Genomic DNA, 72,089 nt, shown 5'->3' with positions numbered 1-72,089 from the left:
ACTAACAATCTTTCATATCTTTGGTATGAATTGGGGGTGTAATTTAATTTTGGCCCCTGTGCATAACCAATTGTCCTGCACCACTGATCAGAGTTCATCTTTTCTCCACTAATTTTTCATGTCTCTGTCATCTGTGGAGTCTAAATATGAGGAGATCTGTTTCTGAACTTTCTACTTTCTTCCACTGGTCTTTTTTTTTTTAATCCTTGTGTAAATACTGCATTATCTTAATAACTATAGCCTTGAACAAATATTGATATTTGGTAAGGTAAGCCGCCGTTTTATTCTCCAATTTTTTCTTGGTTATTCTAGGCCTTTTACTTTCATATTGAAATCTTAAAAACAACTTAAAGTGCTTGAAGAAATCTATTAGGCTTTTGATGAGAATGTTATTCCATCCACGAGTTAATTTGGGGAGAACTGACACCTTTAAGAATATTGAATCTACTCATTCAAGGACAAAGTATATTTCACCATTTCTTTTTTAAAAATAACTTTCCCCATAAAAGTCTCACACACCTATTATTTATTCCAAGATACCTTAGAGACTTTGCTCTTTATTGCAAATAAAATCCTTTCTAAAAATTATACTTTATGACTGTTTGTTGTAGGTGTCTAGAACCTAATTGATTTTTCTATATTCATCTTGTACCCGGAAACATTGCTGAACTCTTTTATTAGTTTGTAGGTCCTATTAGATTGTCCAATGACTTTTTTTTCCACTAATAATTATTGCATTGATATAGGCACTCAAAATTATGCATATACGTGTATAAAATTTTAAAACTCCAGAATTTGAAGTATATCACCTCGCTTATTTTCTATAAATCAATGTAATTTTGATTTGAGCTGGCAGGGAATCTATCCTTAATCAGCCATTCTTGGGACTAACTTCACATGAGGGTCATGTCATAGTTCCAGGGTCTTCAACATGGCCAGACCTGGGGGCTTGGGAGACCTCTCTCGAGTCACGTGTCATCAGTACAGTCGGTTCACTGCTGAGACATCTGCTCTCTCTGTGCAGTCTCCTTCAATCTCGTGGCTCTCTGCAACGTTCATGCCCTTTTGGTGATAGTCTGGAAGGTGTAATGGGAGATGAATCCCTAAGCGTGCTTCATCAAGCAACAGCAGCTATTCCGTGGACAGATCGGAAACAAGACATTGTGATGGAGAGAAAAGGAGAGCAGACTAGTAAAAGGGAGAGGGAGGAAGGGAGGGAGAAGTCCTTCACCTTATCGTCTGACGGTCACACGTCATAAGTAGTGCTCCTTCTTGGGCATGAAAGGAAGGGAGAGAAGACTGAAGAGAAGGTACCCTTTTAACAATCTCTCCTAGAAACCCTGCTCAGTGACTTTCCTGGGCTAAAACTGTGTCACACATAAACCCTTATGTGCAAAGGAGTCTGGGAGGGTGAGTATATTTAGTTGGGTACATTAGAGCTCTGAGCAAAATTGGAGTTCTTTAGTGAGGAAGAGAGGATGGACATTGGGCAGGAAACTCTCAATGTCAGCCACAAATAATAGCCTCCATTTTTAAAAGGAGTATACTAAGTCTTAAAGCTTTATCCACATACAGGAGCCAGGAAATCTTTGGGGCTGCTTGGGAGAACCTTAAGAGAACTTTTCTCCTAAGGGAGTCAGGGATGGACTCTGAAATGAAACTGTGTACCTCAGTTTACCACCTGTATATAATGAAACACTGCTAGAGCTTGGAGCTACAAGAGATGTTTTGATGTGGTTGCTGTGTTACCAGGGAGGAGGCTTGTACAAGGAGACCTGAGGTTGTGCACAGGAAGTAATCTGCCCACCCCACCCCACCAAGTCCTCGGGTGGTGGCAGCTGATGAGTTAGTGGGGAAAGTCACACCTGTCATTTTGTTTCTGCAACAGAGTGTCCTAAACAGCTATGGTGCTATGGTGTCTCCCCAGCTGGTGATAGGGACCCTGCTCTGGGACCACCAGGAGGTTTTTTATTGGATTAAAGAGGTCTTTGGACTACTTGCCTAGGCAGAGTTGGCTGTCCCCACCAGGGCCACAGCAGGAGCAGTCTCCCTCAGAATCTCAGGATATAGGTCCAAGCAGTGGCCAGCTTCCAAGATCCTCAGACCCCACCACTTCCTCACTTTCTCCTTCATTCCTTGACCTAATGTTTCTCCTTCCTGGACTAGCCAGGCTGCCGGTGAGGGCCTGAGTGAGGTATAAAATTTCTTTCTGAGACTTTTCCAATTTAACTCAGAAAGCTGCTCAAGGATACTCCTGACACAAGAAAATCACTTAAGACGACCTGCTCTCACCACCACCCCTAGGATGTGCAGAAGACCGGACCTTGTCCTGGAGATCGGGGCAGCTCTAAGAAGACCAGGCAACAGTCATCATGTGGGTGGTAGAGAGAATGCTCAGGGAACTTGGAATTCACAAGGATACACACAATGTATTAAGTTTTCCCAAAAGGAATTTTGACTTGGATAAAAATTTTCTGTGTAGTGGTTAAGTGTGCATACTCTACAGCCAGACCACTGAAGTGTGAATCCTGGCTCCACCCCTACCTAAATCCACAACCATGGAAGAGCTGCTTCACCTGGCTGTGCCTCAGTTTTCCCAACAGTAAAATAGTGATAATAACAGTACAACCTCATGGGATTGTTGTAGGAGCAAAGAAATGCATATAAAGCACTTAAAATAGTACCTAATGTAGAATAGGTGCTCAATAAATGCTGTCTGTTCATCATTATCCCCTTCTTACTGCAAGGGGCTCAAAAGAGCTCACAGCTCACACCTCCCTGGGTTGCTGATCCCCCTAAGGCTTCACTAAGAAGTGAAAGCTGGATTGCACCATGAAGTGGGAGGGAGATTTTCTATCACCGTGTAACAAGTTACCACAAATTTAGCAGCTTAAAATAACACCCATTTATGAGTTCATAGTTCTGTAGGTTGGAAGTCTGGGTGGGCTCAACTAGGCTCTCTGCTCAGGGTCTCTGAAGACCAGATCACATTGTCAGCCAGGCTGGGGTCTCATCTGGAGGCTCTGGGAAGCCTTAGTGCCAAGCTCACTAAGGATGTCAGCATGAATCAGTTTCTGGCAGTTGTAGGACTGAGGTGACATCTCCTTGCTGGCTATCAGCAGGGGGCAGCTCTCAGTCTCTAGAGACTGCCCTCATTCCTTGCCACGTGGCCCCCTCCATCTTCAAGCCAGCAATGATACATCAAACCCTCTGCATGCTTGGGATTTCTATGACTTTTTCTTCTGCAACCAGCTGGAAAAAACTCTCTGCTTTTGAAGAGCTCATGTGATTAGGTTAGGCCCACCTGGATCATTTCCTTTTTGCCATATAACATAACATAACCACAATCACACTCAAAGGGGAGGAGATTATACAAGGGTGTCACCAGGGGTCATTTTAGGATTCTGCCTGCCTCAAGTGCCATGAACTCCAAGAGTGACAATGACAAAGATTTTAAATGGAATTAGGAAGAATAATGGGGCAGGGACAGTTCAGGGTCACCTGAAGAGTTGAGTTTGGTCATCTCCCTCCTAAGACATTAGACCTTCTCTGTCTCAGGTTCAAGACCACCTCCAGGGGTCAGACACTCAGGAAACACAAACAGCAACCAAGTAGAAGGCAGGTAGGCCATGAAGAAACAACAGCAGGTTCCTGAGCAGGTGGAACTGTGAGCAGGCCTCAGGGGACATGAGGCAATGCTCACCTGGTTCTGACCTGAGGGGTCCTGATAGAGTGGTCCCAGGACTTAGACATCACGAGATATCAGCAGAAGGTTGGGACATTCAGTAGACATTCAATGGATTAAGAAAAGGAGGATTTGCTTCTCCATGGGCTTCTTTAAGAAATTTGAAGACTAGCTCGGGCAGAGGAATACTCACTGGCTCCTCTTCCAGTGGGAGGACTCCAATCCTGCCTACCTCACACTGCAGCTCAGAAACGCAGCTCAGAAACAGATCTGGGGGCTTCTACTCCAACAACTAGGGAGCAGACCCTGCCCCTGACAGGACAGTGATAACCAGAGAGCAAAGAGGAGGTCCCGCTCAATATCCAGTGCAGACTCTGGTCACCACAACACCAGTCACCCCTCCTACCCAGGTGATAAAGGCCAGCATACACGGAGGAAAGAGGCAGCAGGCATCCAAACAGCCCTTGCACCAAAAATATTAAACCCACACAGGCTACACAGGGACACTCCCACATAAAAATAGCCCTCCAAGACCACAATAGATAGTTGTTCCTCCTAAATTCATGGAGCAAGAGAAATATAAGTAAAATGAAGAAGCAGAGGAACCACTCCCAATTAAAAGGTCAAGAGAATTCCCCTGAGAGAACAAACAATGAAACAGACCTCTTCAGCCATCATTAAAAAGTCTACAAATAACAAATGCTAAAGAGGGTGTGGAGAAAAAAGGAACCCTCCTAGGCTGTTGGTGGGAATGTAAATTGATACAGCCTCTACACAAAATGGTACAGAGGTTCCTCAGAAAACTAAAACTAGAACTACCACTATAATTCAAAAAGATGCAAGCACCCCTATGTTCATAGCAGTGCTATTCAGAATAGCCAAGATATGGAAACAACCTAAATGTCCACCGATGGATGGATAAAGAAGATGTGGTACATATATACAATGGAATATTACTCAGCCATAAAAAGAATGAAATAATACTATTGGCAGCAACATGGATGCAACTAGACATTATCATACTAAGTGAAGTAAGTCAGAAAGACAAATACCATATGATATCACTTATTTGTGGCACCTAAAATGTGGCACAAATGAACATATCTATGAAACAGAAGGAGACTCACAGATATAGAGAACAGACTGGTGACCTTATCCTCATGCTGGAGGGGACTAAGACACACCAACTACAGAGTTGAACTCAGACACACCAAGGTTTAGAGATCTGAGCAGGTCAGGTGTAGACATCAGCCAATTTATCCTTTTATTATGACAACATAAAACAGATTTCAGCAAAGTGCCTTGTTCCAACTCAGCCGGCATATTGTGATAATTTTCTGACAGAAGGAAGTAAACACGCTTGAGGAGGAAGGAGAACAGCTGACAAGATCAGCCAGGGGAGCTGGGCTTTCCAGAGAGCCTGCCCAGGGCAGGAGCTGCTCTGCACACCAGGTGTTTGCCCTCAGCAGTGAAAAGAGAGTGGGAACTCAGTGGGCCCAGCCTCTCCCAGCTTGTGTGGGTTGTAATATTTCACTGGTCTTCGCTATATTTTTCTTCCCCTGTTGTCTTTATTGTCAGAAGCAAATAATGGAAGAAAATCAAGAGCTTTGGTTTCCAGCCAATGCAGTGGCTCAGGTTTAGAAACCAAAGTGGTGAGTCTGGACTCTGAGTTAAACTGTGAGCAGCCTGGGTGGTCGAAACAATGTAGGGAGCAGAAGTGACCTGGTTGTTCCTCACTGTGTCTGTTTTTAAACTTTAAAAAAATAATACGTCCTGTATTTATCCTATAAAAGCCCTCTGCATCCTTTTTATTGTTTAATAATAAATTTATTGAATCATTGTATTAATTGTACTTTTTTCAAAAAGAACTATGTTTAGTTGGTACAAAAATTTAGGTTCCAAAAGCATAAAAAGTAAAAATACTCCTCTCACTTCTGACTCCTAGTCAGCCTGTTTCCCTCCCTGGAAGAAACAAATCAATGATATATTTACTGAGATTTAGCCATGTTGATACATGTAAGTATAATTCATTCATTTTAATGAATGCATAATATTTCAATATGTGCAAATAGCACAATTTTTTTTATCCATTCTTTGGAAACTTAGGTTGTTTCCAATTTCTGCTGATAAAAAAGATTTCAGTGAGCATTCTTTACCATGCCTCTAAGTTTACATGTGCAAGAATTTCTCTGGGGTATATCCTTAATGTGGGATGGCTGGGCTATAGAGTATATGTACCTTCACTTGTCTTTGACATTGCCCAATGGCTTCACAAAGTCACTGTTCCATGTGATACTCCCAACAATACTTGGTATTGCAAAGCTGAATCATTTTTGTCAGTCTACTAGGTGTGAAATGGTAAATCATAGTGATTTTTCTTACCACTTCCCTGACTACTGGTAAGGTTTATTATCTTTTCAACTACTTATTAGTCATTTGAGTTTGGTCTTCCGTGAACTGTCTGTCATATCCCTTGCACATTTACACTTGAGTCATTTGTCAAGGATTTAAAGACTTCTTTATATATTCTAGATATCAATTTTTAAACAAATACTGTAAACATCATCCCCCAATCCAAAGGGGGTTTGTTTGCACTATTATGATGCCTTTGGTTAAACAGAAGATTTAAATATTCAAAGATTCCAATTTATTCATTTCTGCCTCTTGTCTTTGAATTGCACATAGTTTCTGGAAAACAGAAGAATTTAACTTTTGGTAAAATCCCTCATTACTTCTAATAATGCTCAGGCCCTCCAGAACCTCTGGGTGTGTGACCACCTCAAGATAGTTACTTGAACATATCAGAGAACACTTTTCCATCCTCAGCTGTGTGTTTGCATGACTGGCAAATATTACCTCCTCGGGAAGGTCAGGTTAGCCTGTTTTAGTCTCCAATGATTTTTTTCCTTCAGAGTATTTGCCACCATTCATAATCATATACATGTGTGTTGATTTGGCTAATGTATGTCTCACTCCTCAAGATTAGAAATTATCTGTTATTTCTCACCATCTGATTGCCAGTGCTTTGTAGACTGCCATACACAGAGAAAGTACTTAACAGTACTTAATACATATTTTTGAATGAAAGAATTGCCCAGACATGGACATTGCATCTCCACCTGTATCATATTAAAACCCTTCCCTTAAGGACTTCTTCTCCAGTGTTCCTATGATTTGGCTTCCCATGTCAGTTTAAGCAGTGGAAAGGCTCAGAGTCTGCAGGAAATAGCATCTCTTCCTTTGATCTAAGGCCCACAACAATCTCTTTATGAGGTTCCCAGTGTGGCAACAATGGCTATGAAGAGTCAATGGCGCTTTTGACTCAGTGAACCCTAGAAGGGTGATTTGTGGTGACAGCAGGTAATTGCAAGATTGTGGTTATTGACTAATAAAAATGAGTTCTCAGCCTTAGCTCATCCCCCAAGCATTTTGTATTTTTCTTATGACACATTTTCAAGGGATTATCTTAATTTTTTTAGATTTAGGGCAATTAAAGGAATGTCAAGGTTATATGATGACTGATTCGGTCAAGTTGGAATGTCTGTCTTCCATCTGGATGCTATAGCACAGGGTTATCACATATGGACCCCACCCAAAACCCTCCCATTGTCTGCCCATTACTCAGGTTTCCCTGAGTATATCACATGTACTCTCCTTCCCTTAGTTTGGCTAGAGTTTGGATTAGAAGCAAGATGTCAGAATGTAACATTGATGTGGAACATCAGATACACGGTGTACAGTCACTTTATATAATGAAGGAAAAAGAAGGATGGAAATCACATAGGAAAGAGGGAGTCCAGTGGAATTCCTAAAGATGAAAATTTATTCTTCATGGAAAAAGGCAAAACTGAGGTTACACAATTGGTCTCTACTTTTAGAATGGCATCCTCCTAGAAAGGAAACTTAATGGTGGAAGGTAATGATACACAGGAAGCGGTATGCACATCACACCATTTAAAAGTAATCCAAAAAAGGCAAAGAGGATGAGAGTAAATGCCAGAAATGAAACAATCTACAAAGAGACAGAAAAAGTAAGAGATAAAGTTTTTGTTGCACGGATTGAGAAAAATGCAAAAAAGTGCTTGGAGACAATGAATTCTAAAAGATTCCTCCAAGTCTGATTTCCTGGAGATCCCAAGAAGCTCCTGCAAAGTCAGTCTCTTTTTCTATCACCAACTCTTCAACAGTCTTCTGAGTATCAACTAAGTAATTTATAAACTATCAGTTTATTTCTCACTATCCCTCCCCTTATTACTCCAGGTTCATCCCAAGCCTTAGAGTTCACATCTTTTCTATTTTGCCTCATTTTTGTCACCCCATTGTTCCCTGACAACATTAAGTAAAGCTCTACATGTGGGTTGTCCCCAAGGCTGTCATTGAGCATACAATAGTGCACAGTGAGTTATTCTGTGCCTGTTTTTGTCACTGTCTGATTGAATAATCACACAACTGTAAAACAGGAAGAATGAAGAATGTGGAATAGTGGAGGAAAATACAACCTCTTTTGAGGCCAGCAGTTTTTTTGGTGACTTTGTAGCACTGAACCCCAATTCTTCTTTTATTACTAAAGTATTTGCCAGTATAGACATCTTATTTTCCCCATGAGATGCTGTGCCCTTAAAAGGCACAGGACGTGCTTCCTTCCTTCAGTGGTGCTGAGAATCTCCGAATGTTCTTTATAAGGCTGCAGTACTGGCTTTACTCTACCAATAGAAAGTATTTAGGTGAAATACCTGGTTGGTCCCCTAGAAACAGATTGTAAAAAGGAATAAGAAAGGGGTTTCCATCATAAACCTTGGTTAAACAGAGGGGAGAAATATCCAAGAACTGCCAGGAGGGGATAACATTAGGAGGAAAGATTTTAATGGAAGTATATCCCTGGGGATTATCTTCTCTGTAATTTATGAGAAGACTCCCTCTGAGTTTTAACTTCCAGCCTGAGGTACAAGGAAACAAATGTCACAAATTGTACTTTCCCATGTTATCCTATCCTGACTCCTGTAGATAACAGAGCCTGAAGCAAGGATTACAGGGACAACAATTTATTTGGGAGGTGCAAGCCCAGGGCAATGACAGTTGAGAAAAAGAATGGAGTCAAGGAAAGATGCAATGCTTTCTCCCTTGGATCTCCTTTTTACATTCTCCCCCATTTTTTATCTTTAGACATTCCTGAAAGGATCCCACTTGCCATATTTTCCAAACTCAAGCCTCCCAAGGAAAAGAGCTGAGAGAAGAATACCAGTGTCACACACTTTATGTGCAAAGCAGCCTGGAGAGAAGGGCTTTCTTGCATTCTTGTGGAAAGATAGAAACCCCAATTTCCTTACTAGATAAGCAGTTGACTAAATGGTTTCTATAGGTTTTAAAGATATTATTAGATTAAGGAAACTTCTCTCCATTTTGGTCTGCTAAAATACTACCTTTGTTATCAAGAGAGGATGTTGAATTTTATCAAATGCTGTTCTGTTTATTAAGATAATAATATGGTTTTTCTCTTAGATCTGTGTGGCAAATTAATTGACCTAAGGTTAAATGAGGTCTGCATTCGTGTAAACCTAATTTGCTCATGATGTAGTGACCTGTTTATATATTGTTGGACTAATTTCAAGAGTTGATACTTCGTGTAGGATTTTTGTGTCTATGAATCATGAATGAGATTAACCTGTAAATTTCCTGTCTTACTCTGTTATTTGTATCAAGACTATGCCAGCCTTATGAAGTGAGATGGGTAGTGTTCTTTGTTTTACTCTTTTCTGGAAAAGTTTGTAGATGAAAAGTTTTCCTTCCTTGAATTCCAGTGGAAATAGACAGTAAAGCCATCTAGGTTACTTGGAAATTTTTTGATTGCTAATGCAATTTCTTTGGTAGAACCTGTATTACCTGGAAAGTATGCAATTTCTTCTTGAGTAGGTGTTAGGCAATGATATTTCCATTTTGTCTAAAATTTCAAATTTATTAGTAGAAAGTTTCTTATAATATTCTTGGCTTATCTTTTAATGTTCTGTGGCATTGGTTAAAAAATTTCCTTTTTAGTTCCTGATATTAAATATTTGCACCTTCTTTTTTCCTGTGATAGTTTTCTATGGTTACTATAAATATGGTATATATCCATTTCCTTGTTTTTACTTTCAACTTTTTAAACATGTCTATTGCACAGAGCACATATTTATGGTTTTATTTTTCATAGCTGATCTGATATTCTTTAACTTTTAATTGGAACATTCTGTATGTCTATATTTAATATATTTATTGATATACTTGCTTTAAAATCTACTCTTACTTTATCCTTTGTATTTGTCATAACTATTCTACGGGGATTTTTTTCCCTCTCCTTTCTTACTTTTCCTTGGATGGATTACTTTTTACCTTTCCTTTTTTCCCTTCTACTAATTTGGAAGTTATACATTGTTTATATTATTTTGGTGGTTACATAAAAGTACTGCATGTTTTCTTAACTTATCAAAGATTAAATTTAATCAATAGATTTACCCTCCTCCCTGAAAACACAAGAAACACAGGACTTTTAATCTCATTTAATTTCTCCCAACATTTTTGCATTTTATTTCTACCCTGTTTTTTTAAGTGCCATTAGAAAATGTGATTATCATTATATAAACAATGTTCATTTTCCTTTAATAGTTTCTAGTTACTAGACTAGTTTTATTTTTTCTGCATTGTACTCTAATAATTTCTTCTAATATTTCTTCCAGTTAATAACTCTTGGGCTTCCCTGGTGGCGCAGTGGTTGAGAGTCCGCCTGCCGATGCAGGGGACGCGGGTTCGTGTGCTGGTCCGGGAAGATCCCACATGCCGCGCGGAGCGGCTAGACCCGTGAGCCATGGCCGCTGAGCCTGCGCGACTGGAGCCTGTGCTCCGCAACGGGAGAGGCCACAACAGTGAGAGGCCCGCGTACCGCAAAAAAAAAAAAAAAATTCTTTTTTCTGCTGTCTGCAGAATTGTCCTAATTGACACCAGAGCTACACTCTTGGTGCTTGACCCCACTACTACAAAATAGCCCTTGCCTCGGAGTACCAAAACAATTCAAATAGTAGGAATCTCTAATAAACCTCAAAAGGTTCCTGTCTCTGAACCTATTCCCTTTTATCTAGGCTCTTTGAAAGATACACACCACTTTCTCTTTAGTTTATCCACCCCTATCCATTTATCAGGCTGAGACTTCTTGGAGAAGTATCATGCCAGAATTTATTTCTCCCAAAAAGGGAAAATAATTCTAGAATTTGACAGTAGAATTTGACAGTTCACCACCAGGTGAATTAAATGACAATTTGACATCTTTTATTTGCTCCATCTCTGATGATACTAGGGCTGAGTCTGGAAACACTGATCATCTGTCCCTGTTGAATCAGCCACTACCCTTCAAAATTTCCAACTGATATTGGCAAAATTCACAGCACACCTTCCATCATGATTCAAACAGATTCCTCAGAACCACTTCCCAGAATTAATCAATACCCAATGAGTAATGAAGCCCCTCAAGGCATAAAACCCATAATAGAAGATTACAAGTTTCAAGGCCTCATTATCCCTGTATTGTACTAGTTCCTGTAACACTCCCATTTTAAGGGTGAGAAAAAAAGGGCTGAGGGTGGAGGTTTGTCTGGGACCTCCAAGCAATAAACAACATTGTTATCTCTTCATACCCTGTTGTTCCCAACCCTCATAAGCTACTAACATCCATTCCCACTGGAAACAAATCCTTTCCTGTAAGTGATTTATGCAGTGCATTCTTTAGTATTCCTGTTGATAAAGCTTGCAAATACTTTTTTTGCCTTCACTTGGGAAGGAAATCAATTCAGTAATGCCTCAGGGTTTTAATGAGGAAATGCCTCAGGACAATAATGCCTCGGGGTTTTACTGAGAGTCCTTCTAATTTCTCACAGATCCTGAAGACTGGTCTGGATGATATAAAGTTCTCTAGAGGTTCTACTGTGTTGCAGTATGTGAATGATTTGCTTCTTTGCCCTCCTTCTCAAGCCTCCTCACAAGAAGACAGCATCCACTTGCTAAAGCTTTTAGTCTTAAAGGGACATAAGGTCATCAAGGAAAAATTACAGTTTGCCCAAAACCATGCTTCTTAGTTCCCTGTGAAAAGACCTAGAAATAAGATATATACACTTTCAACTTTAAAAAGTAATGCCAAACTGTTTTCCCTTGTAAATATAACATTTTACACACTCAACAACAATAGATGAGAGTTCCTGCCACTCTACTTCTTTGTCAATACTTGATACTGACAGATTTTGAAAGGTTTGATAATCTGTAAAATGTGAAATGTATCTAATTGTGGCTTAATTTTCACTTCTCTTACTATTAATGCAATTTAGTATCTTTTCATCTTCATGAGCTGTGTTTCCTATTTTGTTTGTTTCTGTTGTTTGTTTATTTTTGTTTTTTGGTCTCACTTCATGGCTTTGAATCCAGGCGAGGACACTGAAAGAGCCAAGTCTAACCACTGGATTGCCAGGGAATTCCCCTATTTTTTTTTTTATTTTGGCCTCACCACATGGCTTGCAGGATCTCAGTTCCCCACCAGATATTGAACCTGAGCCACAGCAGTGACAGTGCTGAATCCTAACCACTAGGCCACCAGAGAACTCCCTCTTATTTTCTTTGTCTTTTCCTAATCTTAATGTAGTTAAATTTATCAATATTTTATCAATAGTGAATTTTTAGTCTTGTTGAAGATTGCTACCAGTTTATCAAAAATTTGTTTTTTCTTCTTCCTGGGCACACAGCTAGACTACATATCACAGCTTGTATTGTTAAATGTGCCTGGGTGGCTGAGTTCTAACCAATAGAATGTGAGTAGACATGATGTGTGCCACTTCCTGGCTTGACCCAAAAAGCCCTACCAACACCTCAATGCTCTTTTCTCCCTTCCAATTGATTAGGTTAGAAAAACCCCAGGGGATAGTGGAAGCCACGTTTTTTGTTTTGTGTGTGTGTGTGTGTGTGGTACGCGGGCCTCTCACTGTTGTGGCCTCTCCCGCTGCGGAGCACAGGCTCCGGACGTGCAGGCTCAGCGGCCATGGCTCACGGGCCCAGCCGCTCCGCGGCATGTGGGATCTTCCTGGACTGGGGCACGAACCCATGTCTCCTGCATCAGCAGGCGGACTCTCAACCACTGTGCCACCAGGGAAGCCTGGAAGCCACGTTTTGAAGATGACAGGGCTGCCATTGGATTGACTGCTTGAAGGAGAGCCACTCTGCCAGTCATGTGTACCCTCTTTAAACTTACAGGAGTGAAAAATAAACTTCTATAGTGTTTGAGAAACTATACCTTAGTGGGTCTATTTGTTAGAGCTGTTATCGTTAGGCTGACAATACATGTTTAAGATATTCTTCATTAATCTGAGATCAGAACAATAACTCCTACATTTTTTGCTAAAAGACTGAAGCATTTCAGTAAAAAACCAGATTAATTATTGGACAAATAAGTAATCTTGATCTTTTGCCCATTCCCATCTGTTATGGGCTGCGTTGTGTAGTGGTGTCACCCAACCCCCACCCCTCCCAGCCCCAGGATTCATGTGTTGAAGTCTTTATCCCCAGTACCTCAGAATGTGACTTTGTATGGAGATGGAGCCTTTAGAGAGATAATTAAGTTAAAATGAGATCATTAGGGTGGGCCCTGATCCAGTCTGACTGGTATCCTTATAAAAAGAGGAAATTTGACTATAGGTCTATACAGAAGGAAGACACTGTGAAGGCACAGGGAGAAGACGGCCATCTTCAAGGCTAGGAGAGAGGACTCTGGAGGAACCAGTCCTGCTGGCACAGTCATGTTGGACTTATAGCCTACAGAACTGAGAAAAGAAATTTCTGTTCCAGCTGATTTAGTTTCTGGTGAGGTCTCTTCCTGGTTTGTGGACAGCTGCTGTCTTCACATGGCCTTTCCTTGGCGAATGTGTATGGAGAGAAAGAGAGAAAGCTTTCTGGTGTCACTTCTCCTAAGGACACTAATCCAATTGGATGGGGCCCCACCCTTATGACCTCATTTAGCTTTAGTTGCTGCTTTGGAGACCCTGTCTCCAAATACAGCCACACAGGGGTTAGGGCTTCAAGACATGAATTTTAGGGGTACACAAACATTCAGTCCATGACAAATGTCTACCGCTACATGCAACAATATGGATAAATGTCAAAAATGTAAGTGAAATAAACCAGACACAGAAGAATACATACTGGGCGATTCCATTCACATAAAGTACAAAAATAGGTAAAAGTAATCTATGTTTCTTGAAGACAAGTTAATGCTTTGGATTGGGAGACAGTGACTAGAGTAGAGCACAAAGTGGTGGGACTTTGGGGGGCTGGTAATGTGTGGTCTATTGATCTGGATCCTGGTTACATGGGTATGTTCAATTTGTGAAAATTTATCTAATATGTTTATATTGTAAATTGTACTTTATTAATAAATTTTAAAAATGTGCTAAGATCATGTTCAGAAAGAAAAAATGAAGGAAACAAACAAAAACATACTATACACACATGCACACACAAATATACATGTACACATATATACATGTGTGTATGTAATCATATAAAAAGTGTACATAAAACAATATGCATACTTGTGTCTATATACATAAGTATAAATATACATATAAGATATAGGTATAGATATAGATATTTGACTTCAAAAAGCTACCTTCGCACATATATAATCCATTTGAGGAACAGTTTCTATGGTTAACAATGTTTAAGAAGCCTCTACTATAGCCCAATCCTCTTTTATGAGATGAAGACAATGAGGCCCAGAGAATAGCAACTGTGCCACATCACTGAACAGGAGACCAGGGCTCCTAACCCCCAACTCAGGTCTCTTCCTACTGAGAGATAAAGTCTCAGAGCTGCAAAAGGTCTTAAAATTGATCTTATGCCCCCGGCCATGATAACCTCCCAGTCCTCCTGACAAAGGTGTTTTCCAGCCTCTGCTGCAACTGCTCCCTGCAGAGAAAGCACCTGAGCAGCCATCCCAAGAGAACTCAGTCAGAACACTCTTCTTTGCTGAACTGAAATCTGTCTGCTGTGACTTCCACCACTTCTGAGAATGATATAGAGGAAAGTTTGCAGCTTTCCAGGCATGTGTCCTCTGTGTGTGTGTGTGTGTACACAGTTTCTGTAACCATGTAACCTTGGGCACATCATTTAATATCTCTGAGTCATTTTCATTTTAAAATGTGATTAATAATAATGACCAGGCAGAAGGTGGAGAATTCAATGAGATAACATATATAAATTATATATGCTTTGGAACATAATGAGGTGTGGGTTATTATTAATGCTCTTTGCCTTCCCTCTTCCCAGATTTCTCCTACATTATATTTGTGTTAAAAACAAAACAAAACAAAACAAAACACACCAAGTGACAGCCTCAAAATTTTTGAAGCTAGCTATGATATGCACCCATATCCCAGTCCACTTTTTCTTACATGAGTCAGCTGGGAGTTACCTTATCAGTGAAGACTCTTTCCTCTGGACACTGAGTAGAACCCAGTGTGGACACCATCTCAGGACACAGCTTTTCTCCTCTTTTCTCTTTTAACCTCTATGGAGTCAAGAAAAAAGCCTGACCTCCCTGCCCCTCTAAGACTGTAGCAAAGATGATATTTCTGGGAGAAAGGGGCCAAGCCATAGGACACAAGTCAATGTTAATTCCACTGATTCTGGTCCCCATTATATTCTCAGAAGTTACCAAGTACCATTTATGTATATTTATCTGTAGGTATTTAACATGCTCATACCTGCACGGCCAAAATCTTAGCATATGATGACAAAGGGAGCTGGAAAACCACAAAGGTGGAATTCAATGCCTTGGTGAATTAAACATGGTCCAGTAACAGATCAATCCTCAGGCTTCCACGTTTAGAAAACTGAAATCAGGGAACATAAAAAATATCTAGTGTTTTGTAGTCATATCCTGGAAGTTCTGACAAATGAATGTTAATAGAGACTACAGAGAGACTAATATGGTCATTGGTATCACAGGAAATCATCCTGCCACAGTTCCTTTGGTAAAATGTTCTCAGCAGCCCAGGAGGTTTCTGCAGTACCTGATTTCTCTTGGGCAGACTTTGAAGGGCTGAGTGGAATGGTCCAGATCTTGCTTTGTTCATATATATGGTTCATATATATGGTTGCTTCTTGGTACTTGGTCATAAGCAGAGAAACATAATAGTAGGGGGTATCTACAACTAGGAGATGACATACCAAGACTGAAAGACAGATAGGAGATGTGACACAAAAATTCTTAGGTGTGAAATAGATTTTTGAAAAACAATACTTTGTTACATGTGCCCTGAACTGTGAGATAGAGAGAAAGAAAGAATGAACAGTTTTGCAGTCATATGCTGGAGGTTCTTGTAAATGATTCAGCAGCATCTCTCTTACCTACCCCAAACCAAACCATTTGCCACATCCCGTGCAGACATGGTGAGAAAGCACATAGCGCTAGACCTTGAGTGAGATGGGAAGAGAACAAACCCATTCACTCCAGAAGTTTAAGGTGAGACCTTTAGGTTTTGTGGGAACAAAATGCTTGGGAAAAGGAAATGGTCTTGGTGGGGAAAGGAAATGGTCTTGGTAGGCAAAGATCCTGGGGAGATAAAGATTCTCAGGTGGGGAGCAGAAGGTAGTGGGGTCTTAAATGAGATCCAAAGTCACATCAAAGGCAACATCACAACCTGGAACATCACTCCCTTCTAATTCACTCCCACCCAGAAGTGCAGTCAATACCAACTGATTTTTCAGCTTCTGTATATTTATATTTTCCCTTAGTTTGCTGGGGGTAGGCACACCATTCTCACTCAAGCCCACTTCTGCTCTCCTTTCCTGTGTAATCTTCTCCCTACTCATCACCCCAGATATCTAAACACTCAAGAGTTTTACTGAATTATCCCCAATCCAAAATCCAGACCTTCCTCTTTGTTGGCTGGGCAATGAGTAGAGTAGGCAACAAGGGAAAATTAAGGGTGTTCTAGTGTTTAACATTACTCTGGAAATCTCATAGATGTATATCTGTCAAAAAGACATTTTCTCTCCACATCCCTGCCATCTCGCTCCATCCTAACTACTACAGAAACAAAATGGAAGTACCACTTCCCCACTCCATCACATAACCTAGGTTCATCTTCACTGACAGTTCTTTCCCTTAAAGCTGTCTTTGATGTCATGTAAGCACCCCAGAAATTCTGACTCTCATCCTAGCCTCCTAGTAGGAATGCAGGGATAACTCCTGAGGCAGGAATCTCTTCTCAAGGATAGGGTTGAGTCTCATTGTTGATCAGCTGGGGCCAAGTTCTGACACCTTACACCTGTAGGTTCTGATTTTAGCCATAACAAGAGTGATCAGCCTCAGGGAAACTGGTTTATAGCAACAGACTCAAATGTCATGCATGAGTGTGGGAAGGTGAGAGTGTGGCAATGTCATGTCATTGGGCCATTGTCATTGCCTACCAGAAATGGCCCTACCCCCTTCTAATAGGCACTAATTATGAAAGGTTAAGGCCCAAGGGGATTATACATTATGAGCCAAACATGACATTATCTTGCGTGTTGGGGAAAACATCAGGGTATAAAGGATAAAACCAAAGAGGATATGTGATCCAAATGTACTTTTCCAACACAATATGGTAGCCACTGAGGCACCTTTCATTTCTAAGAGAACCAGAGGTGTACATTATAGATATAGACAGAAACTTTTATTATTCAGCACCCCCTTAATTTTTCCCCAGAATACAGGGGGAACAATATAGGAAATGGTCAAGTTACTGAAGCTATGGATAAGATGACAGACTTTAGAATCAGATCCCTCCACTCTTACAAGCTGAGTGAAGTAAAACAAGTTCTTTTCCCTCTCAGTGTCTTAGTTTTCTCATGTGTGAATTGGAAGAAATATCCATAGCTAACTCAGAAGGTGGAGTGATGACCTATGATCAGTGATCAAAAATATTAACCACCAGTCACTCCCATCAGGAAACTTGCATAAGCCTCTTAGATAGCCTCATCCACCAGAGGGCAGACAGCAGAAGCAAGGAGAACTACAATCCTGCAGCCTATGGAACAAAAACCAAATTCACAGAAAGATAGACAAGATGAAAAGGCAGAGGGATATGGATCAGAAGAAGGAACAAGATAAAACCCCAGAAAAACAACTAAATGAAGTGGACATAGGCAACGTCCCAGAAAAAGAATTCAGAGTAATGATAGTGAAGATGATCCAGGACCTCGGAAAAAGAATGGAGGCAAAGATCGAGAAGATGCAAGAAGTGTTTTAAAAAGACCTAGAAGAATTAAAGAACAAACAAACAGAGATGAACAATACAATAACTGAAATGAAAACTACACTAGAAGGAATCAATAGCAGAATAACTGAGGCAGAAGAACAGATAAGTGACCTGGAAGACAGAATGGTGGAATTCACTGCCACAGAACAGAATAAAGAAAAAAGAATGAAAAGAAATGAAGACAGCCTAAGAGACCTCTGGGACAACATTAAACACATCAACATTCGCATTATAGGGGTCCCAGAAGGAGAAGAGAGAGAGAAAGGACCAGAGAAAACATTTGAAGAGATTATAGTCGAAAACTTCCCTAACATGGGAAAGGAAATAGCCACCCAAATCCAGGAAGCACAGAGAGTCCCATACAGGAGAAACCCAAGGAGAAACACACCAAGACATATAATAGTCAAATTGGCAAAAATTAAAGACAAAGAAAAATTACTGAAAGAAGCAATGGAAAAATGACAAATAGTATACAATGAAACTCCCATAAGGTTAACAGCTGATTTCTCAGCAGAAGTTCTACAAGCCAGAAGGGAGTGGCATGATATACTTAAAGTGATGAAAGGGAAGAACGTACAAACAAGATTACTCTACCCAGCAAGGATCTCACTGAGATTTGATGGAGAAATCAAAAGTTTTACAGACAAGCAAAAGCTAAGAGAATTCAGCTCCACAAAACCAGCTCTACAACAAAAGCTAAAGGAACTTCTCTAAGTGGGAAACACAAGAGAAGATAAGGACTTACAAAAACAAACCCAAAACAATTAAGAAAATGGTAATAGGAACATACATATCGATAATTACCCTAAACGTGAATGGATTAAATGCTCCAAGCAAAAGACACAGGCTTGCTGAATGCGTAGAAAAACAAGACCCATATATATGCTGTCTATAAGAGACCCACTTCAGACCTAGGGACACATTCAGACTGAAAGTGAGGGAATGGAAAAAGATATTCCATGCAAATGGAAATCAAAAGAAAGCTGGTGTAGCAATAGACTTTAAAATAAAGAATGTTACAAGAGACGAGGAAGGACACTACATAATGATCAGGGGATCAATCCAAGAAGAAGATATAACAATTATAAATATATATGCACCCAACATAGGAGCACCTCAATACATAAGGCAACTGCTAACAGCTATAAAAGAGGAAATTGACAGTAATACAATAATAGTGGGAGACTTTAATACCTCACACCAATGTACAGATCATCCAAAATGAAAATAAATAAGGAAACAGAAGCTTTAAATTACACAATAGACCAGACGGATTTAATTGATATTTATAGGACATTCCATCCAAGAACAGCAGATTACACTTTCTTCTCAAGTGCACACAGAACATTCTCCAGGACAAATCACATCTTAGGTCACAAATCAAGCCTCAGTAAATTTAAGAAAATCGAAATCATATCAAGCATCTTTTCTGACCACAACACTATGACATTAGAAATCAATTACAGGGAAAAAATGTAAAAAACACAAACACATGGAGGCTAAACAATACGTTACTAAATAATGAAGAGATCACTGAAGAAATCAAACAGGAAACCAAAAAATACCTAGAGACAAATGACAATGAAAACATGACAATCCAAAACCTATGTGATGCAGCAAAAGCAGTTCTAAGAGGGAAGTTTATAGCTATATAAGCCTACCTCAAGAAACAAGAAAAATCTCAAATAAACAATCTAACCTTACACCTAAAGGAACTAGAGAAAGAAGAACAAACAAAACCCAAAGTTAGCAGAAGGAAAGAAATCACAAAGATCAGAGCAGAAATAAATGAAATAGAAACAAAGATACTACAAAAAAAGAAATTACAGACCAATATCACTGATGAATACAAATGCAAAAACCCTCAACAAAATAGTAGCAAACTGAATCCAACAACATATTAAAAGGATCATACACCATGATCAAGTGGGATTTATCCCAGGGATGCAAGGATTCTTCAATATATGCAACTCAATCAATGTGATACACCATATTAACAAATTGAAGAATAAAAACCATATGATCGGGCTTACCTGGTGGCGCAGTGGTTGAGAGTTCGCCTGCCGATGCAGGAAACACGGGTTCGTGCCCCGGTCCGGGAAGATCCCACATGCCGTGGAGCAGCTGGGCCTGTGAGCCATGGCCGCTGAGCCTGCACGTCCGGAGCCTGTGCTCCGCAATGGGAGAGGCCACAGCAGTGAGAGGCCTGCATACTGCAAAAACAAACAAACATATGATCATCTCAGTAGATGCTGAAAAAGCTTTTGACAGCATTCAACACCCATTTATGATAAAAACTCTCTAGAAAGTGGGCATAGAGGGAACCTACCTCAACATAATAAAGGCCATATATGACAAACTCACAGCAAACATCATTCTCAATGGTGAAAAACTGAAAGCATTTCCTCTAAGATCAGGAACAAGACAAGGATGTCCACTCTTGCCACAACTATTCAACATAGTTTTGGAAGTCCTAGCCATGGCAATCAGAGAAGACAAAGAAATAAAAGGAGCACAAATTGGAAAAGAAGAAGTAAAACAGTCACTGTTTGTAGCTGACATGATACTATACATAGAGAACCCTAAAGATGCTACCAGAAAACTACTAAAGCTAATCAATGAATTTGGTAAAGTTGCAGGATACAAAATTAAGGCACAGAAATCTCTTGCATTCCTATACACTAATGATGAAAAATCTGAAAAAGAAATTAAGGAAACTCCCATTTACCATTGTAACAAAAAGAATAAAATATCTAGGAATAAACCTACCTACTGAGACAAAAGACCTGTATGCATAAAACTATAAGACACTGATGAAAGAAATTAAAGATGATACCAACAGATTTAGAGATATACCATGTTCTTGGATTTTAAGAATCAATATTGTGAAAATGACTATACTACCCAAAGCAATCTACAGATTCAATGCAATCCTTATCAAATTACCAATGGCATTTTTTATGAAACTAGAACAAAAAATTTTAAAATTTGTATAGAGACACAAAAGATGCAAATAGCCAAAGCAGTCTTGAAGGAAAAAAATGGAGCTGGAGGAATCAGACTCCCTGACTTCAGAGTATACTGTAAAGCTACAGTGATCAAGACAACATGCTACTGGCACAAAAACAGAAACATAGATCAATGGAACAAGATAGAAAGTCCAGAGATAAACCCACGCACCTATGGTCAACTAATCTATGACAAAGGCGGCAAGGATATACAATGGAGAAAAAGTCTCTTCAATAAGTGACGCTGGGCAAACTGGACAGCTACATGTAAAAGAATGAAATTAGAACACTCCCTAACACCACACACAAAAATAAACTCAAAATGGATTAGAGACCTAAATGTAAGACCAGACACTGTAAAACTCTTAGAGGAAAACATAGGAAGAACACTGTTTGACATAAGTCACAGCAAGATCTTTTTTGATCCACCTCCTAGAGTAATGGAAATAAAAACAAAAATAAACAAATGGGACCTAATGAAACTTCAAAGCTTTTGCACAGCAAAGGAAACCATAAACAAGACAAAAAGACAACCCTCAGAATGGGAGAAAATATTTGCAAATGAATCAACAGACGAAGGATTAATCTCCAAAATATATAAACAGCTCCTGTAGCTCAATATTAAAAAAACAAAGAATCCAATCCAAAAATGGGCAGAAGACCTAAATAGACATTTCTCCAAAGAAGACATACAGATGGGCAAGAAATATATTAAAAGCTGCTCAACATCACTAATTATTAGAGAAATGCAAATCAAAACTACAATGAGGTATCACCTCACAACAGTTAGATTGGGCATCATCAGAAAATGTACAAACAAAAATGCTGGAGAGGGTGTGGAGAAAAGGGAACCCTCTTGCACTGTTGGTGGGAATGTAAATTGATACAGCCGCTAGGGAGAATTGTATGGTGGTTCATTAAAAAACTAAAAATAGAATTATATATGACCCAGCAATCCCACTACTGGGCATATACCCAGAGAAAACCATAATTCAAAAAGACACATGCACCCCAATATTCATTGCAGCACTATTTACAATAGCCAGGTCATGGAAGCAACCTAAATGTCCAGCGACAGATGCATGGATAAAGAAGATGTGGTACTTATATACAATGGAATATCACTCAGCCATAAAAAGGAATGCAATTGGGTCATTTGTTGAGACGTGGATGGATCTAGAGACTGTCATACAGAGTGAAGTGAGTCAGAAAGAGAAAAATAAATATCATATATTAACGCATATATGTGGAACCTAGAAAAATGGTACAGATGAACCAGTTTGCAGGCAGAAATAGAGACACAGATGTTGAGAACAAACGTATGGACACCAAAGGGGGAAGTGGTGAGGTGGTGGGGTGGTAGTAGTGGGATGAATTGGGAGATGGGGATTGACATGTATACACTGATGTGTATAAAACTGATGAGTAATAAGAACTTGCTGTATAAAAAAATAAATAAAAGAATAAATAAATAAATAAAATTTTTAAAAAGGAAAAAAATATATTAACCAGCATTATGATGTTGGATATTATTCTTTCATTGGTTCAGTGGGCTGATAAATCATACCTCCTTTTCCAAATATATGTTTTTATTATTACTTATTTTTACTTAGACACAGATTCTTAAATTTACAAGTCCCAAATGGTTTTCACTACCTCTTAGTGTGGCTCCCTTTGGTCACATCTAGGAAGAAATTTGGTCTCTCCACTAAGGCTTTTTCCAGGTGGGGGTTCTTTCTTAGGAAGTTTCCTGTATGATGCTCTTCTCCACATGTGTCCACCTCAGTAAGCTTTCCTCTGTCTTATATTTGTGTTACTGTTTCTGGATTTGGGAGGACTTTCTACACAGCCTTGGCCATTTGACTAGCCATTGAAGTTTAAATAAAAATTTTCCCAAACTCCCTACATCCTCCCTCTTCAGCCTAATCAGCATATCATGTCAACATGCTTATATTCAGGACCTCAACTCAACTCTTGAATAATCAATCCAAATAGGGAGGGGGACAGAAATGAGGGTGGCAGGAAAGGGCAGGACCTGAGACTCTGAAGTTCCATGTCCTCCTGTAACATCTCCTTCCTGTATGAGAAGCTGCTACTAAAGCAAGGGAGTAGTTAGTGAAATTGTGGGACCTCTAGCAATTCAGAGATGAGTCACCTGGGCAGGGATGGACACAAAGCCCTGAAATTCTCCAGCTTAAAGACAACAGAAATGACACACACACACCATAGACACAGAGCAAATAAATGTTCCATAGAGCTGTGCTCTGCTGACTCTGTCACTCCTCATCTTGTCTGATGGATCTGTCACTTTAGTCTTCAGACAACACCGAAAGCCACGAAAAATATTCTGAAACATTTCCCTGATCTCTGTACTTACAGAGATTAAGCCAGTCTTCCCAGGGACAATTAGACAGAGATAAGGTAACGGAGACTTCAGTGACCACACAAACAAGGAATATAGTCCTTGCAAAAATAGTTTGGAAAAGTCACTAGACAAATGGATGACTGTATCACTCAACAAACAATACAAGCAATCCCTGGGGGATGGGGACAGTGCAATTCCTAGAGTACAGTATTGTATTCAAAATATCCTGTTTTCAATGAAAATATGCAAATACAAAGGAACAAGAAATTATGGTCCATTCACAGATGGAAAAAAAGAACTTGACAGAAAACATTTTTGAGGAAACCTGGACATTGTTTACACCAGACACAGATTTTCAATTGACTGTCTTAAAAATACTCAAAGAGCTGAAAGAGACCATGAAGGGAAGTAAAGCAAATCAGGAACAATATATGAGAATATAGAGAATGTCATAAAGAGATAGAAATTATAATTCTGGAACTGAAAAGTACAACAACTGAAATGTAAAATTCAATAGATAATTTCAAAAGTAGATCTGGGGCTTCCCTGGTGGTGCAGTGGTTGAGAGTCCGCCTGCTGATGCAGGGGACACAGGTTCATGCCCCAGTCCGGGAAGATCCCACATGCCGCGGAGCGGCTGGGCCCGTGAGCCATGGCCACTGAGCCTGCGCGTCCGGAGCCTGTGCTCCGCAACGGGAGAGGCCACAACAGTGAGAGGCCCGCGTACAGCAAAAAAAAAAAAAAAGTAGATCTGACCAGGCAGAAGAAAAAAGCAATGAACTTGCAGGGAAAATAAAATAACCCAGTATGAAGAGCAGAAAGGAAAAAATAATGAAGAAAAATGAACAGAGCCTAAGGGATCTATGAGACGATATCAAAAGTATCAACATATGCATTATGGGAGTCATAGAAGGAGAAGAAAGAAGAGTCAGAAAAAATACCTGAAGAAGTAATGGCCAAAAATATCCCAAATTTGATGAAACACAGGAATATGTGTATCAAAGAAGCTCAACAACTCGAAGCAGGATAATCTTAGAGATCCACACTGAGACACACTACAACCAAACTGTCAAGAGCCAAAAACAAAGAGAAAATCTAGAAAGCAACGAGACAGAAGTGAATCATCATGGACAAGTGATTTTCAATGAGATTAATGGTCAATTTCTCATCAGCAACCATAGAGGCAGTGGGATGATATATTTAAAGTGCTGAAAGAAAAAACAAAAAACTGTCAACCAAGAATTCTATATTGGCAAAACTGCCCTTCAAAAATGGAGAAATAAAATGTTCTCAGATAAACAAAAACTTCGGGAATTAATCATTAATTCCTGCCCTGTAGACCTGCCCTACAAGAAATGATAAAGAAGGGTCCTTCAAGTTGAAACCTAAGGACAAGAGATGGCAACTTGAAGCCAAATGAAGAAAAAAGACCTCTGGTAAAAATAACCACATAGATAATTACAAAAGCTAGTAGTATTGTATTTTAGGTTTGTAACTTCTTTTTGTTTCTTGTAGGATTTAAAAGACAAATGCATAAAAAGAAATTATAACCTATGTAATGGACACACATGTAAAAAGATATAATTTGTGTCAATAACAAGATGGAGATGGAGCTGAATAGGAGCAGAGTTAATGTATGTTGCTGAGGCTAAATTGATATATATTCAAACTATATTGGTATAAATTTAGGGCATTAAATACAGTAACCATTAAAAAGTAACTTTAAAATATACAGAAATGGAAATGAAGAGGTATTTAAAATAGTACAGTAGAAAAAAAAAGCAATCAAACAAAAAAGAAGGTGATATTGGAGGAATTGAGCAACAGAAAATATATAAAAACCGAACAGCAAAATGGCAGAAGTAAGCCTATCACTATCAGTAATCATTTTAATTTTAAGTGGATTAACTAACCAATTAAAAGATAGAAATTGGAAGAATAAATTTAAAAATATGATTCAAGCCTATGCAGCTTTCAAGAGACTCCCTTTAAATACAAAGACAAAAATATTGGAAATGAAAAAATAGAAAAAGATATTCTATACAAATAGTAACCCAGAGGAAACTGGAGTGGTTATATCAATACCAGGTAAAATAGATTTTAAGTGAAAAATTGTTAAAAGAGACAAAGGACATTATATATTGACAAAAGGTCAATTCATCAAGAATACATAATACACCAAACACCAGAACTCCAAAATATATGAAGAAAACATTGAGATAATTGGGAGAAATAGACAGTTTTATAAAAATAGTTGGAGACTTCAATACCTTACTTTCAATAGTAGATAGAACATCTATAAACCAATTAGAACAAACAGACATACAAAACACTCTGACAGCAGTATGCTACACGTACTTCTCAAGTGCATACAAAGAATTCTCTAGGATACACCATAGGTTAGGCCATAAAACATTTCTCAATGCATTTTAAAAGATTAAAATAATACAAATTATCTTCTTCAACTACAATGAAATGAAGCTAGAAATCAATAACAGAAGGAAAACTGGAAAATTCACAAACATGGAAATACATGGAAATTAAAAAACACAATCTTAAGTAACCAGTGGGTCGAAGAAAAAATTGCAAGAGAAATTAGAAAGTACTTTGAGACAAGTGAATATGAAAACACAACATATAAAATGTATAAGATGCAGTAAAAACAATGCTCAGAGGAAAATATATAGCTATAAATGACTACATTAAAGAAGAAGAAAGATTTCTAATCAACAACACAAATTTAAGCCTAACAAAACTAAAAATAGATTAAAAAACCCCAAGCCAGCAAAAGGAAGGAAATAATAAAGATTAGAGCAAAATAATCAAAATAGAAAGGATCAACAAAAGTTTGTTCTTTGAAAAGATCAACAAATTTGACAAACTTTTAGCTAGACCAACAACAACAAAAAAAGAAGATTCATATTATGAAAATCAGAAATGAAAGAAGAGGACATTACTACCAACCTCAGAGAAATTAAAAGGATTATTAGAGAATGCTATCAATATTTCTACACCAACAAATTAGATAATCAAGATGAAATGAACAAATTCCTGGAAACACAGAAACTACCAAAACTGACTCAAGAAGAAATAAGAAATCTAAGCAGACTTATGACAAGTAAAGAGATTGAATCAATAAACAAAAACCTGCCAACACACACACACACACACACACACAAAAACCTGCCAACAAAGAAAATCCCAGGACCAGATTTCTACACCAGTGAATTCTACAAAACATTTAAAGAAGAATTAACACCAATCTTACCCAGACTTGTTCCAAAAAATTAGAGGAGGGAACTTTTCCTAACACATTGTATAAGGCCAGGATCGCCCAGATACCAAGACCAAAGATACCAAAAGAAAAGAAAATTACAGACCAATATCCCTTATGAAAAGAGATGCAAAAATCCTCAACAAGATACTATCAAATTGAATTCAACAGCACACTAAAAGGATTATACACCATGACCAAGTAGTCAACCCATGTGGATGGGATGTTCTTCTGGGGTTATGAAAAAGTTTTCAAACTAGAGAGAGCAGGTGGTTGCACAACACTTGGAATGCACTTAATGCCACTAAATTGTATTTAAAATAGTTAATTGTAGGTTATGTGAATTTCACCTCAATTCTAATAAAGGGTCACAGCCTTGTATTTAACATAATCCCCTTATGATTTTTAAAAATGCAGATATACATGAGAAAAAATGTTAGATCACACTTCAAGACATTAAAGATGATTATCAATAAGTGATGGGAAATCAGGTATTTTTAATTATTTTCTTTCTGCTTAAATTATTTTTTTAATTTTCCAACAATTTTAGAAATTAATTACATGTTAAAATTTTTAATAATTAGAGAAGAGAGACTATGGTGATATTGACTAATAGATATTTAGGAATGTGGGGGAAATGCTTACGTTGCAGGATTTAGTGAGGATAAAAGAAAATTACATTGAATATGTAATATGATCCCAAGTATTTTATTTTTTTAAATATCTTTATTGGAGTATAATTTTTTTACAATGTTGTGTCAGTTTCTGCTGTATAACAAAGTGAATCAGCTATATGTATACATATGTCCCCATATCCCCTCCCTCTTGCGTCTCCCTTCCACCTTCCCTATCCCACCCCTCTAAGTGGTCACAAAGCACCGAGCTGATCCCCCTGTGCTATGCAGCTGCTTCCCACTAGCTATCTATTTTATATTTGGTAGTGTATATATGTCCATGCCACTCTCTCACTTCATCCCAGCTTACCCGTCCCACTCCCTGTGTGCTCAAGTCCATTCTCTACTTCTGCATCTTTATTCCTGTCCTGCCCCTAGGTTCTTCAGAGCAATTTTTCTTTCCTTTTTTTTAGATTCCATATATATGTGTTAGCATACAGTATTCGTTTTTCTCTTTCTGACTTCCTTAATTCTGTATGACAGACTCTAGGTCCATCCACCTCACTACAAATAACTCAATTTCATTTCTTTTTATAGCTGAGTAGTATTCCATTGTATATATGTGCCACATCTTCTTTATCCATTCCTCTGTCGATGGACACTTAGGTTGCTTCCGTATCCTGGCTATTGTAAATAGAGCTGCAATGAACATTGTGGTACATGACTCTTTTTGAATTATGATTTTCTCAGGGTATATGGCCAGCAGTGGGATTGTTGGGTTGTATGGTAGCTCTATTTTTAGTTTTTTAATGAACCACCATACTGTTCCCCATAGTGGTTATATCAATTTACATTCCCACCAACAGTGCAAGAGGGTCCCCTTTTCTCTGCATCCTCTCCAGCATTTATTGTTTGTAGATTTTTTGATGATGGCCATTCTGACTGGTATGAGGTGATACCTCATTGTAGTTTTGATTTGCATTTCTCTAATGATTAGTGATGCTGAGCATCCTTTCATGTGTTTGTTGGCAGTCTGTACATCTTCTTTCGAGAAATGTCTTTTTAGGTCTTCTGCCCAATTTTGGATTGGGTTGTTTGTTTTTTTGATATTGAGCTGCATGAGCTGCTTGTAAATTTTGGAGATTAATCCTTTGTCTGTTGCTTCATTTGCAAATATTTTTTCCCATTCTGAGGGTTGTCCTTTCATCTTGTTTACATTTTCCTTTGCTGTGCAAATGCTTTTAAGTTTCATTAGGTCCCATTTACTTATTTTTGTTTTTATTTCCATGTCTCTAGAAGGTGGGTCAAAAAGGATCTTGCTGTGATTTATGTCATAGTGTGTTTTGCCTATGTTTTCCTCTAAGAGTTCTACGTGTCTGGCCTTACATTTAGGTCTTTAATCCATTTTGAGTTTATTTTTGTGTATGGTGTTAGGGAGTGTTCTAATTTCATTCTTTTACATGTAGCTGTCCAGTTTTCCCAGCACCACTTATTGAAGAGGCTGTCTTTCCTCCATTGTGTATTCTTGTTTCCTTTATCAAAAATAAGGTGGCCATATGTGCGTGGGTTTATCTCTGGGCTTTCTATCCTGTTCCATTGATCTATATTTCTGTTTTTGTGCCACTACCATACTGTCTTGATGACTGTAGCTTTGTAGTATAGTCTGAAGTCCAGGAGCCTGACTCCTCCAGGTCTGTTTTTCTTTCTTAAGATTGCTTAGGCTTTTGAGGTCTTTTGTGTTTCCATACAAATTGTGAAATTTTCTGTTCTTGTTCTGTGGGAAATGCCATTGGTAGTTTGATAGGGATTGCTTTGAATCTGTAGATTGCTTTGGGTAGTATAGTCATTTTCACAATGTTGATCCTTCCAATCCAAAAACATGGTATATCTCTCCATCTATTTGTATCATCTTTAATTTCTTTCATCAGTGTCTTATAGTTTTCTGCATGCAGGTCTTTTGTCTCCTTAGGTAAGTTTATTCCTAGGTATTTTATTCTTTTTGCTGCAATGGTAAATGAGAAGTTTCCTTAATTTCCCTTTCAGATTTTTCATCATTAGTGTATAGGAATGCAAGAGATTTCTGTGCATTAATTTTGTATCCTGCTACTTTACCAACTTCATTGATTAGCTCTAGTAGTTTTCTGGTAGCATCTTTAGGGTTTTCTACGTATAGTATCAGGTCATCTGAAAACAGTGACACCTTTACTTCTTTTCTGATTTGGATTCCCTTAATTTCTTTTTCTTCTCTGATTGCTGTGGTTAAAACTTCCAAAACTATGTTGAATAATAGTGGTGAGAGTGGACAACCTTGTCTTGTTCCTGATCTTAGAGGAAATGGTTTGTTTTTCACCATTGAGAACAATGTTGGCTGTGGGTTTGTCATATATGGCCTTTATTATGTTGAGGTAAGTTCACTCTGTGTCTACTTTCTGGAGGGTTTTAATCATAAATTGGTGTTGAATTTTGTCAAAGCTCTTTCTGTATCTATTGAGATGATCATATGGTTTTTCTCCTTCAATTTGTTAACATGGTTTATCACATTGATTGATTTGCATATATTGAAGAATCGTTGCATTCCTGAGATAAACCTCACTTGATCATGGTGTATGATCCTTTTCATATGCTGTTGGATTCTGTGTGCTAGTATTTTGTTGAGGATTTTGCATCTATGTTCATCAGTAATATTGGCTGTAGTTTTCTTTCTCTGTGACATCTTTGTCTGGTTTTGGTATCAGGGTGATGGTGGCCTCATAGAATGAGTTTGGGAGGGTTCCTTCCTCTGCAACTTTTTGGAAGAGTTTGAGAAGGATGGGTGTTAACTCTTCTCTAAATGTTTGAAAGAATTCGCCTGTGAAGCCATCTGGTCCTGGGCTTTTGTTTGTTGGAAGATTTTTAATGGCAGTTTCAATTTCAGTGCTTGTGATTGGTCTGTTTATATTTTCTATTTCTTCCTGGTTCTGTCTTGAAAGGTTCTGCTTTTCTAAGAATTTGTCCATTTCTTCCAGGTTGTCCATTTTATTAGCATATAGTTGCTTGTAGTAATTTCTCATGATCCTATGTATTTCTGCAGTGTCCATTGTTACTTCTCCTTTATCATTTCTAATTCTATTGATTTGAGTCTTCTCCCTTTTTTTCCTGATTGGTCTGGCTAATGTTTTATCAATTTTGTTTATCTTCTCAAAGAACCAGGTTTTAGTTTTATTGATCTTTGCTATTGTTTACTTCATTTCTTTTTCATTTATTTCTGATTTGATCTTTATGATTTCTTTCCTTCTGCTAACTGTGGGGTTTTTTTGTTCTTCTTTCTCTAATTGCTTTATGTGTAAGGTTAGGTTGTTTATTTGAGTTGTTTCTTGTTTCTTGAGGTAGGATTGTATTGCTATAAACTTCCCTCTTAGAATCGCTTTTGCTGCATCCTACAGGTTTTGAGGTGTCGTGTTTTCATTGTCATTTGTTTCTAGGTTCTTTTTTATTTCCTTTTTGATTTCTTCAGTGACCTCTTGGTTATTTAGTAGTGTATTGTTTAGCCTCCATGGGTCTGTATTTTTTTCCAGATTTTTTCCTGTAACTGATATCTAATCTCATAGCATTGTGGTTGGAAAAGATACTTGATATGATTTCAATTTTCTTAAATTTACCAAGGCTTGATTTGTGACCCAAGATATGATCTGTCCTAGAGAATGTTCCATGAGCACTTCAGAAGAAAGTGTATTCTGTTGTTTTTGGATTGAATGTCCTGTAAATATCAATTAAGTCCATCTTGTTTAATGTATCATTTAAAGCTTGCATTTCCTTATTTATTTTCATTTTGGATGATCTGTCCATTGATGAGAGTGGGGTGTTAAAGTCCCCTACTATGATTGTATTACTGTCAATTTCTCCTTATATGGCTGCTAGCACTTGCCGTATGTTTTGAGGTGCTCCTATGTTGGGTGCATAAAAATTTACAATTGTTATATCTTCTTCTTGGATTGATCCCTTGATCATTATGTAGTGTCCTTCTTTGTCTCTTGTAATAGTCTTTATTTTAAAGTCTATTTTGTCTGATATGAGAATTGCTACTCCAGCTTTCTTTTGGTTTCCATTTGCATGGAATATCTTTTTCCATCCCCTCACTTTCAGTCTGTATGTGTCTCTAGGTCTGAAGTGGGTCTCTTGTAGACAGCATATATATGGGTCTTGTTTTTGTATCCATTCAGCCAGTCTGTGTGCGTGGGCTTTCTGTAGTTGTGACGAGCTGGGGCTACTCTTTGTTGTAGTGCATGGGCTTCTCATTGTGGTGGGTTCTCTGTTGCGGAGCATAGGCTCTAGGCACACGGGTTTCAATAGTTGCATCATATGGGCTCAGGATTTGTGGCTCGCAGGCTGTATAGTGCAGTCTCAGTAGTTGTGGCGCACGTGCTTGTTTGCTCCGCAGCATGTGGGATCTTCCCAGACCAGGGCTCGAACCCGTGTCCCCTGCATTGGCAGGCGGATTCTTAACCACTGTGCCACCATGGAAGTCCCTCAAATTTTCTTAATAACATATACTACCACTAAGATAAAAAAACTAATTTTATTTTTAAAATTTCTACTACTGAGCAAGCTAAGTTCAAAAAAGAGAGGCTTGATAAATGTACTTGTTTTGATAAGGAGGATATTTACCCTGGAATTATGTCTTTTGATGCATAATATTCCACATAGAAAAACTGTAAAGTACAGAAATGTAAAGATGGAACCTTAAATCACCAGAGTCTAATCACTGAGAGATTCTTTGTTGTTCTTGAACAGAACTGGGCTTGGGCTATTTAGAAAGAATGGTCCTTCATTTCCGTTTTAGCAAGATCATTAGCAGAGTTTGTTCAGCCAATGTCATCCTATAATGTGCCAGGCCTGCTGTATCAGAAGTGTGGTTTTCTGCACACAGCACAGAGAATACTAAAAGGACAATTATTGGTCTTTGGTCAGCCAGCATGCTTTCCTACTTCACATGGTATAGGCAATTTTGTAATTTGAACTTCCTTTGGCGAACCAGCCTTTTCTCTGTCTCAGTTCATGTGGTTTGGGTGAAACTGACCCCAGCCTATCCAAAGTAGGAATGACTTAGGCTTAAATCATCCCTGGATTCAATTTCTAGGGTCAGAGTGATTCATGAATTTAGGCCAATAAATGCCAAGTGCAGAACGTTTGTTTCCAAATATTAACAAGAGAGATGGACTCTATCACTCTGAGCACTTACAATTAAAAAAAAAAGATGTTAATAGTCCCCTAGAAAGGAAGCTAAGATGATGAATGGGTGCCTATATAGATTTAGTACATGGTGGCCATGCTCTGTTATTGTCCTGTGCATCCCTCAACCACAGCCCTTCCCGAGTTGCACTCTGGTCACAGATGTTTCTTTCTCTTCCACTAGACAGTCAGCTCTCTAAGGGAAAGAGACACATGTGCACTATGTTTGGTCATAGCATAGAGAAGAACCTAAACTCACATCTGCTAAAGAAATCATCCTGTGGACTTAGCAACATGGAAATGAGGCCTTGGTGGTTCAACCACTGAAGATTCAGGTTTCTGGGCTCCAGGACCTTTACTGGTCGATACCACATCCTACAGTCCCCGTCCTATATTCTTGGGTTCCTGCTCTAGGCGGGAACAAGTGGTCTGCTCTGAGTCATCATCTGTGGGTACCCATGTGGTCACTACATGTTTCTCACACAATCACCCAGAGAACGTTGTCAGTTAGACGGAGTGGGGGCGAGGCAGCTTTCATAGAAAGCCTTCTAGGATGAAGCATCACAAAACCAGAGGGGAACAAGAGGTCACTGAGCCCACTTGCACCTCCTTCCTCTCCTGGGGGGCTAAAAAGAGAGCAAGGAGGAAGCACCAGCAGCTCCGACTTGGGCAGCCTTCCTGGGAAGATGCAGCCACTCCTGTTCCTGCTCCTGTTGGCCTTTTTACTGCCCCCCAGGGCAAAGGCAGGTGAGTGACCATTCCCACCCTCGGAGGACCAACCTCTTACCCCAGTTGGCACCGATCACCTGCCCCTTCTGCACATCCCTGATCCATCTATCCACTGGGAACATTCTGAACACCAGCTCCCGTCCCACCTCATACCCCCAAGTATGACACTGGATACTCCACCAGCAGGAGTGACAGAGAAAAGGTTGTTCTCAAGAAAAGCCAGTGGGTACTATCCCCTCCTCCAGCCCTACCTTTGCTGTGTGGAAAGTCGAACTTTCCTAGAAGTGATGGCAGAGGGTCGGAAACTGGAAAAGAGAAAATAATCAATTCCCCTGAAGAGGGCAGAGTGGGTCTGGCTTCTGCATCTAGGATGAGACAGGTGCTCCCTCAGCAACTGCTCAGCAGACCTCGGAGTTGGTGCTGTTGCCTTTGCTCAGTCCCCAGGCTCCTCAGTCCTTCCTCACCTCTGCTTTTCTTTTCTTTTCTTTTTTTAAAAAATATCTTTATTGGAGTATAATTGCTTTACAATGGTGTGTTAGTTTCTGCTTTATAACAAAGTGGATCAGTTATACATATACATATGTTCTCATATCTCTTCCCTCTTGTGTCTCCCTCCCTCCCACCCTCCCTATCCCAACCCTCTAGGTGGTCACAAAGCACCGAGCTGATCTCCCTGTGCTATGCGGCTGCTTCCCACTAGCTATCTATTTTATGTTTGGTAGTATATATATGTCCATGCCACTCTCTCGCTTTGTCACAGCTTACCCTTACCCCTCCCCATATCCTCAAGTCCATCCTCTAGTAGGTCTGTGTCTTTATTCCCGTCTTACCCCTAGTTTCTTCATGACCTTTTTTTTTTTCTTAGATTCCATATATATGTGTTAGCATACGGTATTTGTTTTTCTCTTTCTGACTAACTTCACTCTGTATGACACACTCTAGGTCCATCCACCTCACTACAAATAACTCAATTTCATTTCTTTTTATGGCTGAGTAATATTCCATTGTATATATGTGCCACATCTTCTTTATCCATTCATCTGTTGATGGACACTTAGGTTGCTTCCGTATCCTGGCTATTGTAAATAGAGCTGCAATGAACATTGTGGTACATGACTCATTTGAATTATGGTTTTTCTCAGGGTATATGCCCAGGAGTGGGATTGCTGAGTCGTATGGTAGTTCTATTTGTAGTTTTATAAGGAACCTCCATACTGTTCTCCATAGTGGCTGTATCAATTTACATTCCCACCAACAGTGCAAGAGGGTTCCCTTTTCTCCACATCCTCTCCAGCATTTATTGTTTCTAGATTTTTTGATGATGGCCATTCTGACCGGTGTGAGATGACATCTCATTGTAGTTTGGATTTGCATTTCTCTAATGATTAATGATGTTGAGCATTCTTTCATATGTTTGTTGGCAATCTGTATATCTTCTTTGGAGAAATGTCTATTTAGGTCTTCTGCCCATTTTTTGATTGGGTTGTTTGTTTTTTTGTTATTGAGCTGCATGAGCTGCTTGTAAATTTTGGGAATTAATCCTTTGTCAGTTGCTTTATTTGTGAATACTTTTTCCCATTCTGAGGGCTGTCTTTTGGTCTTGTTTATGGTTTCCTTTGCTGTGTAGAAGATTTTAAGTTTCATTAGGTCCCATTTGTTTACTTTTGTTTTTATTTCCATTTCTCTAGGAGGTGGGTCAAAAAGGATCTTGCTGTGATTTATGTCATAGAGTGTTCTGCCTATGTTTTCCTCTAAGAGTTTGATTGTTTCTGGCCTTACATTTAGGTCTTTAATCTGTTTTTCTTCCTAAGCCATTAGTGGCTCCCCTCTTTCAAGGATGAAGCCACTGTTGGGCAGACCAGAACTTCTCTCCTTTCCAGAACCCCACCAGCATTGGCCCTACCAACAACCCCTTTCCAGAGGCCCATTTTGTGCGTGTGTCAGTGGGGGGTGGACAGGGGTGTGGTCATTCCTTCATGTAGCCAACAAATACTTATTGGGCACTTACTACATGTCAGACCCTGGGAAACAGGCTATGATGACATCTAGATCCCTACTCTAAAGTCCTGAGCACTGGGAAGCAAGGCTATCCTAGACATCACGGGATGACAGGGCCCTTAGAAACTCATTGAAACAAAGCATAGTCAGGAGAGGAATGTTCAGAAGCCTCTAGGACCTTGTTGTACCTAAGACAGGTATGCTCACCTCCAACTATGTGTGGAAGACAGTCTCACAGACCCAGACTGCTGCTCTTCCCTTTTCTAGAAGAGGATGTTGAGGCCCCTCACACCCCCAACCTCAGGCCAGGCTGGACCTGCAGTGCCCAGCAGTTCTGAGCATCAAGCCGATGCCTGCCAGGTGCAGTCAGTGGTTGCACACAAGCAGAACAGTCTTTTCCTTCAGGGGAGATCATCGGGGGCCATGAGGCCAAGCCCCACTCCCGCCCCTACATGGCCTTTCTTCAGATCTGGGACCAGGATGACCAAAAAAGGTGCGGTGGGTTCCTGATTCGAGAGGACTTTGTGCTGACAGCCGCTCACTGCTGGGGAAGGTGAGGAGCCGCAAGTAGCCTGCACCCTCCTGAAAACCCCTGGCAGGGAGCCCTGCCTTTTTCTCTGGAAGCAACCAGGCTCCTGGGAACACATGAGCTGGGAGGGCTCCTGAGAGGGTGAGAAAGAGGGCAGGGGGGAGGGGCAGGTCAGTGCCAGAGGCATTGCTGAAGTCAGAGAGACTAGAGATAGGGCCTGCCTTGGTATCAGAATGCAAACTAATGCAATTTCACATGTTTTCCTGGGGCTGACAATCGGGAACCACTGTGCCTTTACCAATGGCTCCAGAATCCGACCTTGGCTGCCAAGAAACAGAGGGCACAGACAGTTCAGCCCCCGGGGCCCTCCTGTTGCCTGCATTTCCCCTCAGCTGCAGCCCTGCCCTGGTGTCACCTGCCCTTCACGGCTCCTGGGCTGTATCTCCTGTGACTCCACCTCCTGCTCTGCTCTCTGTGCAGCTCAGTCAAAGTCACCCTGGGGGCCCACAACATCAAGGATCGGGAGAGGACCCAGCAGGTCATCCCAGTGAGAAAAGCCATCCCCCACCCAGACTATAATCCTAAGAACTACTCCAATGACATCATGTTACTAAAGGTAAACCTCCTTGCTTCTCCTGCCCTCCTAGAAACAGATCATTTCCCCTCCCACTGCCACGCATCCCTTTCCTCCCTCCCATCTGGCTGCCTGACCAGTCCCTGAGGCTCAGGTGAGAGGGAAGACACTGCAGCAACATTGCCATGTCCAGGCCCGGGGACCACTGGCTGAGCTGGACTCTCTTGTCTCTTCCCATCAGCTGGAGAGAAAGGCCAAGCAGACTGCAGCCGTGAGACCCCTCAGCCTGCCCAGGGGCAAGGCCGGGGTGAAGCCAGGAAAGGCGTGCAGTGTAGCCGGCTGGGGGCAGGTCGCTATGGGCACGTACTCAGACACACTGCAGGAGGTAAAGCTGACCATACAGAAGGATCAAAAGTGTGCATCCCACTTACACAATTATTACAACAATGCCATTCAGCTGTGTGTGGGGGACCCAAAGGAAAACAAAGCTTCCTTTAAGGTGAGAATGACCACCTACCTTGCCTGGCTCTGGGGAGACACGTGTTTGCAGAAGATCTGGGACCAGGGGACCCAAACAGTGTGGGAACTGCCCCACCCTCTAAGCTGGGACCTTTCTCTCCAGGAAGAGAAGGGGGAACAGCCGGAGCTCGGAGTGCCTAGGGCCCCTGCAAGCCTACAAAAGACCTATGGTGAATCTAAACCTGGTGCTCCTTCAAAGGGGGAATTTGCAACACACTGAGGCACAGGTGTTAGAAAACTGGGCTTCCTGAGTGTGTGGTAGTTAAAACCAGGTGCCTCCTCAGAACTGGAACCCACCTGGCTTAATGAGCTCATCCTCCCTGATGAGTGTCAGCCCACCAACCTGCTTCCATGTCCTTGAACAGCAGCTTGGAGCCAACAGTCCCACAGCGTCTGGATAGAGAAAGGATCTGAGACGTGGGGGAGGAGAGAGTGCTGTCACCTGGTGAAGTGAAGCAGTGACAATGTCCAGGGTCAGGGCTTGGCAGCCGAGGGGACCACGGGGGCCTGCCCTGCCCTTTGATCTCCTACCTGGAGGCCATGCAAGGTGGCCTCCCCCGAGAGGGGGCTTGGGACGGCAGGAAGGCAGGACCAGGAGGAGACCTGGCTCAGTGCTTCCCCTTCTCTGTCCTCAGGGGGACTCCGGAGGCCCTCTGGTGTGTAACAATGTGGCCCAGGGCATTGTCTCCTATGGACAAAAAAATGGGTCACCTCCACGGGCCTGCACCAAAGTCTCAAGTTTCCTGCCCTGGATAAAGAAAACCATGAAACGCCGCTGACTGTGGAACCAGACCTTCTTCCCTGGAGCTGATCCAGAATCACACTGGGGGGTTTGGGGTATCAGCAGCTGAATAAATGTCTCTCAGCTGAGCAGGAAGGGCTGGCTTCTCGTTTACTCATTGACCCTTCGTCATGGGCACCCACTCTATGTTTCGAAAGCCAACGACAAAATTTTGCAGTTTTCTGCTTCCACCTCTTCCCCCTCCCACCATCTCTTCCTATAAACCCCATGCAAAGCTGTTACCCAGGTCCTGCATACCCACACCTCTCTTTCAGGGCCTGCCCTCCTGCCAGGGCTGAAGCTGAGCACCATCAGGAGAAAACATGAACCTCTCTGGTCCTGGGGCTCAGGGTGAGCTTCTTGGCTCCTCACCCAGTGTTACATGGCGGAGAGGAGGGGATCACACCATGGGTCCTGGACACCAAGCAGACACAGCCTGGAGCTGCAGCTCCAGGACAGAGCCCCACCACTGGGGAGGAGAGGCACCTTCCTGAGCAGACGTTTCTCTCCCACAGCCAGGGAAGCCGGCGCAGAGCAGGGGTGGGTCTCGTGAGAAGCTCCTCATTCTCAGCTGGGCTGAGTGTCCTCCCAGCCCTCCTCGGAGCTCACGGACCAGCTCTGCCTTCAGTCCCCAGGCTGCCTCTGGTCCACCCCTGCTCACCACCACGAGTTCTCAGAGTCCACCAACTCCTGTCCCCTCCAGACCACACTGATCTGAGCTGACCCCTTCCTCATATCCTTCCCACCCAGGACACCCTGAGCACCCTGGGGTTCCAGCAGGGCATCACCACTGAGATGCCAACCCAGCTCATGCCCTGGCAGAGAGGGGTATCAGAGGGACCAGGCCTGTGCTGGCACCAGGCAGGGCCCATGAGGGATGTCTCTCCAGAACCCTTGGCCCCATCTCTCTCCTAGGCAGGGCAGCTCAATCCCCACATGCAGCCCAGTGCCCCCCATGTGTTCAGGGTCCACTGGCCACCTGGTCACTCAGTAGCCTGAGTCCCTTTCAGCCTGTCCCTTTAGTCACTGCTGGCCTCTAGGCTGAGATTCCCTGCTGGTCCCCTGGGACCTTTTGAGTTAGAGAGGGCCCCTGTCTTTAGCAGGACAGAAAAGCACAATGTTTTTCATCAATCAACACACGCACTGATTGAGCACCTACTAAGTGCCAGACATTGGGGTTGTACAGTGGACATAAGACACGTATAACAGTGAAGAGCCAAATCTGACTACATGTTGGATCTGCTTCTTTTACTTTAACCTTTGCTTTCCGTTGCTTTTGTTCACTAAAAGGATACTGTCTATACACAATGGCCTGCCTCAGGGAACCCTGCCTCTCTGCCTGAATGTTAAACGAAAGTGCCCTTGTTCAGGGAAACGTCCTGACCCTGTCCACCTTTGGATGGCTGCAAGAAAGAAGAAATTGGACTTCCCTGGTGGCACAGTGGTTAAGAATCTGCCTGCCAATGCAGGAGACACGGGTTCAAGCCCTGGTCCAGGAAGATCTCACATGCCGCGGAGCAACTAAGCCCGTGTGCCACAACTACTGACCCTGCGCTCTAGAGCCTGCAAGCCACAACTACTGAAGCCCGTGCACCTAGAGCCCATGCTCCACAACAAGAGAAGCCACCGCAATGAGAAGCACATGCACCACAACAAAGAGTAGCCCCTGTTCGTTGCAACTAGAGAAAGCCTGTGTGCAGCAACAAAGACCCAATGCAGCCAAAAATGAATGAATGAATGAAAATAAATAAATAAATTATTTATTTATTTATTTTTTAAAAAAAGAAAGAAGAAATTATCACATCCCCTCCCCGAGGGAAGAAATTAGCACATCCCCTCCCAAAGGCTGGTCATTCCAGGGGACATTTGCCAATCTTATGGCCTTTTTACCTTACTTCCTCATCTCCTCTCCCATCTCTATTCTATAAAAGAAACTGGCATCCAAACCAAGATAAGATGTTTAGTTTTGAGACTTTAGTCGGCCATCTTCTCGGTCTGCCAGCTTTGCGAATTAAGTCCTATACCTTGCCTCAATACCTCGTCTCTGATTTATTGGCCCATCATGCAGCAAGCAGAGCGCACGTGGACTCGGTAACACAGGTTCTATCATCTGAGCGCAGGTGGAACTGACAGTGTTGACTTTCATTTGAATCTTTAATCTCCCTTCCCACCTTCACATGATTCCACCTGAGGGGCCTAGATCTCTTTATCCCTGTGGGAAGTCCACAGGAATAAAGCATTTGTGTTTGTTTTTATTGCTGGTTACACTCTGTAGAAGTGCTATTACATGAGACTCTAGAACAAGTCATTTGTTTTCTAGATGTGAAGATCCCACTCTGCTCACTGGAGCATCCTTGTCCCCTAGGGGAGAGGGTAGCAGGGAGGGAGGAAGAATGAACAAGGGCAGCCTTATTTCTTTTACTCTAAAAGTAGCAGGTAGGAATGTCATTGCACACATTCAGATGGTAGGAAAACCCATATGAAGTATTTGTTTGAAGGCAATTAGAATCTGAGTCTACACGCTCAGCCTGTTGGATGGACGAAAAACATGATCCCTGTCATGACTGCAAGCTCCTGCCTGTGCAGATGAAACTGGAATCAGGGAGGCCCATGTGGTCTGGACAAATGGAGAAGCGTCTCTGCTCTTTAGGCCATCATGGTTACTGCTGCATCCATACAGTCCAAGACGACCTAGACTTTTCAGACTTAGAAAGGAAAGGCTTGGAGGCCACATGTAGAGTATGTGATTTTTTGCTGAGCAAGGATCTCCCTGTGCTGGGCTCACCTTGCCAGACACTCCTAGCAGCCATCTATCCAAGGTCTTGCACTGCTATGCAGCACTGCTTGGGAGGTGAGCGTCAGTTCTAGCTCTGTGATGGTGCCATCCTGCCCCCAAAACACACCATGCTCCTCTGCAGCATGGGGTCAATACGTTGGGATCACGTAACCCTCAAAAGCATGCCGTTTCCCATTTTTGTGCACAAAGCATGCAGCAGCGTAATCTCCTAATGACCTGGGAACTTTTACAAAGGAAGAGCAGTGATGTCACACAGCTTCTGATTTAGAGCTGAAAAAAACCCTAAAACATACTAAGGACCTGGCTCCTTGATTGAAAAAGACAAAAAGAAAAATATAGAAACAAAAAAACACAGCATTTTAAAAAGTTGCCCAGCCACATACATGTTCAGCTCAAGTATTACATTTATTTTGAGGAAATGGTTTTATGATTTAAAACAGGTTTAAGAATCTTTGTTGTAGACCCTCATTCTCCTTTGAGAGATGAGGGAGACAAAGTCCCAGGAGGGGGTAGTGACCTACTGGAGGCACCATAGAGTTAGGACAGAGCCTGGACTGAGCCAGGCTCCCTGACAACCAAGCCAGCAAGAAGCCTTCCATGTTTTCTAACCCCTGCCCTTATGATGACTTCCTGGCATCCCTGGACAAGACATGAGCCTCTGCTCAGACACCTACCTCCCCAGAGAGCAAGCCTCTGGGCTCCTGTGGCAGCCATTCTCTGACAAGTATTCAAAACACCTTCCTGGTGAGCTGGTCTGTCTGCTCATGGGCACACTTAGATGGAGGCAGGTAAGTACCTGAAACATGCTGATTCCTTCAAATCTTCTTGTCCTTAGAAGTATCCTCTGTCCCCCACCTTCAAGGAAACAATTCTTGCCTTGCTTAAAGATCTCTGTAATGGAAATAAAAAATGAAATGCAGTAAAACATCTCCGCAATGACCTCTAACAAAATGCCTCTACTCACCAAGACCCTCTCCCATCACCCCTCCTGCCCTCCAGACCCACAAGAAGACTCAGGTCCCAGTGTGGTTGGAGAGAGAACTGCCAAGCCAGCTCTGGGTCGAGAGACCTAAAGGGATGCAAGTTTTTGCTAATTTCTCTTGGGAATGTGCATTGGAACAGGGATGGCTCTGCCTTCCCTGCCCATGACCATACTTCTGCCAATAGCACTCACTGTGGACTTGCAGAACTTCCAGGGTTTATTTCCTGTCTTGGTATCCCACACGATACCCTTTTGGCCAACAACCACATTTCACTATGAAAAAAGTTCAGCAAAAGTTTCCTTTCTTTCCAGAGGCATATTGCTAGACTACGTTTCTTATTCAAAGTCAAGAGGCTCAATGAACCTGTGTTAATCAGGTAAGACAAAGAAAATCACATCTAAGCATGTAATAGTCAAATTAATGAAAATCAAAGATAAAGAGAAACAGTTGACCATAGGCAGAGGGGAAAAGAAGTTACATTACTTGAGGGGAAACAAGAATCACAACAAGCTTCTTGTCAGAAATAATCGAAGTCAGAAGGCAGGGAAATAACATTTTAAATGATTGAAAGAAAAAATAGGCAACATATTTCTGGAATTCAACCTAGAATTCTATGTCCAGTGAAAATATTGTTCAAAAATGAAGACAAAATAAAGACATTTTCAGAAAAACAAAGGTAAGAGAATTTGTTGCCATCAGACCTGCACTGCAAGAAATACTAAAAGAAGTCTTCAGGCTGAAAGGAGATGATTCCCCCATTTGTAAGCAGGAAGGGAAAAATAAAAGTGTAAAATATGGACTCAAGATGGTGAAGTAGGAAGACCCCGAGCTCACCTGCCCCCAAGAACACATCAAAACTACAACTACATATAGAGCAACTCTTGCTGAGAATAACCTGAAGACTAGCAGAATAGCTCTTCTACAACCAATGTTATCAAAGCACATATACGCACACACAGGGAGTCTGGGAAGAGGAGGAGATGATATCTAGGCAAGACCTTTATCCATAGTGATGACCCATAAAATGAGGGGATGTCACAGACTCAGGGATCTTCACTGTGAAGAGAGGGGGTTTGAGCCTCATATTAGGCACCCCAGCCCTGGGGTCTGACACTGAAAAGGTGAGACCCATTAGCTGGTTTAAAAATCATTGGGCTTACTGGAGGGCTCTCCCTAGACTCCACTCTTGAAGAGTGCACAGACTTGTTCCCAGTCCCCGCACCAAGGCAGCATACTGAAAACTGCCCATGTTTTTTTTTCTTTTTTTTAAGAAAAAAAGGGAGAGAACCCAAATAAATAAAATAAGAAATGAAATAGGTGAAGCTACAACTGATACCACAGAAATACAAACAATCATAAGAGAATACTGCAAAAAAGTTATATGCCAACAAATTGGACAACCTAGAAGAAATGGATGAATTCCTAGAGACATACAATCTTCCAAGACTGAATCAGGAAGAAATAGATCATCTGAACAGGCTGATAACTAGAACTGAAATTGATTCAGAAATCAAAAATCTCCCAGTAAACAGAAGTCTGGGACCAGACAGCTTGACAAGGGAATTCTACCAAATATTTAAAGAGTTAACACCTATCCTTCTCAACTATTCCAAAATAATGAAGAGGGAACACTCACGAACATTCCATGAGTATAACATTATTCTGATACTGAAACCAGACAAATACAAAAGAAGAAAGAAAGAAAGAAAGAGAAAGAAAGGAAGAAAGAAAGGGAAGGAGGGAAAGAAAGAGAAAGAAAGAAAGAGAGAGAGAGAGAAAGAAAGAAAGAAGAAAAGAGAGAGAGAGAGAGAGGGAAGGGAGGGAGGGAGGAAGGAAGGAAGGAAGAAAGGAAGGAAGGAAGAAAATACAAAAAAGGAAAATCCCTGACCTACATAAATGCAAAAATCCTCAATAAAATATTAACAAACCAACTTCAACAATACATTAAAAGGATCATACACCAAGATCAAGTGGGATTTATTCAAGGGACAGACGGATGGTTCCTTATCTGCAATTCAATCAATCCTACACCACATTAACAAAACAAAGAATAAAAATCATATGATCATCTCAATAGACGCAGATAAAGCATTTGACAAAATTCAACATCGATTCATGATAAAAACTCTCAACAAAGTTGGTATAGAGTGAACATGTCTCAACATAATAAAGGCCATTTATGACAAACCCACAGCTAACATCATATTCAACAGTGAAAAGCTGAAAGCTTTTCCTCTAAGATTAGGAACAAGACAAAAAAGCCCACACTCACAATTTCTATTTAACATAGTATTGGAAGCCCTAGCCACAACAATCAGACAAGAAAAAGAAATAAAAGCATCCAAATAGGAATGAAAGAAGTAAAATTGTCACTATTTGCAGATGACATGGTATTATATATAGAAAACTCAAACAACTCCACCAAAAAAAAAACTATTAGAAGTAATAAATGAATTCAGTAAAGTTGCAGGATACAAGATGAATATATGGAAATCTGTTGTTTTTTTATACACTAGTAATGAAATCTCAGAAATAGAAAGAAAAAAATCCCAATTACAACCCATCAAAATAAATAAAATACCTATGAATAAATTTACTCAAAAAGGTGAAATATCTATACTCTGAAAACTATAAAACATTGATTAAAGGAAGTTGAACAAATAAATGGAAAGATATCATATGTTCAGGGATTGAAAGAATTAATATTATTAAAATGAGTAATGACCCAAAGCAATCTACAGATTTAATGCAATCCCTATAAAAATACCCATGCCATTTTTCAGAACTAGAACAAATGATCCTAAAATTCATATGCAAAAACAAAGGACCCCAAGTAGCCAAAGAAATGCAGAGGAAAAAGAACAAAGCTGGAGGTATCATCCTCCCTGACTTCATACTGTACCATAAAGCTACCATAATCAAAACAGTATGAAATTGGCACAAAAACAGACACAAAGATTAATGGAACAGAATAGAGAGCCCAGAAATGAACACATGTACATAAGGTCAATAAATATACCACAAAGAAGGCAAGATAATACAATGGAGAAGGGCTTCCCTGGTGGTGCAGTGGTTGGGAGTCCGCCTGCCGATGCAGGGAACACGGGTTCGTGCCCCGGTCCAGGAGGATCCCACATGCCGCGGAGCGGCTGGGCCCGTGGGCCATGGCCGCTGAGCCTGCGCGTCTGGAGCCTGTGCTCCACAACGGGAGAGGCCACAACAGTGAGAGGCCCACGTACCACACACACACACACAAAAATACAATGGAGAAAAGTCTCTTCAATAAGTGGTGTTGGGAAAACTGGACAGCTACATGTGAAAGAGTAAAATTAGAACATTTTCTCACACCATATACAAAAATAAACTCAAAATTCATTAAAGACCTTAAACCATTAAATTCTCAGAAGAAAACATAGGCAGTGCACTCTTTGGCATAGGTCTCAGCAATATATTGGGGGTTTTTGGATATTTCTCCTCAGGCAAGGGAAACAAAAGCAAAAAGAAACAAATGGGACCTAATTAAACTTAAAAGCTTTTGCACAACAAAGGAAACCATCAACAAAACCAAAAGGCAACCTACTGAATAAGAGAAAGTATTTGCAAGTAATATGTCTGATAAGCAATTAATATCTAAAATATATAAAGAACTCACACAACTCATTATAAAAAAAACCCAATTGAAAAATAGGCAAGGCACAGGGAACTATATTCAATATCCTGTGACAAATCATAATGGAAAAGAATATGAAAAGAATATATATATGTATAACTGAATCACTTTGATGTGCAGCAGAAATTAACACAACATTGTAAATCAACTATACTTCAATTAAAAAAGGTTTTTAATGGGCAGTCATCTGAATAGACATTTTTCCAAAGAAGACATGCAAATGGCCAACAGATACATGAAAAGACGTTCAACATCACTAATCATCAGGCAAATGCAAATCAAAATCACAGTGAGATATCACCTCACACTTCAGAATGGTTATTGTCAAAAAAGACAAGAAATAACAAATGCTAGCAAGGATGTGTTGAAAAGAAAAAACTGGTATCCTGTTGGTGGGAATATAAATTGGTATAGCCACTATAGAAAACAGTACTGAGGTTCCTCAAATACTTAAAAATAGAACTACCATGTGATTCAGCAATTCCACTCCTGGGTATATATCTGAAGAAAACAAAAAAACTAGGTCAAAAAGTTATACCAATGTTCACAGAAGCCAAGCTATGGAATCAATCTCAGTGTCCATCCACAGATGAATGCATAGAGACGATGTGGCATATATATATGCACAATAGAATATACTCAGCCATAAAATAAACAATGAAATTTACCACTTGCAACAACATGGATGGACCTGGAGGGTATTATGTTTAGTGAAATAAATCAGATAAAGACAAATACTGTACATTTTCACTTACACGTGGAATCTAAAATATAAAACAAATGAACGAATGTAATAAAACACAAACAGACTCATAGATACAGAGAAAAAAGCTAGTGGTTACCAGAGGGGAGAGGGTAATGGGAGAAAGAAGATAGAGGAAGGAGACTAAGAGGAACAAACGACTAGGTATAAAATAAATAAGATACAAGGATGTAATGTACAACAAGGGAATATAACCAATATTTTATAATAACTTTAGAGTCAGTATAAACTGTAAAAATACAGACACCTGAAACTAATATAATATTGTAAATCAACTATACTCTAATTTTTAAAAAGTGACTAAGTGGAAAAGTATTTATATCAATTTCTTACATGGATTATTGACTTTATGGCAAAAAATGCTTTAGTATTTATGGCATATAGTGGTGAAATGTATGACAAAAAGAACTCAAAGGGTGAGAAGGAAGACAAATGAAAATGTATCATTACAATGTTCATATATGAAATGGTATAGCATGAATTCAAGGTTGCCTGTAATATGTGAAGGAGGCATACTGTAATCCTAGAGTAATAGCTAAAATAATATATAGATATATAACTAAAAGCCAATAAAGAAGACAAAATGAGATACAACAAAATATAGCAGGAAAAGTAGGGCAAAAGAACAAAGAATAAATCACATTAATAGAAATCAAATAGCAATACGATATTCTTCAATCCAACCCTATCAGTAGCTGCATTAAATGTAACTAGATTAAATACTCCAAAGGACACAGATTGTTAGTCTGGATAAAAATGCAAGACTCAACTTTGTGCTGTTTAATGAGAAACATCTTAAATATAAAGACATGGATAGGAGGAAAGTAAACTTATGGGGGGAAAAAAGATGTATCCTGCAACACCAATTTAAAAAAAGCCTTACCCATGGTATATGCTGTTTAACTTTAGAACTTCTGGCCATCTGAGAGATGAGATAGAGTAGAATAATTATTTTCTTTTTTTTCCTTTTCTTATTTCTATTTATCTGAATAAGAGTGAAGTTGAGACTTTATTATTTTTTACATTTATTTTACTGTAAACGCTCAGGTCTTTTGTCCATTCTATCAGGTTTTTGGTCTGTTTCTTCTGGATTTAGAGGTCTTTGAATATTAGATTAGCTCCTTAATTGTGACATAGGTTGCAATAATTCTTTACAAGTTTGCTGCATGTAATTTGAATTTTCTTACACTCTTCTTTGATATACAAACTTCAAAAATTTATTTTTTCAAACCATAACTTATTTATCAGTCTTTCTTTTAAAGTGTATGAATTTAGAGTCATTGCTAGAAAGGCTTTCTCCACTCTCATTTTCTAAAGGACTTTACCTATGTTTATTTCTAGGCAATATATGGTTTTATTTTGTGTATTTCAGTATACAAATATCTAACCTATTTGGACTTTATTCTGGTGGTTTCCGTAAGATACTGCTCCAACTTAATCTCTTAACAAATGACTATCCAGTTGTTCCTAAATCATTTATTAAAAGTCCATCTTTTCCCTTATGATTTGAATTGCTACTTTATTATAAACTTCATTTCCATATATACTTGTGAATGTTTCTGAATTATTCCATTGTGTTTCACTAGTCTCTCTCTCTGTTCATGATACAACACCACGTTGTTTTTCTGAAAGAATTTTTATAGGCGTTCTTAAGATCTGATAGGCTAACCCTCTGCTGTACTATTCCTTTTTCTTTTTAACAATTTCCCTAGTGATTCTTTCATGCTTATTTTCCACACAAATTTTAGAAACAATCTAGACCTTGTGTAACACCAAGTGAAAAAATTGGGTGGGTTTTTAAAAAATCACATCATATATATTATTTTTATTTATTTATTTATTTATTTATTTTTTGGCCACGCCATGTGGCTTGTGGGATCTTAGTTCCCCAACCGGGGATTGAACCTGGGCCCTCAGCAATGAAAGTGCAGAGTCCTAACCACTGGGCTGCCAGGGAATTCCCAATATACCTATGATTTTTTAATTTTTTAATTTTTTAATTTTTTTTAATTTAAAAAAATTTTTTTTATTTTATATTTTTTAATTTTTTTATTAGTTTCTGCTTTATAACAAAGTGAATCAGTCATACATATACATCTGTTCCCACATCCCTTCCCTCCTGCGTCTCCCTCCCTCCCACCCTCCCCATCCCATATATATTATTTTTATAATCACATTTATATATTAGCTTTGGGAGAATCAGTACCTTTTTGGTGTAGATCTGTCATATGTGAGAACTAAGAATGTCTTGCTGTTTCTAAAGTCTGTTTTTGTGTTTTTCAGAAGTTCTTTAACATTTTGCACAAATAGGTTTTTCACAATTCTGGTTAAGGTTTTCCTAAGCCCCTCATCTTCTTTTGCTGCTACTATAACAGATTTTCTTCCCAATTATATCTTCAAAGTGGTTATTATTTGTATATATGAAAGATACAGATTTCCTTTTAATTTTGAAATAATCTCCAGCTTATAGAAAAGTTGCCACTGCAATACAAAAACTTTTGTCTTCGGGCTTCCCTGGTGGCGCAGTGGTTGAGAGTCCGCCTGCCGATGCAGGGGACACAGGTTTGTGCCCCGGTCCGGGAAGATCCCACATGTCACGGAGCGGCTGGGCCCATGAGCCATGGCCGCTGAGCCTGCATGTCTGGAGCCTGTGCTCCGCAACAGGAGAGGCCACAACAGTGAGAGGCCCGCGTACCGCAAAAAAAAAAAAAACTTTTGTCTTCCAGACCCATTTGCGAGTAAAGTTACTGACATGATGCTCCATCAACTTCTCAAATACTTTAGAGTGTAATCCCTACAAACAAGGACATTCTTACATAACCACAGTCCTATGATCAAACCCAGGGAATTAACATTGATGCCACCAATGCCATCTAATCCTCAGACAGTGAGAAACCTGGCTCATTAGCTTCATATGTTGACTTATTTGATTAATCCCACAGAGATTTATATAACAGATCTCTCACTCATCTTCTCCAAGTGCCTCCCCTGATCCCCCCACCCAGGCTCTGGTGATCCATATCAGGCAGCCCCTTCATACCAATGCCCAACTCACCCTATTTATCCGCTCTGACACATCCCGCCCGACTCCCCACCCCTCTACCGCCCCGACTCCATGAAGGCCTTTAAAGCTCCCTTGAGCTTCGATACCACCTAATAGCCAGTCCCTGTTTGAACACCCTCTTCAACAGACTTGGGCATCCACTCCCTGCCTCACATGTATTCTAATTACTCATCCAGGCTGCCCAGTGCAGGGTGTCCGAGCCCATGTAGGGAGTGTGTCCACACAGGAGAGAGGCCTGGAGTGGGCACATTCCCACCCCACGTAGGCTTGGCTTGGACACCACACTCTCATTTACTGTGGCTCCCCTGCCAGAATCCCTACTGAGTGTGCTTTGTTTCTTTAAGGTTTTGTTGCTTTTTAAGAGACTTGGGATCAAGATATTTAGAACCAACAATATTTTCAATTCCATGACTCTCTCCTTCTTTTCCATTATGGGGACATGATCAGGATAATTTGTTGAGCAAATGGTACAGGGACATCAGAATGCAATTCTCTGGATAGTGGTGTGGGAATTCTGCTTTGGCTGCCTGGCATCCATTCTCACTTCACGTGGTATCAGTAATTCATTAAAAAGAGTAACTCTGGGGACAGGCAAACTTCTTCCATTCTCAGTGCACATGGGTTGGACAGAGCAGACCCCAACCTATCCAAAGACACTGACCTAGGCTTAGATGGATCAGTGGTTTCAATGGCTCTGACTAACTCTCCAGACCCCTAAAGCAATGTGGCAGACTCTGCTTTGCTATGACTGCTGTTGTGTATCTCCCATCCCACACGCTCTCCTTACATGACGGCAACATTCCTCCTGCTGGGAGGTGGGGTCTATGACCTTTCCTTTTTAATCTGGTGGGGGCTCTTGATTGCTTCAATTAGTGGAATATGGTAGAATAGATGCTTCTGCCTGGCTCATTCTTTTTTTTAGCAGATGCTCATTCTGGGGAAGCCAACCACTGTGTTGTGAGGAAGCCAAACAATCCCATGAACTGAGACTACTTGAGGGGACCTTGTGAAGAGAAACCAATGGGCCCGGTGAACAGCAAGCACTAACCACTGGGTAGGTGTGAGTGAGCCTTCAGATGATTCAGCTTCCAGGATTCAAGCCTCCCTGACACCAAGGGGAACAGGGGGATGCTATCCACACTGTACCCTGACCAAAATGCAGATTCGTGGGTAAATGCAATGTCGCTGCTGTTCTTAACCCACTCAGTTCTTTATAACTGGAATAAGCCCTCTTCAGCATCACTCTCACACCATTCTGTCCATCCCATACCAAGGATCTCACCATCCTTGTCTGATCATGACGGCTTGTCTCCTCCACCAGAAGCAAGAGATCTTATCTCCAATGTTTCCCACAGTCTCACACAAAAAGAGGCCTCAATACACAATCACCCTTGTGATCTAAAGAGAACCACGAAAATTAAGATATTCTTGAATCTATCATCATGAGACCCAGGTTGCTAGGGCTCAGGGACCTGCTATTGGCTGATACAACATCTCCAACTACCCCTACTTGGAGCTGCCTTTCTTGTTTTCTGCTGCTGTGGTGGCGCTGAGCCGAGAGCTACGGGTCCTTCCGTGGTGACTGACAGTTCATGCTCCACTCAGACCTCAGGACTTGATCAGACAGAGCTGTGAGACTTTCAGAGAAACCTCATTTGATAAAGGTCACAACACCAGAGGGGACCCTCAGGGTTAAAGGACCAGAAGGAAGCAGCGGCGACTCAGATCTGTGCAGCCTTCCTGGAGAGATGCTCCTGCTGGCCCTCCTTCTGTCCCCCAGTGGGGAGGCAGGTAAGTGACTGTCCTCACCATCAGAGGTCCAGTCCCATCCTGCACTGGAGCAACCCTGCTCAGATGCTACATTCATACATATCCTGGTCCTGGTCCACCTCTAGGAACTTTCTGAACTCTGGTCAAATTCCCTCAAAGACCAGCAAATCTGCTCCCATCTCCCCTCTCCAGGCTTTGGCTCCATGAGCACAGCGGGCAGACTGCAATCTTTCTTTCAGGCAAAATCATCAGAGCCATGAGGCCAAGCCTCACTCTCATCCCTACATGGCATTTCTTGAGTACCATGTTTCAGAGAAAAGTTTCATCTGTGGGGGTCTCCTTGTGCATGAGGACTTCGTGCTGACAGCAGCTCACTGCTGGGGAAGGTGAGGAGCAGCACCTGGGCCCCCACCCCTCTGTAGACCCCTCACAGGGAACCCTCTTCTCAGGGGCTGCAGACCTGGGCCACCAAGTAACATAGGAGAGCTCTTCAGAGGGCAGGTGAGCTTTGGGGAGAGAGGAACAAGTCAATGCGAGTGGCCCGTGGAGAGAAGGGACTGATCAAAGGTGGGATGGAAGGAAGCCAAGGTTGCACCCTGGAGTCCAGAGTGCAGATGTGAGAAATTCCTGGTTTTCCTTAGAGACAGTCAAGCTCTGTGCAGGACTGAACACCCTAAGTGGACTCCAGGAACTTGCACCCAGCCCGGGCTGCCAGGAAGCAGGCAGCACGGAGATGCTCAGCCCCAGGTCCCATACCTAGAACTTTCTCCCCTCCAGTCCCACCCTGTCCCAAGCTGTGCTCTTTCCTCATGGCTCCTGGGCTGTATCTCCTGTGACTCCACCTCCCTCTCTGCTCTCGGTGCAGCTCAATCAACGTCACCCTGAGGGACCACAACATCTACCAGCAGGAGAGAACCCAGCAGGTCATCCCAGTGAGAAGAGCCATCCCCCACCCACGCTATGATCATAATAAGTGGGTCAACGCTATCATGTTACTGCAGGTAGGGCACGTGGCCACACTGGTTCTTGCACACTTTCATCCCAGGGTTTTGAATCCCCCATGACCTCATTCCTGTCCCTCCTTCTGGTACGACCCCTTCAGTTGTCCCAGGGCAGTGAGGAATGCAACCCCATAACTGTCCCATAGGCCTCTGTGGGCCAAAAGTAGGTTAGAATGCCTTTCCTCTGCCTTCAGCTGAGGAGGAAGGCCTACCTGACCGCGGCTGTGAGCCCCATCAGGCTGCCCTGGAGGAGGGAGCTGGTGAAGCCAGGGATGGTGTGCAGTGTGGCCGGCTGGGGGCACCTGGGCATGAACAATCCAGTGGCAGAGAGACTGCAGGAGGTAGACCTTGAAGTCCAAAGGGATGAGGAATGCATCTCTCGCTACAAGGATTACAACACCACTACCCAGATATGTAGGGAACCCAAGAAAGAGGAAGGGTCCTTTTTTGGTGAGATCCCAAGCATTATCCATGCAAAGCCCTGGGCACAGACAAGCTGTGAGGGTCTGGGGCAGTGGGAACTAATCATATTCCTGTGTCCCCAGCCTTTTCTCCTATACAGTCTCTGACCTGTTTCCCTGGGGGCATGGAGACTGTCCCACCACCACATATGGGCAGAGGCTTCCTTGGGGAGGAGAAGGGGAGATTGTCAAGGCCAGGCTGCATCCTCAGGACCAACAGCCCCTGATATCAGCCAGGGCCCCCAGCAGAGACCATCCACCCTGGGGCGGCACGGAGGACCACACCTGAAGAAGGTCCGGCTCAGCCCTTCCTCTCTCTGCCCACAGGGCGCCTCTGGGGGCCCCCTTGTGTGTAATGGCATGGCCCAGGGCATTGTCTCCTTTGGAGAAGAGAATGGGACACCTCCAAATGTCTACACCAGAGCCTCGAGCTTTCTGTACTGGATCCAAAAAACAATGAACTACTATAAACTGCAGGGACTAGACTAACGTGCCCCTGGGATGGATCCCTCCATCTCCTCTGGGGTAGAGGTCAGAATGGCACTGGGCCAAAAGGGGGTGAAGGGGGGACTGCCTGGAACTTAATAAACTTTCATCTCTTGAGCAAAAATCATTGATTCCTATTTTATTCATTCAAACACATTCGTTAGGCACCTACTGTGTCTGGCAACCATCCGCTCACATTTCTGATCTGTTATGGGCTTCCCCCTCCAACACACCACCCACCCTTCCAACTCTAGAATAAAAATTCCTGCTGCAGGGCTTCCCTGGTGGTGCAGTGGTTGAGAGTCCGCCTGTCGATGCAGGGGACATGGGTTCGTGCTCTGGTCCGGGAAGATCCCACATGCCACGTAGCGACTGGGCCCGTGAGCCATGGCCACTGAGCCTGCACGTCCGGAGCCTGTGCTCCACAACAGGAGAGGCCACAGCAGTGAGAGGCCCACGTACCGCAAAAAAAAAAAAGAAAAAAAGAAAAAAAAATTCATGCTGCACTGACAGCCAGCTCCCTCCAGTCCCTCGTCCCCAGTGCCAGCTCCCCCTGCCAGGCTGACCATGGGCTCCATCAGAAAAGGGAGACACCTCCTCAGGAGAACACGACCCTCCCCTCGAGGACCCTCTTATCGCATCCATATGCCATCCTCCTAACCCACACCCACTCCCCTGCCCCACCCTATCCCAGTGCCAATGTGGCAACATAGGAGAAGCCAGATTTGGAAGGAGGACCACCTGAGAAGCTCTGGGGTTGAGGGGGGCACTTCTCAACCCCAGAAACAGAAATGTGGGGAGGCTTTAGAAATGTGTAATGCTCCCCATGCAGAGTTCCCTCTCCACATCAGAGCAGCCAGAGTTCTGAAGGCTGAGAGAGTTTCAGGAGGGGCTTCAGTATTCCCAGGCCCAGCTCAAGTGCCTGTCCCAGCTCTGTCCTGGAGTCCTGAGCCCAGGACCCTGTGCAACCTCTTGTGTCCTGACGGCACATCCTCCCTCAGCCCCAAGTGAACTTGAAGGCGCTCTTCCATCTTTTTTTTTTTTTTTTGCGGTACGCGGGCCTCTCACTGTTGTGGCCTCTCCCGGTGTGGAGCACAGGCTCCGGACGCACAGGCTCAGTGGCCATGGCTCACGGGCCCAGCCGTTCCGCGACATGTGGGATCTTCCCAGACCGGGGCACGAACCCGTGTCCCTTACATCAGCAGGTGGACTCTCAACCACTGCGCCACCAGGGAAGCCCCTGAATTTTTAATATAAGAACATATTCAGAAAAGCAACCTCATTTTTAAAACATGCAGCTTAGAGATAGCTGGGCTGAAGAGAAGAACTGGTTGGCTGAATGTTTGCATGGTGAGTGAGCTTCATCTCTGGCAAAATGTGTTTTGGGTATAAAAGTAACATATATTCATCATAACATATTCATCATAGAAACTAACATATTCATCATAGAAACTAACATATTCATCATAGAAAGACAATTAAATACAGAACATATAAGAAAATTAAAATTACCAAGAATTCCACCATCCCAAGATAATCATCATTCATGCTTAAGCATGTTTCCTTCCCCTCTTTTTCTATAGGTCCATAGAATGCTGTTTCTTCAACTGACTTGGGGTTGGGTTGTGGAGAACTCCTCATGCCTTCCCCGCCATCACTCTTCCTTCTGTCCTCATACTGGTGAGAGTGGTGGGATCATCTGCAAATGTTTAGGATTACTATGCCCAGGGCCATCAGAGACCTGGTTCTCTGGACAGAGAATACTTAGTGGGTAGTAATTATTAGGATGACCAGCATCCGTTTCCTCTTCAGTGCACACCAGTAAGCAGCATTTCTATAGAGGAAGCCCCTCCCCACTCACAGGCACCCTGATTTGAGTGGGACAGCCCCCATCTCAGCTCGAGGGGTGCTAAATACTTCAGCACAACCCAATCAGTCACTCACTTCCAATGGACCCAGTGATGGTTTGTTTTGGTCAAGTGAATATCAAGTCCAGGAATTTTGTTCAAGATTGTGGGATAAGAAAAGCTCTCTTGGACTTACCCGGTGGCACAGTGGTTAAGAATCCACCTGCCAATGCAGGGGACACGGGTTCGATCCCTGGCCCGGGAAGATCCCACATGCTGCAGAGCAACTAAGCCTGTGCACCACAACTACTGAGCCTGCACTCTAGAGCCCGTGAGCCACAACTACTGAGCCCACATGCCGCAACTACTGAAGCCCACATGCCTAGAGCCCCTGCTCTGCAACAAGAGAAGCCACTGCAATGAGAAGCCTGCACACCGCAACGAAGAGTAGCCCCTGCTCGCCACAACTAGAGAAAGCCTGCATGCAGCAATGAAGACCCAACACAGCCAAAAATAATTAATTAATTAATTTTTAAAAAAACACACAAAAACAAAAAAACACCAAAAAAAAAAAAAAAAGGAAAAGCTCTCTTTGTTGGAGAATGTTTACATTTAAAGAAGCAATTCTAAACACTTCAAAAATATGAGGCTGGGATGGTGGCAACATAAGAAATGGGGTTGCTGTGTGGGGTACCTGGGTGTGTACAGGTCTATTTGCTCCTAAACCAAGTCCAGACTCTACCTCACAATGGCACCAAGCAGACCCCCCTCACCATAGTCCTTGCCATCTTATTCTCTACCCACAGATTCTAGGTCTACTCCAGCTGACAGCCAGCCTCTCGAGGGCAGGAGCTGTGTCTCTCATATTACACAATAGGACCTAGCCTATTGTGTAATTATTCAGGATTTCACCAGAATCGAAAAAGAACCAAGAGTCGAAAAATGAAGATATTCTTGATTCAGTCACTGAGGGGCTTCTGGGACCCAGCCCCTGTGCTGGCTGAACCACAGCCTTCACTTCCTTGTTCTTTCTTCTTGTTTTGTGACTCAGTGGTGGGAGTACAAGTGTGGTGACAGTGTCATTCTCACTTAACCCACGGCAGAGAATGTGGATGACCACGTTGCATGCTGACACCCAGCTCGGGGGTGGGGGGAGCACAAGTCTGGGAGGTCTGTGTGTGCACTGAGCCTGCCCTCCTTCCTTCCCCTGTGTTTTGTGTCCGGAAGGAAGAAACACCAGCAGCTCCAACCTGGACCAAACTTCGGGGAAGATGCAGCCTCTCCTGCTCCTAATGGCCTTTCTTCTGCCCACCGGGCTGGGACAGGTGAGTGACAATCCCCATTCTTGAGGCCAGAGCCCATCTCACTAAACCTACTGTAGTCCTGACCCTTCTGCCCAGCTCAGCTTTCTCAACCCCAGCTCCCATCCCAAACCCAGACTAACAATTTCGATGCTGCATAGACACTCAGCGAGGATGGATGGCAGAAAGGAAGAGTGGGTCTTAGCCTCTCTCTCACCAGCAGGGAAAGTGGGTTGTGTATTTGGCAGAGGATGTGAAGCTACAAAACACAGGTAATTAAAATCCCTCACTTCAACCCAGGAATAGGCAGCTCAAGTGAACCCACTTTGTATAGGAATTGTCAGTGGACCCAGCTTAAGAACCAATGAAATTTCTCAGTGCCCTCCACCCCTCACTCCTGCCCAGGAGAGGAACCCAGGGGGTGATTGATCAGAAGTGGCTAGATGACACCCAAAGCTCTCCGGGCGACTTGACTCTGCCCCAGGACCCAAACAGCTCATTTTCTGCCCCATCTCCTCGACCTCCCAGGCCCTCGGCTGCCCCTATGGGCAGTGCCTTTGGCAGTCTTTGGCAGTGCCCTCCCCCCATCCCTATGGCCTTGAATTCCACCAGCACTATCCCCACCAAACCTCAGCCTAAAGCTAATTGGAGGCTATTCACTCTTGCAGCCAAAACACATTTACTGAGATCCTAGGTTGTATTAGGCCCAAGGACCTGAGGATTTTAGAAAATCCAATTCCATAAGCTCATAGGTAATTATTAGAAAATGGCACAAATCAAGATGTTAGCAGAGGCTTAGAGGGGTCCCAGAGACTCAGCGGGAGTGAGGGCTCATCAGGGAGTCCCGTCCACGATTCTCTGGGCCTCCACCATCGGGAAGGCAGACCCACCCCCCTCTGCACATGTGTCTGATGCAGGACCTGGAGAACAAGCACTGACTGACCCCTTTCTCAGAGGGAGATTCTGAGGCTTGAGGTTCAGAAAAGGTTATCCTGCTGCAATGAGAACCTGGAGGACCCTCCCCCGGTGTCTGCAAGGCGCTGTCAACCTCCCTGACCGCCACCTCCCTGAGCCTCCATCCTGACCACACCTCTCCCATCACCCCATCTTCCAGCCTTTTCTTTCAGAGGAGATCATCGGGGGCCATGAGGCCAAGCCCCACTCCCGCCCCTACATGGTGTTTGTTCAGTTTCTGGTTAAGGAGAGTTGGAAGAGGTGCGGCGGTGTCCTCGTGCAAAAGAACTTTGTTCTGACGGCTGCTCACTGCAGAGGAAGGTGAGGGGCAGTAGCCAGCCTACCCCTCCTGAGACCCCGAACAGGGACCCCTGCCCCTCCCCTGGGGCTGAACCCAGGGGAACCCCTCCCTCACCCTGAGATCGTGGTAACTCAGGACCACAAGACCTCATCAAACAAGCCATCTTAAGAGCCGCACTAGGGTGACGAAAAGCTGAGAAATGGGGCAGGTAAGTTTTGAGGTCAGAGGTGAGAGCAAGAGGCAAGGTTGAGAAGCGAGGGCCCACATGGGTCAGATAGAGCATCAGTGGAGGATGAAAGCGTGCACAGAGTCAAAATCCAAACTCAGAGTAATTTCTCCATATTGCCTGAGAAAGCTCCCAGGTCCCCTGCCTTCATGTCATTGAGAAGCACAGGGCACAGAGGCCCCACACTCCTGCTCTGCTCTCTGTGCAGTTTAATCAACGTCACCCTGGGGGCCCACAACATCAAGAAACAGGAGAGGACCCAGCAGATGATCCCAGTGAGACGAGCCGTCCCCCACCCAGACTACAATCCTAAGAACTACTCCAATGACATCATGTTACTGCAGGCAAGGAAACCTCCCCACTCCTCCTGCCCTCTTGGGGACAGATCGTTTCCCCTCCACTACCACCTGTCCCTTTCCTCCCTCCCATCTGGCTGCCTGACCAGTCCCAGTGGCTCAGGTGAGGGGGGTGGTCAGTGCAGCCTCATCATGGCACCCAAGCCCAGAGGCCTTTGGCTGAGCAGGACTCTTGCCTCTTTCCCTCAGCTGGAGAGAAAAGCCAAGGGGACTGCAGCTGTGAGCCCCCTCAGCCTGCCCAGGGGCAAGGTCCCGGTGAAGCCAGGAAAGGCGTGCAGTGTGGCCGGCTGGGGGCAGGTGGCCGTGGGCACTCAAACCACCACCCTGCAGGAGGCAGAGCTGACGGTGCAGGAGGATCCAGTGTGCAAATCCCTCTTCCCCGGCTATTACAGCCAGGCCACCCAGATTTGCGTGGGGGACCCGAGGAAGGTGAAGGCTGCCTTCAAGGTCAGGTTCCTCGCATCTAAGCACACAGGCCCCGGGGAGAGGATCTTGGGGAGGTCTGGGTAGGGGACAGGCCATATCCTCATCCTCAGCCTGAGAGCTTGGTCAGCCAGGTCCACTAATCCAAAATTTAATTCTCTCCCCTGAGTGGGTCAGGGTTGGGGGTGAGAAAGGATCAGTCATCCCATAGCTGCGTTATCACCAGAGTTTCCATGAGGACTGACAGAAAGGTAGACCTGAGTCGAGCTGCAAAGAACAGTCAGAGCAGGCTGGACCCCAGGAGCGAGGGAGGTGACCAGGCCTCCTCCGGCCCAGATCTTCCTCACAGCCCCTGACAGAGACCACCCAGCCTGGGGTGGCAGGGAAGACAGGACCAGAAGAAGGCCCACTCAGCCCTTCCTTTCTCTACCCACAGGGTGACTCCGGCGGGCCCCTCGTGTGCAGAAACGTGGTCCAGGGTATTTTCTCCTATGGAAGAAAAAACGGGACATCTCCAGGAGTCTTCACCAAGGTCTCACACTTCCTGCCCTGGATAAAGAGAACAATGAAGCGCCTCGAACAGCAGCTTGAGACTGACCTTTTTCTCTGCTGACCATCATTCTGGGGCAGCGGCAAGAATCCCATAGGGTTTAGCAGTGGGATCACAGGGCCACAATAAATGGATCTCTAGAGTGATCACGACTGAATTCCTATTTATTCATTGAACCACCTCAGTATGCAACCACACTGCTCCAGGATGCCCTCTGCTGTCAGTTCTGGGGTTTGCTTCCCCCTTTCTCCCCAGCCCTCACTCCTCCCTAAATCCCATGCTGTCTGTATAGAGTCTCACTGATTTCTCAATCATGCCTCTTTGGTGCTTAGCCTTCTGCCAGGTCTGAGTCTAAAGTGAGGTCCATTAAAAACGACAATCTTCTCTCCCCCAAAATGGTCCTCTCTGGGCCTTAGAAATTTCTTACCTTCTCTAAGCCAACCACTGTCACCAACCCCTCTTCAATTTGGCAGAGCAAAGAACAGGTCAGAGGAAGGAGAATAACTCCAGGGACCTAGGAGGTCAGGGGGTCATGCCATGGACACTCAGTTTCCTGTTTCCAGGGCCTCTCTCTCCAGTGAGGGCAGGCTTCTCCCATAACCAGGACCGTCTAGAGCTTAGGAGGCTGAGATGTTCCCATGATGGCCCTCAGCCTCACCGGGGTCCCATCTTTCCACTCTGCCCTGGGCCCAACACGGGACTCAGTCAACCTTGCTCCCTGTCTACCGTCCCACACCAGCCCCTGTTTTCTATCTGAGTGCCCTGGCCACCAGCTCCTTTCCCTTCCACCTCATGCTGTTTTGAGCCAGCCTCCCTCTCATCTCCCTAACAGAGCTCCCAGGGCCCCATGTGAATTCTCCTCCTTTGCCTGTCCCCTCCAAACCTCACTCGCCAGCCAATACCTGCTGCTTATCAGAGGAGCCAGTACCCATCTCCCACCTGGGTGGGGCCAGCTCAGGCCCTGGATCCAACCCAGCATCCCCCAGGGGCTCAGCCACCTCCAAGGCCTGTGTAGTCACTCAGCAGCCTAAGCCCTTTTCAGCTTGGCCTGGGCTTGGACCCCTGACTCTCCCTGCTGACAACCAGATTATGGCAGCCTTGTGAGCCAGAGGGACCCAGGGCTGCTGGGTGGGAAAGTACCATTTTGCCATGCATCAGTAGATCAAATGTTGACCTCTCTCTGTACCAGCACATAACAGGCTCTGTCTCTGCCATTGGGAAACGTACAGTGATGAGAAATTTCCTCTAAATTCTGCTGGTTCCTCTCCTTCCACTAGGAAGTTCAGTTTGACACAGATGGACCTGTATTTGGAATCTGGAAGAAATCTTGTCTTGAAAATAATTAAATTCTCTGTATTTTAGCTGGATTGCACATTAGAGTTCCACAGGCATGATCTTGTTTGATTCCACAAGGGCAATGTGAAATTGGAAGAGGCTTGGTGACCCACAGGTCCTGGGGTTTCCAATCTGTGCTCTGTGGAGTCCATGTCTGGAGGGGAGGGAGGGAAGAAGGAAAGAGGCAACCAGAACAGCCTGATCTTTAGTTATATTACATGTGGAGGCATGAACCTCAGTCCACAAATCCACGAAATGCCACATTTAAAGGGTAACACAGTTCACTGTGACCCAGACGTCCTGTATCCTTCAAACAACACCACCAGTGCATTGGATGTGACAGAACACAACAAATTCACGATAACTGGACAAACACTGAGTAAAGCGAGATCAACATCGTAAACAGAAGGAATTTCACTAAAAACAAAAACAAATCGCATGAATATGAAAAGCAAAACTCAGCACATTGAAAACTAAGGTGAAAAGCAAATAAAAACTTATTTTTTACACAAGACAGTCCCTACATCCATCTGCCAAGTCTTCCCTGGAGCCGGCAGAGCACAGATGACAAAAGAGCTGAATACATGCATGGAGGTGAGCAAGAGAACAGTAAGATGTGCATGAGCCAAGGGACAACTTCAGGTCACAGCAGTAAATGATGACACTCTTAGGAGAAGCCGTCATACAAAAGGAATGTAGAGAGCCCAGAAAGTCAGTCATGAAGAGCTCCATGGAACCCCACGGTGTAAGCCAGAGCCAGCGGCAGATCCACCACCGCAGGCAAGGGTGTGTGGCCATGAGGGACAGTGTCTGATGGGTCACACTTCCCCCTTACACCTGATAGAAGCACTTGACATAGTACGAGATACATTAGGAAGAAAAACTATTACCTTATGATGACTGTAGCATCATGAACCCGGGACTGCCCTTAATGGTATGTGTTTCCTTAAAATGATATCTAAATATATTTACATTGTTTCTCTCTTTGATCTAGTGATTTTTATTTCTACGACTTTAACCTACATAAGAGCTAAAGAGTGTGTGTGTGTGTGTGTTTACGGGGGTTATTCATATCGATGTTCATCACACCATTATTTAATCATAGATCTCAAATTAGAATCAGTATTAATGTCCAAAATAGGGACATGGTAAAATATGGCACATTCACATTATATATTATGTAGCCATTACCATCTACATTATCCACCGCTCTAGAAAACTAGGCTAGAAAAACAAAAGAACAAAAACTAAGCTGAGGGGCTTCCCTAGTGGCGCAGTGGTTGAGAGTCCGCGTGCCGATGCAGGGGACACAGGTTCGTGCCCCGGTCCGGGTAGATCCCACATGCCGCGGAGCGGCTGGGCCCGTGAGCCATGGCCGCTGGGCCTGCACATTCGGAGCCTGTGCTCTGCAACGGGAGAGGCCACAACAGTGAGAGGCCTGTGTACCACAAAAAAAAAAAAAAACTAAGCTGAGAAAACAAAAGAAAGTTAACTAGGCTAAGAACATTAATAGGCAAATCATAAAAAAACTGAATAAACGCTTGGGGAAAAGTGAAAGCTCACTAATTAATCAATGCAAATTAAAATATTAATAATTTTTGTTTATGTAATTGAGAAGGATTGACAAAAATGATAATAATGAGATGCAGAATGGACATTGAGAAAATGCACTATCACACCTTATACACAAATATCTTTAAAAAAAAAAAAAAGGAAAAAAGGTGCCTGATGTAACCATCAACCACACCGAAAAAAGTGGAGAAGGTAATGCCTAAAAAAGTTACACAAGTCAAATCTTAGAAACACTAAGTAGTCCAACACTAACTGGGGTTTTGCTTTTTAGAATTTTCATAGCTTTGAACACTGTGGAAACTTTAAAGTCATGATATAGAATTACAATTGCCACATGAAAGAATATTCATTAGATTTAAGCCAAAAGCAGGTTAAGAGCAGCATATACTGCAGTCAATTTTTGTTTATACATATATTTTCCTTTTAGGCCTTTCTTTCTTCCTGCACATCCACTTATCTAATTTTTCTACAACATTTATGTATGATTTAGATAACTTAAATGCCCGTTTATTAAATATGAAGAGATTCTAAAATGATCTTCACTAATAGATTTTTTAATAAAATGAGGAAAATGTTTGTTGAATGAACTATAGGATTCAAAACTGAATATACTGTAATCACATCTATTAAAAATACACATGTAAAAAATCTGGATGGAAATACATCCATTAACAGTGGTCAGTTGGATGGTGAGATTAAGGCTGACATTTTTCTTCTGTTTTTAATTTATTCACTATTTAAAATTTATCATTAGTAAAACAATTTTATTTTTAAAAACATTCCATGTTAGAAAAAGGCTGGCTTAAGTAAGTTGGCACTTGTTAGTTAAGATAACCCTGACAATTCTAACAGATAAACTTTAGCATTTCGTGGCTAGCACAATAGAAGTATATTTCTTGCTCAGGCACAGTCCAAAGTGAGTATTCCTGCTGAGCAGTGCCCCCTTCCACTCTCAAGTGTCCCAGTTGGGTAATAAATTACATGGTCAGCCCAAGATTATGAGACACAGTCTCAGTTCCCTAAAGATGCTTCCAAGTTCCCTCTGTTCATCTGTGTCAAATCCTGGAAAGGGAAGAAACTAGATGGTCAGGCATGGGAGTTTACAGCCCAGCTCTGGAAGAGGCTCACAGCATTTCATTCATATCCCCTTTCCTGCGACAGTGACAGAGTCACACCTACCCTCAAGGTAGACTGGTCAGTGGAGTTCACCTATGTCCCCTGGAAGAAAAGAAAATTGGTTTTGCTAAGCTGCCAGATCTTCTCTACCACAGCGCTTAATACTGTTTGTTGTTTAAAAGGATCATGGGCCCTAAAATTTTTTTCTGCTTATTTTTTTATAGAAAAATCAGATTTAATTAGATAAATTTTCATTTATTTGTTTTTGCTTTTAGATTTTTTTATTTATGTCTTTTTATTGAAGTATAGTTGATTTACATTATTATATTTGTTTTAGGTATACTGCATAGTGATTCAGTATTTTACAGATTATACTCCATTAAAAGTTATTACAAGATAACGGCTATAATTCCCTGTGCTGTACAGTATATCCTTGTTGCTTATCTATTTTATACACAGTAGTTTGTACCTCTGAATCACATACCCTTAAATGCCACCCCCAGCTTCCCTCTCTCCTTTGGTAACCACTAGTTTGTTTTCTATATCTGTGAGTGTGTTTCCACTTTCCATATACATACATTTGTACTATTCTTTAGATTCCACATATAAATATCATATAGTATTTGTCTTCTAACTTATTTCACTAATCATAATATTCTCTAGGTCCATCCACACTGCTGCAAATGGCAGAATTTCATTCTTTTTAATGGCCAAGTAATATTCCACTGTACATGTATACCATATCTTCTTTATCCATTTGTTTAATTGGCACTTGGATTGCTTCCGTATCTTGGCTATTGTAAATAGTGCTATTATGAACACTGGGGTGCATGTATTTTTTCAATTAGTGTTTTTGTTTATTTTTCTGGATATATACCCAGGAATGGAATCACGGGGTCATATGGAAGTTCTATATTTAGCTTTTTGAGGAAACTCCATACTGTTTTCCATAGTGGCTGCACCAGCTTACATTCCCACCAGCAGTGTAGGAGGGTCCCCTTTTCTCCACATCCTCTCCAACATTTGTTATTTGTGTTCCTTTTGTTGATAGCCATTCCGACAGGTGTGAGGTTATATCTCATTGTTGTTTTGATTTGCATGTTGAGCATCTTTTCATGTGCCAGTTAGCCATTTGTATGTCTTCTTTGGAAAAAAATGTCTATTCAGGTCTTCTGCCCATTTATTGATTAGGTTGTTTGTTTTTTGATATTGAGCTGTATGAGCTGTTTATATATTTTAGATATTAACCCCATGTCAGTCATATCATTTGCAAATATTTTCTTCCATCCCATAGGTTGCCTTTTCTTTAGTTTCTTTTGTTTCCTTTGCTATGCAAAAGCTTTTACATTTAATTAGGTACCATTTGTTTATTTTTGCTTCTATTTCTTTTGCCTTAGGAGATAAATCCAAAAAAAATTGTTGCAATAGGCAGTGTTCTGGCTATGTTCTCTTCTAGGAGTTTTATGGTTTCAGGTCTTACATTTAGGTCTTTAAACCATTTTGAGTTTATTTTTGTTTATGGTGTGAGGAAGTGTCTAATCTAATTGTTTTACATGTAGCTGTCCAGTTTTCCCAGCACCACTTGTTGAAGAGAGTGTCTTTCTCCATTGTAGACTCTTGTCTCTTTTGTTGTAGATTAATGGACCATAGGTGCATGAGTTTATTTCCTAGGTTAAATGGACTGTAGGTGCATGGCCTGTATATTCTATTCCATTCTCCTATGTACCTGTTTGTAGGCCAGTACCATGCTGTTTGGATTACTGTAGCTTTGTAGTACAGTCTGAAGTCAGAGAGAGTGACAACTCCAGCTTTGTTCTTTTTTCTCAAGATTGCTTTGGCAATTTGGGGTCTCTTGTGGTTCCATATGAATTTTAGGACTATTTTTTCTAGTTATTTGAAAAATGTCATGGGTATTTTGATAGGGATTGCATTAGCCTGTAGATTGCTTTGGGTAGTAAGGTCATTTTAACAATATTAATTCTTCCAGTCTAAGAGTGCCAGATACCTTTCCATTTCTTTGTATCATCTCCAATTTCCTCATCAATGTTTTATAGTTTTCTATAGGTCTTTTACCTCCTTGGTTAAGTTTATTCCTTAATTTTATTCTTTCTGATACAATTTTATTTTTTTATATCTTTATTGGAGTATAATTGCTTTACAATGTTGTGTTAGTTTCTGCTGTACAACGAAGTGAATCAGCTATAAGTATACATATATCCCCATATATGGGCATCCTTGACTGTGAGTTTGTCATAAATGGCCTTTATTATGTTGAGATGTGTTCCCTGTATACCCACTTTGCTAGGAGTTTTTATCATGAGTGGATGTTGAATTTTGTTAAGTGCTTTTTTTGCATCTATTGAAATGATCATTTGATTTTTATCTGTTCTTTTTTAATGTGGTGTATCACATGGATTGGTTTGTGAATGTTGAATGATCCTTGTGTCCTGGAATAAATCCAACTTGATCACATTGTATGATGCTTCTTATATATTGTTGGATTTGGTTTGCTAATATTTTGTTGAGGATTTTTACATCTATATTCTTCAAAGATATTGGCCTATAATTATTTTTGTAGTGCCTTTGTATGGTTTTGGTATCAGGGTAATGGTGCCATCATACAATGAATTTGGGAGTGTATCTTCCTCTTTAATTTTTTGGTATAGTTTGAGATGGATAGGTATAAGCTCTTACTTATATGTTTGGTAGAATTCCCCTATGAAGTCATCTGGCCCTGGACTTTTGTTTGCTGGGAGTTTTGTTAATTAGACATTCAATTTCACTACTACTGATCAGTCTTTTCTAATTATCTGTTTCTTCTTGAATTGGTCGTAGCAGGTTGTGACTTTCTAGAAATTTGTCCATTTCTTCTAGGTTAACCGTGTTGACACATATATGTTTGTAGTATTCTCTTATGATTTTTTGTATCTCTGTGATGTCAGTTATTTCTCCTCTTTCATTTCTTGTTTTGTTTACTTGGGGGCCTCTCTTTTCTTCTTGGTGAGCATGGCTAAAGGTTTATTAATTTTGTTTATCCTTTCAAAAAAATCAGCTCTTGGTTTCATAGATTTTTTTCCCATTATTTGTTGTCTCCATTTTATTTATTTCCTCTCTGATCTTTATTATTTCCTTCCTTCTGCTGACTTTGGGCTTTTTTTAAAAAATGCCTTTAGATGATAGGTTACTTTGCTTATTTGAGATGTTTCTGATGATAGGTTACTTTGCTTATTTGAGATGATTCTTGTTTCTTGAGGAATGCCTATATTGCATTAAATTCCCTCTTAGGACTGCTTTTGCTGCATCTTATAGATTTTGGAGTGTTTCCATTTCATTTGTCTTTCTTTACACGTGCAGTGAAAAGAGAATGGTGGTGGCAACACAAGCTCATCAGTAGAAGTTCCCCAAGGAGCTTCCAAGATGTCCTTCTTAGAGTGATGTTAAAACAGCCCTGATGATGTCCAGAATGCCTCAGGAGTACACTGGTCTCCTAGAAAGCCAAGACCAACTATGTTGATTTCTGACCAAAGAAGCAGCAAAAGAGGGAAGGGGAAGTGATCCAGCACCATCTGACAACTGCCTGCCCAGAATATTTGGATTGTTGGTGGTATTTGGAGCCCAGGGAAGATATGGGAAACACCCTATCTAATGTCCCAACATCACAGAGAAGAAAAAAATTGTAACTTATGGAAATGTAATAAAACAGTCCAAAGTAGATGTAAGTAGCTATGGATATTGTGAAATGTGTCACAGTCTTATTTGTTCAAATATCATACTTTCTTTCATTAAAACAGAAAATAAAAGCATATATACCTCTCTCTACTGTCATATATCCCCTCTCCACCCAAATGTTCTCTCTAATCCCTAAACTCTGGCTTTTGTTTCTCTCTATTTTAATGTCAAAGTCATCAATACTTTTATTGATGATTAATACTTTTATGTAATGTATTTAAAATATTTACCTATCATGAAGATATTGTTGCATTATATTTTCAAATACTTATTCACACTTGGATCTATAATCCACCTAAAATGGATTATTGAGCATGGTGTGAAATAAGGGTCAGGGTTTTTCTTCATGTATAAATATGTGTTCTTATAGGACACCATAGAGATATTTATTGTCCTAGCACCACTTATTGATGAGAAAAAAAGAAAATAGTCTTTCCCCCACTCTCTGCCATAAAACCTCCATCATAAACCAAGTGTTCAATATGTGTGTATCAGTGTCCATATCTGTGTTGGATCTCTATTTCTTGTCCCTTATTCTATGTCTCTATGCCTTCAGCAACATCACACTATTGTCATTACTATGACTTCATTTGCTAAAGCAAGACCTCCCATCTTATTCTCATTCTTCAAGACTGTCCTGGCTAATGTAGGCCATTGATTTTTCCACATCTATTTAGAATCAATTAAGTTCTATGAAATACCTCTTGGGTGCAATGAATCTATAGATCACTTTTTGGAGAACTGACATTTTAAAAATATTTTCTCTTCCAAACATGAACATAGAATATCTCTAAGCTTAGGTCTTCTTAATATAATTCTATAATTTTCACCAAAGAGGTCTTGCACATCTTTTTTTAGATTTATATTTAGTTACTTGATAATTTTCATGGTTTAAACTTTAACCTTTTCAAATTTCATTTTCCAACAGTATTACAGTATATATTAAAATATGATTAAAGTTTAAGTTGATTTTGTGCCCAGCAAATTTGTCAAACTGTCTAATTAATTGTAATAATTGATCTGCAGGTTCTTGAGCATTCTCTGTGTACACTATAATATCTCATATATTCAAAGTTTTATTTCCTCTTTTCCTGACCTTATGCCTTTCACTTCTGAGTCCTGCTTAACTGCACTGGGTAAAATCTCTAGTATAATACTGAAGACAAATGGTGATTATGGCTATCCATGTGTCCTTGTATTTTTTTGCTCTCAAACAAAAACACTGTGTGTTTCAGCATATAATGATTGCTTGGGGATTTTTTTTTTTTTTTTTTTTTTTGCAGTACACGGGCCTCTCACTGCTGTGGCCTCTCCTGTTGTGGAGCACAGGCTCCAGACGCACAGGCCCAGTGGCCATGGCTCATGGGCCCAGCCACTCCACGGCACGTGGGATCCCCCCAGACCAGGGCACGAACTCGTGTCCGCTGCATCAGCACGCGGACTCCCAACCACTGTGCCACCAGGGAAGCCCCTGCTTGGGGATTTTTATGGAGACATTTTATCAAATTAAAGACATTCTTTGTTTATTTCTAGTTTGCTAGAATTTTAATTAATGAGGGTGAACATCAGAAATTGCTTATTCTGTTTTGCTTTAATTGAATAATCATTTCACCAATCAATGTATTGTGTTATAGCAATTGGGTTTTGAATAAAATGCCACCTACTCCTAAACCCAAATTAGCCCTGGGATAATATTTTTCCTTATTGAATGATTTGACTTACCTCAATATTCGTGATATTAGCCTGAAATATTCCTTTCCCAAATTGTCTTCACTGGGTTTGGCATCAAGGTTTTGCTAGTTCCATAAAAGAGATAAGTAGTGTCTACTCTCCAGAAGACATTATATAGTGTTCTTTGACTATTTTGTAGAGATGTTCAGTGAAGCTTTATGAGCGTGGGGCTCTCCTTGATGGAATGTTTTTGAAAACTGAATCAGTTTATTTGTTTATAGGAAAATTCAAACTTCTTGGATACATTTCATTAATTTATATTTTTAGGGATTTGTCAATTTAATGTATATTTTCAAATTATTGCCTTCCCAATGACATATAAGATAACATAGATATGATTTATACATATACACACATATCTTCTAGATAGAAACCCTTTCTCAGTTATTGCAAATATCTTCTCCCACCCTGTGGCTTTCCTTTTCACTATCTTAATAGTATCTTTGATAATCAGAATTTCACCTCTATTCATATTTACCCAACAATTTTTTTATATAGATCAATTTATCCATTTTTACTTTGTAATTACTGAAGGTTAGTACTTTTTATATCTTAAATTTTTTCCCAATGTCAAGTTTATAAAGAAATTCTCCTATCTTCTAAAAGTTTTTTTCTTTAAATTAATTAATTTGAGGTATAGTGTTAAATGGTCATTTTATTTTTATTCATACATACTCGACAAATTTTACTACAAATTATTTGTAACATTAGTAATCATTTGGAACTCATTTTTTTCCATTATGCTTTATATTTTGACTCATTATTGACACTTGACCCTTGAACAGTGTAGGGGTTAAGGGGATCAACCCTCCACCCAGTGGAAAATTCAAGTAAAACTTATATTCACCCCTCCCATTTTGCAGTTTTGCATTCACTTATACAATCAACCATGGATAGTGTAGTATGGTAGTATTTGCTATTGAAAAAAACTCGTGTAGGACAAGAGACAAGATGGTGGAGTAAAAGGACTTAATCTTACCTCCTCAAAAGAAAACACCAAAATCACAACTAACTGCTGAACAATGATTGACAAAAAAGACATGAACCTATCAAAAATAATATTCAACACAGAAAGACAAATAAGAAGCTGCAATGAGATGGCAGGAGGGGCACTTACACAATATAATCAAGTCCCATACACCAGATGGGCAACCCACAAACGGGAAAATAATTATATTTCAGAGATTCTCCCACAGGAGTGAGACTTCTGAGCCCCACATCAGGATCCCCATCCTGGGGGTCTGCCATCAGGAGGAGGAGCCCTGAGAGCAATAGACTTTGAAGGATGGGGGGCTTGAATGAAGGAATTCCACAGGACTAGGGGAAACAGAGACTTCACTCTTGGAGTACATATGCAAGGTTGCACATGCACTAGGACCCAGGACAAAACACTGACTCCATAAGAGCCTGGGTCAGACCTACCTGTGGGTACTGGAAGGTCTCCTGGGTAGGCAGAGATCAGCTGTGGCTCACTGTGGGGGCAAGGACACTGGTGGTAGATACCCCAGGGACTCATCGGTGTGAGATCTCCCAGAGGTTGTCATTTTGGCACAGAGACCTGGCCCTACCCAACAGCCTGCAGAATCCAGTCCTGGGACACCTCAGGCCAAACAACCAAAGGGTGGAAACACAGTCCCACCCATCAGCAGACAGGTTGCCTAAAGTCATCCTGAGCCAAGATCTGCCTATAAACACACCCCTTGACATGGCCCTGCCCACCAGAGGGACAAAACCCAGCTCCACCCTCCAGTGGGCAGGCAACAGTCCCGCCTACCAGAAAGCCTGCACAATCTTCTAGACCAACCTCACCCACCAGTGGGCAGACACCAGAACCAAAAGGAATTACCATCCTGCAGCCTGAGAAACAGAGACCACAAACACAGAAAGTTAGATAAAATGAGATGGCAGAGAAATATGATCCAGACAAAGGAACAAGATAAAACCCAAGAAGAACAACCAAGTGAAGTGAAGATAGGTTATCTAACTTAAAAATATTTCAGGGTAATGAGAGTAAAGATGATCCAAGATATAGGAAAAAGAATGGAGGCACAGACAGAGAGGATACAAGTAATGTTTAGTAAAGGTCTAGAAGCTTTAAAGAACAGAGATGAATAATGCAATACAATACAATAACTGAAAAATACAATACAGTAACTGAAATAAAAAATACACTAGAAGGGATCAATAACAGAATAAATAAGGCAAAAGAATGAATAAGTGAGCCGGAAGACAGACTGGTGGAAATCACTGTTGCAGAACAGAATAAAGAAAGAAGAATCAAAAGAGATGAAGACAGTCTAAGAAGCCAACATTCACATTATACTGGTCCCAGAAGAAGAGAGAGAAAGGAACTAAGAAAATATTTAAAGAGATAATAGCCAAAAACTTCCCTAACATGGGAAAGGAAATACTCAAGCTCAGGAAGCACAGACAGTCCCATACAAGATAAGCCTCAGGCGGAATACACAAAAACACATATTAATCAAATTAACAAAAATTAAATACAGAGAAAATATTAAAAGCAACAAGGGAAAGGCAACAAATAACATACAAGGCAATCCCCATAAGGTTATCTTTTGATTTTTCCACAGAAATTCTGCAGACCAGAAGGGAGTGGCATGACATATTTAAACTGATGAAAGGGAAAAACCTACAACCAAGAATACTCTAGCCAACAATGCTCTCATTCAGATTTGATGGAGAAATCAAAACTTCACAGACAAGCAAAAGCTAAGGGAATTCAGCACCACCAAAACCAGCTTTCCAACAAATGCTAAAGGAACTTTTCTAGATGGAAAAGTAAAGGCCACAACTAGAAACAAGAAAATTACAAACGGGAAAGCTCATCACTAAAGGCAAACATACAGCAAAGGTAGGAAATCATCCACACACAAATATGATATCAAAACCAACAATCATGAGAAGAGGAGAGTACAAATGCAGTATATTGGAAATGCATTTGAAATTAAGAAACCAGTATATAAGTAAATAAATAAGTATATATATATGGCTGGCTGTATCAAAACCTCACTGGAATGACAAACGAAAAATCTACAATAGATACACACATAGAAAAGGAAAAGCAATCCAAACACAACACTAAACATAGTCATCAAAACACAAGAGAACAAAAGAGGAAGGGAAGAAAAAAGGCCTACCAAAACAATTAACAAGATGGCAATAAGAACATATGTATCGGGCCTCCCTGGTGGCGCAGTGGTTGAGAGTCCGCCTGCCGATGCAGGGGATACGGGTTCGTGCCCCGGTCTGGGAGGATCCCATATGCCGCGGAGCGGCTGGGCCCGTGAGCCATGGCCGCTGGGCCTGCGCATCCGGAGCCTGTGCTCCGCAACGGGGGAGGCCACAACAGTGAGAGGCCCACATACCGCCAAAAGAAAAAAAAAAAGAACATATGTATCAATAATTACCTTAAATGTAAATGGATTAAATGCTACAACCAAAAGACATAAACTGGCTGAATGGATACAAAAAAAGATCCAGCTTTTTTTTTGGTGGGGCTAATGGCGGAATGTGGGAAGGCTCATGCCAAGGAGTGCTTCACAGAACTTCTTCTGCCAGTGTCCTTGTCCTCACGGTGAGACACAGCCACCCCCTCCTCTGCAGGAGACCCTCCAACACTAGCAGGTTATTACAGAATATTGAGCAGAGTTCCCTGTGCTGTACATCCTCATTCTATTCTCTGAGGCTCTTCAAAGGAAAAGTGGGCCATGTACTGGTATATTTGAGAGAGTCACATCTGGATTGGACCCAGAGTGATCCCTCTAAGGGCAAATCAAACCTGACCCAAGATCAAGACCCTGCAGGGACTCTCCCTGGTCTTCATGCTAATTCCAACCTTGTTTCAGTGCACAGAAAATCTGTCAAAATCTGGCCCTTACTTACATCTCCACCATTCTTATCCTCTCTGGGCATATTTGTTATATGCATTAAAGCTACATATGGTATAAAAACCCACAATTCAGGAGAGGGGGAACATGGCGGAAGAGTAAGACACAGAGATCACCTTCCTCCCCACAGATACATCAGAAATACATCTACA

General features: G+C 41.6%; 3 protein-coding genes across 4 annotated transcripts; all 3 read left to right on the top strand.

The window, feature by feature from the left end:
• Positions 1-33,125: 33,125 nt before the first annotated feature.
• On the top strand, positions 33,126-37,615 carry LOC309802758 (granzyme B-like). 2 transcript variants are annotated; one of them, XM_082618579.1, is made up of 5 exons: positions 33,126-33,210; positions 35,596-35,743; positions 36,200-36,335; positions 36,535-36,792; positions 37,448-37,615. In XM_082618579.1, the coding sequence occupies exons 1-5, from the start codon at positions 33,150-33,152 to the stop codon at positions 37,589-37,591; spliced, it is 747 nt and encodes a 248-aa protein (XP_082474705.1). In that variant the 5' UTR covers positions 33,126-33,149; the 3' UTR covers positions 37,592-37,615. The 2 variants fall into 2 exon arrangements, with proteins under 2 accessions (XP_082474705.1, XP_082474704.1); XM_082618578.1 differs by lacking the exons at positions 33,126-33,210; positions 37,448-37,615 and adding an exon at positions 36,916-37,199 and having other exon boundaries at positions 35,623-35,743.
• Positions 37,616-50,618: 13,003 nt separating this feature from the next.
• On the top strand, positions 50,619-53,301 carry LOC309802901 (mast cell protease 3-like; the record flags this gene model as incomplete). The annotated part of the gene is given in 7 exon segments (XM_082618774.1): positions 50,619-50,661; positions 50,880-50,888; positions 50,891-51,026; positions 51,506-51,641; positions 51,836-52,091; positions 52,314-52,539; positions 53,130-53,301. Coding segments are annotated over 7 exon segments (978 nt in total).
• Positions 53,302-55,612: 2,311 nt separating this feature from the next.
• LOC309802756 (granzyme H-like) lies at positions 55,613-58,698 on the top strand. The gene is made up of 5 exons (XM_082618576.1): positions 55,613-55,760; positions 56,851-57,011; positions 57,426-57,561; positions 57,763-58,020; positions 58,433-58,698. Exons 1-5 carry the CDS (start codon positions 55,707-55,709, stop codon positions 58,607-58,609), a joined length of 786 nt encoding a protein of 261 aa, XP_082474702.1. The 5' UTR covers positions 55,613-55,706; the 3' UTR covers positions 58,610-58,698.
• Positions 58,699-72,089: the final 13,391 nt, after the last annotated feature.

The sequence above is a fragment of the Mesoplodon mirus genome (assembly GCF_964341445.2).
Source record: "Mesoplodon mirus genome assembly, chromosome: 4".
Lineage (NCBI taxonomy): Eukaryota > Metazoa > Chordata > Mammalia > Artiodactyla > Ziphiidae > Mesoplodon > Mesoplodon mirus.
This window is presented reverse-complemented; position numbering and strand designations above follow the sequence as displayed.

Coding starts and splice junctions, on each gene's coding strand:
- LOC309802756 (XM_082618576.1), top strand. CDS start 55,707: ATGCAGCCTCTCCTGCTCCTAATGGCCTTTCTTCTGCCCACCGGGCTG. Junction 57,562..57,762: donor ATGACATCATGTTACTGCAG/GCAAGGAAACCT, acceptor TCTTTCCCTCAG/CTGGAGAGAAAAGCCAAGGG. Junction 58,021..58,432: donor AGGTGAAGGCTGCCTTCAAG/GTCAGGTTCCTC, acceptor CTCTACCCACAG/GGTGACTCCGGCGGGCCCCT.
- LOC309802758 (XM_082618579.1), top strand. CDS start 33,150: ATGCAGCCACTCCTGTTCCTGCTCCTGTTGGCCTTTTTACTGCCCCCC. Junction 35,744..36,199: donor GCCGCTCACTGCTGGGGAAG/GTGAGGAGCCGC, acceptor CTCTCTGTGCAG/CTCAGTCAAAGTCACCCTGG. Junction 36,336..36,534: donor ATGACATCATGTTACTAAAG/GTAAACCTCCTT, acceptor TCTTCCCATCAG/CTGGAGAGAAAGGCCAAGCA.